This window comes from Callithrix jacchus, chromosome 14 (genome assembly GCF_049354715.1).
Source record: "Callithrix jacchus isolate 240 chromosome 14, calJac240_pri, whole genome shotgun sequence".
NCBI lineage: Eukaryota > Metazoa > Chordata > Mammalia > Primates > Cebidae > Callithrix > Callithrix jacchus.
Genome location: NC_133515.1, coordinates 12,230,343 through 12,291,290, shown reverse-complemented (window position 1 = coordinate 12,291,290; position 60,948 = coordinate 12,230,343). Strand labels below are relative to the sequence as shown.

Here is a 60,948-nt window from a genome sequence, read left to right as displayed (position 1 = left end):
GCCCCCACTCTCTTCTGACTTGTAGGGTTTCTGCTGAGAGATCTGCTGTGAGTCTGATAGGCGTCCCTTTGTAGGTCATCCAACTTTCTATCTGGCTGCCCTTAGCATTTTCTCCTTCATTTCAACCCTGGTGAATCTGATGATTATGTGCCTTGGGCGTTGCTCTTCTTGAGGAATATCTTTATGGTGTTCTCTGTATTACCTGGAGTTGAATATTGTCCTGCCTTGCTAGCTTGGGAAAGTTTTCCTGGATAATATCCTGAATAATATTTTCCAACTTGGATTCATTCTCTTTGTCACATTCAGGTACACCTATCAAATGTATATTAGGTCTTTTCACATAGTCCCATATTTCTTGGAGACTTTGCTCATTCCTTTTTATCCTTTTTTCTCTAATCTTGTCTTCTCATTTTATTTCATTGAGTTGGTCTTTGACCTCTGATAGCCTTTCTTCTGCTTGATCAGTTCAACTGTTAAAACTTTTGCATATTTCATGAAGTTCTCGTGTTGTGGTTTTCAACTCCATTAATTCACTTATATTCCTCTCTAAAGTGTCTATTCTCATTAGCACTTCATCAAACCTTTTTCAAGGTTCTTAGTTTCTTTGCATTGGGTTAGAACATGTTCTTTTAGCTCACAGAAGTTTCTTATTATCCACCTTCTGAAGCCTGATTCTGACAATTCATCACACTCATTCTCCATCAGGCCTTGTTCCCTTGCTGATGAGGAGCTCCGATCCCCTGAAGGAGGAGAGGCATTCTGATTTCGGATGTTTTCATCCTTTTTGCACTGGTTTTTCCCATCTTTGTGGATTTATCCACCTGTCGTCTTTGTAATTGCTGACTTTAAGATTGGGTCTCTGAGTGGATGTCCAGATTGTTGGTGGTGGTATTATTTCTGTTTCTTTGTTTTCCTTTGGCAGACGCCTCTCCTCCACAGAGCTGGGCCTTCCCGGGTTCAGCTGTGCTTGCTGTAAAACTCTCAACCATCAGCATTTCCCATTGCTGTTTTTTTGTGGGGATGGGACCAGCCGAGCCTGATCACCTGGCTCCCTGCCTCAGAGCCCCCTTTTCTTCTTTTCCTAATTAAAGGGTCAATTCTCTCCCAGATGCCCCAGTCACCTGCTGAAAAGGTGCTGGGATCTATGCAATTTCCCATGCTGTGACCACGCTGGCTGAAACAGCGGCGCTGAGATTGTGGCACTTTTCTGCATGGGAATCTCCTGGTCTGGCTCCCGGCTTCAGTCCCCCTCTCAATCAGCTGAACGGGTGACTCTGCCTTCTCAGAGGTCCAAACGCCAACTAAAAGGGCACCCAGTCCCGCATAGTCCACATTGAGAACTGCCACACCAGGATGCCGGCCAAACAGCTGCACTGGCCGAAAGAGTCACGCTGGCAACCCGTGGGGCTCCTCCACTGGGAATCTCCTGGTCCATAGGTAACAAAAATTCATCTGGAACTCTGGTGTCCGTCCACTCACTCCCCGCACCTTCACTAGGACCTGCAACCCTGAGCTGCTGCTAGATGGCCACCTTGGATCTCTCTCAAGGAGGTGCCCTGATATTTTAATATGGGTTTCCTGTATTTTATCAAGCAACCCAATCGGGGGCTACAGACTAAAGGTACAGGTACCTAGACAGATGAGTAACCATAAGAAACCTTCTGGAGATATGATTTCTCTTAGTGAGGATTCTGAAAGGTATTGGATAACAGAGAGTTCAAGATGATGTCTTATAGCTGAAATAAAACTCAACTCAACTCTAGACTGTTGACAGATTTCTTTTGCCAGTGAAATACAGAATCATATACTTGATTAAGTGATTCAACTGAGATAAGCTCTCCATCTACTTAGAAAAGTTGAGGCACCAACAGGATTCCTATCTGAGGGGACAGGAGGCTATCACGGTGGCTCTGATCCAGTCTTGCAGCCCCCAAGGGTGTGTGCTTCCTTTCAGTGCTCTGACTAAAGTGGCCCTGACTGCAAATTAACTCCATTTGCCAAAACGGTTTTGTCAAAATGCCCTGTTACCTTCAAAGAAATGTTATACGGTTTTGTCAAAATGCCCTGTTACCTTCAAAGAAATGTTATAACACAGTGGTCTCAAATTTAAAGGACTTTTTAAAAGCAGGACATAGATGATATACTGATAGAGTTGATGCAGAATTATTTATCAGGATAGATATTTAAGTTGCATCCCTGTAGTACAACTGGGAGATAAAACACTATGAATATTTTTAAATGTTTTAAAATGTTTCAATGACATGTCACATGTTTTTATTATAATATTATATAGAAAAATGCCAAACTCCATGTGGTATTATCTCAGCTATAAAAATCATGTGTGTATTTTTTGAGGCGATCTCACTGTCACCCAGGCTATAGGGCAGTGATGTGATCTTGGCTTACTGCAACCTCCACCTCCCGGGTTCAAGTGATTCTCGTGCCTCAGCCTCCCAAGTAGCTGGGATTACAGGCATGTGCCACCATGCCCAGCTAACTTTTGTATTTTTTAGTAGGGACAGAATTTGGCCATGTTGGCCAGGCTGATGATCCTGACCTCTGGTGATCCACCTGCCTTGGCATCCCAAAGTGCTGGGGGATTACAAGTGTGAGCCACCACGTCCAGCCATAAAAATTTTTTTAAAAAAAGAAAATTTAAATCTTAAGATGATGGATTTGTGAGTGATTTTTATTATTTTCTTCTTTTGTGTTTTATTTTCTTCCATAACATACTTCTATCACTTTTGTAGGGAGAAAATAATATTTCTAAATAGAATAAAAGTATATAAAATAAATTTTAGAATTGAAAAAAAAGCTTGATCACAATGGCAATGGGGATAAGTTATTCCAACAAAATTAGCAATATTGAGATGATGAGACTGAGAAGCCACTCAAATAAAATATAATAGGTCAGGTGCAGCGATTCATGCTTATAATACCAGCACTTTGGGAGGCCAAGGCGGGTGGATCATTTGAGGTCAGGAGTTTGAGACCAGCCTGACAGACACGTTAAAGCCTCATCTCTACTAAAAATCCAAAAAAAAAAACCAGGCATAAAAAAGGTAGCATGCACCTGTAGTCCCAGCTACTTGGGAGGCTGAGGCAGGGGAATCACTCGAATCCAGGAGGCGGAGGTTGCAGTGAGCTGAGATCAGCCACTGCACTCCAGCATGAGCCTTATATATATTATATATAAATGTACATCATTATCATATATTAATATATAATATTAACATATATGTTAATATATGATATATGATATATATTTATTATATAAATATATATGTTTATTAAATATATAATATATGGTATATATAAATATATATTTAATACATATAAATTTATATATATTTCTTTATTTTATATATATATTAAATTTTGTTCCCAGCTTGCCAGAATTTTTGTAAATATATATATATATTTTTTCCACCTGAAGAAATCAGAATGTTCTTCAAAATGACATGAAAATCTACTGTCAAATGATTAGTTTGATATTCAGAAGGTAGATTATTGACAAAGAATGAGGAGAAACAAAACAAGACAGAGAGAGAGGAAAAGAGAGTAGTGAAAAGGTCCCACACCACAGTGGAGAGAGGCAAGCAAGAGGAAAAAGGGAAGAAAACGGGGGCTGGAAGATGGAGAAGGAGTGATGAGAAAAATTTCTGGGCATTTCGCATCCACCTAGAACCAGGGAAATGAAAGCAAAGTTACCAGATGAAACCTGAGGCCTGAATCCCTTTGACATTCCTTCTCCTCACACTTAAGTGCAGAGGCATGAGCCAGTTAGCAGGAGTTAGGAGAGCCTCTAACTCAGAGGCCTTTGCACATTACAGCAGGCATTATTGCTTCTGGGCAGCCAAGGAAGTCAAACTGGAGGCCTTTCTGGGAATTTTGCTTGGCATGGGCATTTGGTACCTCACATGCTTCCAGAATTTAGAATTCAGGGACTGTTCGTTGGCAATGTGGTCCACCCTCCACTTGATGGTCCCCTGCACTTTCATCAGATGCTGGAGAGACTCCTGAAGGGCCTCAGCCTGCAGCCCACCCAACTCGTTCGGAGCCTCCATCTCAATAAGAATCACCTTTGAGTCGTTCAGGATGAGGGCACTGTGCAGGGCGATCTCCTGCTCATAAGCAAACTCCTTGCTGTGTGTGATCTGAGGGGTCAGGATGAAAATATGCCGCCTGCTCTTTCGTATGTTGGTTTCCACTGCAGTGGCTTCATCTAGTCATATAAGAAATAGACCAGATTTCCTATCAGTCTAATGCTTTGAACATAAACATTCTGAACATTTAAAAGTCTTTTTGTTACAATCTGTTGTGAGATTCTCTGACATCAATCAATTCACTTATTCAGAGAAGTATAAATATACATGGATAGAGAACCCGGTTTGTTCTTTGTGCTCATTTCATTCATGAGAACATTAGCCCCAATGTCCTCTTTTTATTTCCCAGGTATCTTAGTCTTAACTAAAATAGAGTCCTTCCAAGTAAGTGAGGATGTAAAGATATTTAATCTATTGTACCCTAAGATTTTTCTAGTCTGGGTTAAATCAGCTTCTACAACAGAGATTAATGCGGGGTGAGGTGAAGCCAGGACTTACTTTCCTAGAGACGCTGGTCAATTTTGAGGGACAAGGCTTCCTGCATTGTACTTTTTAATATGTGAGTTAAAATTTTAAGCCATTTTAAAACATATAAGCAAATGTTCTAAGAAGATAATATGTATGTAATGAACCAGAATTCTAAGTCTTTAAAGACATTAATCTCTGTTGTAAAGCCAATTTAATCCAGACTAGAAAAATCTTAAGGGACAATAGATCCCCTACCCATTCAGTGTGTATAGACCATAAACTCCATGGCGATTCCAATTAGCTCTGGGTGGACTTAGAAAGAACATGAAACATCCAGTCTTCCCTGCAACAGGAGAAAGCACAACCATGAATAAAACAACTTAAGATATTCTTACATAGTGATGGTTGAGGGAGTGCAGATGCACGAGGCAGACCAGCTGAGAAGTGGTGTTCCCACAGGGAGGAGCACAGTTGCCCTGGAAGCCCCACCTGGAGGGGCAGGTATATGACCACCCTCTGACCTCCTGGCAGTGCCTCCCATTGGACAAACCCAGCCTGGAGCAGAGGACAAGGGAGCGGATGGATTCTATGATGATCAGTCACCCAGGGCCATTGGATGGAGTGGTGGTGCAGAGAGGATTTTGATGGGGCAAATGCAAGATAAGTTGCACGAGAATAAACACAGTACCTTGTTCAGTTATGAACTTTTTGAAGCAAAGAGTGAAGTTTGGTGTTGTTTTGTTGGGTTTTGTTTTATTTTTGGTTGAGGAAAGGTCAGAGGACTTACATGGATGGAGGGAAGTAGCAAACCATTCCACATTAGCGTGTTGTCACATGTTTAAGACAGCACAAGCTTGGATGTGAGAAAGCTAGCATCTGTGTTTGGCTGGGGAGAAGTGTAACTAGAACTTAGGTGATTGGAATGAGAAAGAAGAAGTGAAGAGCTTGTGTCCAGAGGTGGCACATTGTTGAGCTCAGAAACAACAGGAGCCCCTGCAGGTTCTTGGGTATACTTGCAATATGAAAAGAATGTTTGAGAGCATTACTCACTAATTCTACCTGCATGGGTGACCAGTGGGAGAATGGAGGAAGAAGAGGGCCTCGAGAGAAGAAATGCATTACATATTCCTAAACTGTACTTTTCACAAGTCTCTTGAGCCATTATTGAGGCTATTAGCATTCCCAGATATTCCAGGGTAAACCGAATTCACCTGTTGTTCATATCTTTACATCTACAGGCGTGTGAATTCCTCTTCTTAGTAAGATATGAGTTTAAAATGTGTAAAACTGAACATTTATTTTATTAGGATTAGGCACTTGCTATCTGGGCCGCACTTATATTCCAAACCCTTCCTGATCTTAGAAATTGAGAAGAGTTCACAAGGAGGGTTCATAGGTACTGGATGTAAATGTGTGAAGGGAAGAGAAAAACAACTACTGAAATCACAGGTGTTGTGATAAAACTGTCAAAAGTATATGAAATTGGGTAGGAATACTAAGAAACAGAAGTTACAGCTCTATTTGTTTTGGTGAGAATATAAATTTGCAAATGTTTCACCGACATAAAGAAAATCATGAAGACTCTCTGAGTCCTTTTAAGATATTTCAGCTAGTGTCTATGGCTACCAGAACAAAATTCTTCAATTTTTAAGCCCTCTTTCGAATCTTATGAACAGAACTAAAAAGTGGCCAAGTTATCCTGGTGGGGGACTGAGGAAATAAACTAGGGGAGATGACTTGCTAAGTCATTGAAGCAAAGGACTTCTAACTCTGAATTTCCATCACTGACATTACTGTGAAGGTTTCATCACTAGAACAATGACGGGAGAGGAAAGAGTGGAGGATGAGTGTCTGCTTCTGTATACATATTTAAAATTCCAGTCTTAAGGCCTGAAGTAGTAAATGCCATTCCTGATCCAATGAAGGGATAAGGTCACCTAGCTCACAGCCTCTACTAAGCATGAATTTCTGTCCCTGATGTATGTTGATAGCTTTACCTTGTCCAGGTATCAGATCTCTCCCAGAAATGCATAAGGTGTAGCCACATTTATTTTCAAGAACATCAGGCAGAATCTGGTGAACAAAGTACTCTACAGGACTGGCCCCATCTGTACCGGTATTGTAGTTCCGTGGGTAGATAACATAAGCATCGTAGATCTTTCCATCTGCAAATGAAAATAAGAAGTACAACTTCTTACTTGATTCTAAAAATTCTCACTGGACTCTTAGAATACATTCCTCTGTCATCCTCCAAAATATTCTAGACTCAAGAGATGTTGACAGCGAACCACTGCCACCAAACATGATCAGGAAGTAACAGTCTTCATCCCAAAGCTTTTCTCCTTTTTACTGTCACAGACTAAATAACAAAAAAGTGGACAAGAGCCTGTTCAGCATAGTTAAAACCATCTCATCAATTTTGATTAATAATCTATGAACAATGTTTATGGTCATAGAGAGGGAATCTTCTTCTGTGCTGGATAGACTTCGGTTTCATCTTTGGTTTCCCCATACTCCCCTGGGAAAGTGAAAAAAGGTAAAGCTAATAGTAGCAAGGGCATAGAATTTTTTATGGGGTCTGAATTTCTCACAAATCAAACAGCTCCTACTTGAGTCAATTGTTTGAAAAATTCAATGTGTATATGCCTCCAAACGAAAGCATGGGGTTTGCATCTAGCAGACAGAACTGACTCCTTTTATGCGTATACTTATGTGCCTGGGTTAGATTTTACAGGTTAGGGTTTCAGGTAGAACACATGTGCATTCTAATGGACCTTTCTAATCTGCTCACATCTGGAAAACAGGAACAATTTTGCTACTGTGTTTAACTTCATAATGTCTTCCCAACGCATTATGAAACACATTATGTCTTACCAACACATTATGAAATTTACACCTTTCTGGGCTTGGGACAGATTCTGTTATTGGGAACTGAGTAGGAATAGCAATCCTATCAGGGAAGAAGTGTGAGCTGTTGAGATGAATCTCAGGACCATGAGGAGTTACAGAGCAGGATGGAAAACGGCTTCTAAGAAAATCAAACAACACAATTCATTGATAATAAATTATCAAGAAAAATTGAATGTGAGCTTAGCAGCCTAGCTATTGAAAGATTAATAGGCAATTAACCAACAGTTATTATGGGACTTTTTCTTTGGAAGAAAAACTTAATATTTGCCACTTACCATTCCTAGTCCTGTGAGGCTTAGCTATGTCTCTCCAGAGTAGAACAGCCTCAATCCAGAACATTTTTAGGATAATAACCAGGAAGTTGATTACTATCAACAATCCGCTACATACTGCAATTATGCAGTAGGTGCTGTTTTTATGATCAACTACTCAAAAGATAGGGGAAAGAGAAAAATGATTATTATTACTACTGAAACAAGATAAATAAACAGATACATGGATGCTGGCTTCTCTTGGGAGTACGAGAGTTTCACATAAAACATACCCACTGGGAATTACCATGGCTGCTTTAAGAACCAGGACATTCACATTTATAGAGCCACTACAACACATCAGGCTAGGCATTACAGGGAATTCTTAAGGGCAAAAGAGACACTTGTTAACTAAGATGGGAGGCAAAAGCATGATTTTAGCTGGTAGAGAATTTTAAAAGGAGAGCTTGCTGCATGCAGGACTGGAAAAGAGAGACTTCCTGGAGGAGGACGAGGTCCCTGAAAGATGAGTAGGATTCAGAGATGCAAGAAAAAGATATGCCCACCTTGGCAGAGAGAATGCCATCAACCTAAGTGCAGAGGTGGGAGTGTGCTTTCTGAGGATTTGGAATAACCCACTTTGGGGAATTGGTGGAAGATATGATTAGAAAGTTTGGTCAGGGCCAGGTTCTGACCAGACTTGAAACCCCAGCTAAAGCACACTGCCTTATCCTGAATGTCACAGAGCATTGGAACTTGGAGTGGTTTTCCCATGAGATTAATCTGATGGTAATAGAAAGTTTTCTTCTGTGTAAAGAAACTATAGGCACTCGGAGAAGAGTGGAGTGTGGTACTTGGGATGCAAGATGCAGAGGCTTGTAACTCACACAGTAATGAGAAAAGAATGGACAAGGTGGTGTCAGGGCATTAGAGAGGTGTCAACAGGTCTGAGGTACTTGTCTCTGAAGGCCTGGTGGAGTAGGAAATTGCAGAAGTAGCAAGAGCCATCTAAGTGGCTAAAGCATCTTTGATAAAGAACTCAAAAGTCAAATTACTAAGTTCTAGGTCCTACCCATACCCCATACTTCTCTCATGGTGAGCATCACTCAGCCAGCACTGAACTTTATCCTAGTAGTACTTGCTTCACAAAATGCAGATGCAACATGCATATGCACTGACAAATGTGAGAAGAATCTCAAATGAGATTTTCTGGTATGGTTCTTTTCCATCTTGAGTCTCCATGTATGGGCTCCCAGTTTTGAGATAGAAAAATCACTGGCCCATATTCATGAATTCCACCACAACCTCTAATAGTTCATCAGCTCTCTCAGTGACCAGCAGTATGAAATCAAGAATTATCAAGGTGATACGCTTCAAAGTTGGGGAAAAAAAGTGAAAATTGATAAAGTTTACTGTCATCAGGTTAAACAATGAAAATGCTGTAAATAAATCATTCCAACAGGATTCCTTTCCAAGTCACTCTGTCTAAAAATCCCAGCTGGATGCCCAGAGGAGTGTGTACTTCCTTTGGGGATTTCTGGGAAGTAACTATGCTAGTGGCTGGATGCTTCCAAGTGGAGGAAAGAAATTGATCCAAGACATCAAAAGAAGTCTTCGTAAGTGCAAATTATCTTATAAAAATATAGGTAATCCAGGAATGTAATTCACTAAACACCACTTTCTGTATACGCATATAAATAAGAAAATGCTGGCTGCGTTTGAATCCTTGCTCCATAACTGTGGTATTTGGCAAGTTATTCAACTTTCTTTGCCTTCACTTCCTCATGTACAAAATTAATAATAACAGTCTCTCCCTCATGAAGTATTGAGAAAACAAATGAGAAAGTTAAATGTAAAATAATTACATGAGTCCTGGCACATAGGAAATGATGAATAAATGTGTACTATTATTATTATGAGCATCAAATGTATATTTAGTAATAGTTAATAAAATGGGGACATAGGCCTATTAAGTTTTTCTTCTCTCAAATTCAAGAAATGCTATAATTTCAGAAATAAAGAAGAATTCATTGTGACAACTCAACAGCAGTAGTAATAATTTTTGTTTAATTTATGCAGTTGCTGAAACAGAGTGTAACCATGTTGATTTAAAGAAAAACAGGTGAAATACAAATAAGCTAGAAGGAGCAAAGACACTGAATACCTGCAACATAAAAACAATTTCAACACATAGGTAACCAAGGATGTTAATCAATGATAACACGGCAAAGCATGAGGACACAAGGGCAGTGTGGCTGGGCAGGCTGGATGGATGACTGGAGGGTCCACAGGGCCCATCACCACCCAAAGTATGGCCTCACATAGCACCTTGATGGGATCCACAGCCTTCCTGGGGTGCCACACTTATCACTGGCAGACACCAGAGATTCACAGAACACTATGGCACTTACAGCCATCTACGTGAGTTATGACTCTGTTTATTTTATGAAAACCTTACAAATCAGGGGTTAAAGTCAAAATGAAAACAAGAAAAGCCCCACATACCACCTCAGGCAGAGACCTGCTATGATTCAATCATATTGGGTGTCCCCTGATCCCACACCTCAAACATTTCTCCTCCTGTTGTGCCTCTCTGTGTGTATCCAGATAAATCTGGACCCTATCACATGTATGGGTGGGAACTCAGGGTTTAACACTTTCTTTGGCTATTCGACAAGCACATTAAACAATTTCTACATGGTTGTACAGCCCCTAAGGAGGGATAAGTGTAAAAATATATTTATCTCTCCTTCCTTGTATATGGGATCCAATGCTTCCTATAGCAAACAGGATGTCATTGCCAGGAAACCCAAAGAATAAGTGAGGAAACTGGCAAGTGATCAGGAGTGAACTGCCTGGAAAGCTATTTTCCAAGACAACATTGCAATCAGAGACACAGCAAGGGAGTGGGGAAGGATCAGTCCACCTCTGCGGGAGGAGCACTTCATCTCAGACATTGTTTTGCATTGTCTGGGCATAGTAATAATAAAAAGCACAATGACTTGTAGCCATCTTTAGTACAGTTTTGAAAACTCTGTAGACAAACATATCGCCTTCTATGTACACCCAAGAGGGATCACTCTCTCCACCCTGCTTTGGCTATTTGTGATGCCACCAATTATTTATGTATAGATAAAAGAATGTTACATTTAAAAAGATTATATAAGCTGGGCGCAGTGGCTCAAGCCTGTAATCCCCGCACTTTGGGAGGCCGAGGAGGGTGGATCACGAGGTCAAGAGATCGAGACCATCCTGGTCAACATGGTGAAACCCCGTCTCTACTAAAAATACAAAAAATTAGCAGGGCACGGTGGTGCGTGCTTGTAATCCCAGCTGCTCAGGAGGCTGAGGCAGGAGAATTGCCTAACCCAGGAGGCGGAGGTTGTAGTGAGCCGAGATTGCGCCATTGCACTCCAGCCTGGGTAACAAGAGCAAAACTCCATCTCAAAAAAAAAAAAAAGATTTTATAGCGTCTGAAATTAACCCAATGATGATTCATCAGTTTCACATTATCCTTTTATTGTGTCATATTATAATAATGTTATCAAAAACCTGCTGGATACAGAAGAAAAACTATAAGAAGTAATAAACAATTTGGCTTTCCAATTGATGAGGAAAGTTATTGAATTTGCCAAACATAAATATGAAAATAGTATTTTGTTCTATAATTAAGCCTTATAGCTAGAGAACTAGAAATGTACTAAAAAATATTTTGTATCAATATCTTGGTTGTGTATTCATTTACTCAGTCAACAAATATTTAACTGAGTACTTGCTAGCTGCTAGGTGTTGCACTAAGGACCTAAAGATGAATGAGATGATGTCCCTGCCCTCATGGAGCTTGCAGTCCTGTTGAGCAGACTGTCAAACAGATTTTGGTAAGGCAATGTGACCAGTGCTATGATACAAATGGGATGCTGCAAGAGGTTCTTGGAAGGTGTGTATACCCCAAACTGAGGGCCAAGAAAGCCTCCCTGGAATAGGCGGTACCAGAATTGCATGGTGAATAACAAATGCGGGAAAGAAATGGGCTGAGCTAGCAGACTTCCCATGTGTTTCACCTATATTTAACAGTTTGACAATGATAACCGTTGTGATGTGATTTGGATCTGTGTTCCTGCCCAAATCTCAGGCTGAATGGTAATCCCAGTATTAGAGGTGGAGCCTGGTGGGAGGTGATTGGATCATGGGGGTAAGCTCATCATGAATGGTTTAGCACCTTCCCCTTGATGCTGTCCTTGCAGTAGTGAGTGACTTCTTGTGAGATCTGGCTGTTTAAGTGTGGCACCTCTCTCTCTCTCTCTCATTCCTGCTTTCACCGTGTGAAGTGCCTGCCTTCGCTTTGCCTTCTGCCATGAGTAGAGCTCCTGAGGTGTCCCCAGTAGCAGGTGCTGCCATGGTTCCCATGCAGCCTGCAGAACCATGAGCCATTAAAGCCTCTTTTCATATCAATCATCCAGTTTCAGGCATTTCTTCATAGCAATGCAATGGCCTAACACAGCATGTCTTATGATAGAGTAGCATCCAGGATTTTCTCACTGAAATGGCAGTGGTTAGATACTTCCGCTTTTTGTTCACTTTACCGTCCTCACTAACAAAACATGTATTCATTATAACCAGAAAAAGGTATAGAAGGGAGCATGCTTACAACATGTAACAGAAGTTATCCCAGAGCACAGAAGAACACAACGAGTTCACCGTTGCTGCAACTTCTTCACATACAGTGAGGCAGAAGGAGTTCATGAAGTCAGAAAACAAGGATGACCAAAGAAGCAGCTGAGTGTTCTAGAACCAACGGCAGAGAAAGCAGGGAAGGAGGAGGAACTTAAGCAGCAGAGGAGCTCCCAGCAGACAGAAACAGTCTACGAAGACCAGATAGCAAAGAGCATCCAAAGAAGAGAAGCCCATTTTATAGCACAGTCCATTCCCATTGTCTTCACGGATCTCCTGGTACCACACTCCATTCTGCTTACACTTGCCACAGAAAGCTCAGGTGACCAAAGTCTCAGAAACACGCCTTACTTGGATTTTTTCTACTGAGTCTTATGGTGTGCCTTCTCAAGCCGTGCAAATTCAGGGCCAGACAGTCGTACTGCAGCAATAAATCCTCTTCCTTCATGTTAGCTATTCTTAAAACCATGTTTAGACAAGTCATCCCATCGCTGAAACTAAGAAAACAACCTGTTACTTTTAATGCCTACTTTGTAGGTGCAAACTGTGTGCAAGGGGAAGGGGATGGTTCTCTTTGATATAAAAATACCTTTGATTTTGCCCTTCCTCCTGTTGAAATCTTGCTTCACCAAAGTCTGTAATACTTTTCCCAGCAACCTGCCACAAGACGACAGCCAAGAACTGAGTGCCTTTTCCAAAACAAGCGGAGCAAGTTAGGCTTACGTTTTTTCCTAGAAGGGAGTAAGGACATTCACCAATAAAATTAACTTCTGCAAGTAGCATTTTATCCCATTTAATGTAAAAAATATTGCTAAACACTTAGTATGCACCCTGCCAGGGCCTCCCTCCCTCATCTCTGCAACTTCCTCTTTCTATGTCCTCTCTTGGCTCCTCCCTGCTCCCATTACCTCCATTCACCCAGCTGGGTTTGAAGCTCAGCTCCCACTACACTCTCACCCACATGGGAAACTAACAAAGCCAATGACTCTGGCTTCACCAACTCCACATTATAAAGGATTTCTAGTAAAAGGATTGCCTTTTCCCTGAAATTAGACTTTCTTTCTTTCCAACTGCTCTCTTCCACACCTTTCTCCTACAGAACTCTTCTCATCTCTCCATAAGCTACCTTTGAAGATAAATGTGTTTTACCTAACCCAGCTACCATTGCCCAGAATGAACACTCTGCAGCTCTCCATCCCAAGCTCTAGGATAGAGGTAAAGATAAAATTAAATCCATAAATGAAAGCACCATGAATTACAATAAACAAATGTAAACACTGCAATTTCTGTGCTTGGTTCCCAGTGTTAGTGAGTGCCTGGGACAGGTGCTTCCAGGGATGTCACCTCACTTACTCCTCAAGGTTCTTATGCTAATTACCTGACCCCCCCAGGGAATTCAGATCAGGAGTCATATGGAAGGATTTTGTAGGTAATATTTACAGCATTCTTATGAACTTTCTTACCAATTTCCACTTCCTTTGTTTCATTGTGTGGAGGGGCTCTGATTACTGGAAACAAAGAAAAGCCATGCTCTTCTTAAAGACAAAAAGAAATAAAAATATTAGTAGAGAATTGAATGGTCATCAATATATAGGTTGTATTTCCATATTTCTATTCTATTTCATAGCAATGTTTTTCAAATTCTTCTGACAATGACCCATAATGGCAAATACATACACACACAAATTAAACAGAAAAGAATTTAAATAAAACTTTCTTTTACTACCTATGATGCTCTGTAATATTTTTATTCTCTCTGATATCACTAAAACAAATGCTGGTCCAGCCCATAAAACTAATTGCATGAAAATTACAATTCTACAGCGTGAGAATAAGACTACAGGGAAGATTTCAAAAGGCCCATGAAAATAGCAAATGTGTGAGTCCACAGATTTGCTTGCAGTTTTCCACTAGGGTGGCCCATCCTCAGTGAAATCTTCCCCCTCTGGAATTCTGACTCCCGTGACCACTGTGGCTGAAAGACAGGCAGTGTTTTTGGAGGGCTGCTGCAATCCTCCATCCCTTGATGCCCATTCATTGAAAGAGAGTGTGATTAAGGACCACCGCAGTGGTTGATATTAAACAGCAACAGGCACTGATAGGAGTACAGTCTGGTGATGCTTATTTTACAGTGATGGAGTACTGAAAAAACTCCAAAGCATTTTCTCCAATATTGCTTTGCCCTTAGAAAAACTGTCATACGTCATCTATGTCACATAGATCAACTTTTGCTAAGGGACCCCAATTCTTTGTAGACTGATAAGCTACGATTGTGAAGTATTTCCCTTAAATAGGCTTTTATAAAATTTAAAATAACTTTGGAAAAAAAATCTTTAGAATGAAGTGACCGACTCAAGGCCACTGATGATGTTGAAAGTATTGCAAACAAGGATTAAAAACCACTCAACAACATTTATGTACAATGTAGTATCCCATCATAAGGCTTCTCATTAAACTTGGAATCCAATGAGTATTAAAGATTAAATTCCTTTTTTTAATTTTCAGAAATTCTGATTCCAAACTAGGGGAAAAAAAAGTTGGTTTTGCCCTCCAAATAGTTGTAGTGTCATTCAAAAAAAAGTAAGTTTGCCTTCAGATTGCTTTATGTTTGGAAAATTAAGTCATAAAGAAGAATAAAGAATAGATGTGGCTTTGAATTGGTAATGTAATTTCCCCTGAAATTTGTTAAATCTTGATAGTGTATTCAGAAAATCTCTTTGCGTCATAGTTGAGAATGTATAAGATAAGACAGAGCAGGAGGAAGTAGAGGGAGGAGGGTGAAGTACAAGAAACCCAACCAGAAGAGCACAACTCTTCCCACTTCGACTTCTTTCCAGTATTCTGTCTCGTTAAAGCTGGTAGCTTACCCTTGACCGTGAAGGACCTTGTCGCTGTCACACTATAATTGGCTCCATTTTCATTGTGTATAAATTTACAGGTGTAATCACCTGCGTCCTCAAGCATCACATTATCAATGACCAAAAATGACTTGTGCGCCCTGTACCTTGATCCTTTAAGAGCCTGACAATTCTGAAATAAGAAATGTTCCTTTTTAGTAATTCTCCACTTGTATTTATTTATTTATTTATTCATTTAGAGACAGAATCTTTGTTGCCCACGCTGGAGTGCAGTGGTGCAATCTGGGCTCACTGCAACCTCTGCCTTCCCGGTTCAAGTGATTCTCAAGCCTCAGCCTCCCAAATAGCTGGGATTACAGGTATGCACCATCATGCCCAGCTAATTTTTGTGTTTTTTGGTAGAGATTGGGTTTCATCATGTTGGCCAGGCTGGTCTAAAACTCCTGGCCTCAAGTGATCTGCCTGCTTTGACTTCCCAAAGTGCTGAGATTACAGGAGTAAGCCATTGGGCCCAGCCACTTGTATTTATTTTAACTGTGTAATTTTCATCTATTTCCTCCCCAAATTTCCTCTTACCTTAAACCACTCAAGAGGTGCTGTCCAATTGTAGAGGTCAATTGTAGGACAATAAATTTTGGAATTTTTTTCTGATCCAGATACTGTTGAATACATCAAATAATCTGGAATGTTGCAATCTGGCTGCTTTTTATATATGGTGACATTTGCATATCCAGTCATGTTGGATGTAGGACTTTTAAAATAAGTCAGACAATTAAGAGTCACTTAGCATTGTGAAATAACTTCACCTAAATTTAGCCTTTATTTAATATTGCTTATCTTCTTAAAAACCATCAATATGCATAATGGTTATTTTCTTATTTAAAAATAAACATTAAAATCTAGAGTTTAAATACTTTTTTGTTACACTTGATATAAAAACAGCCCCCATGATAGCCCAACAATGACTTCTTCACCATATATTCATACACTGCATCTGCTGTAATCCTGTAATCCCAGTGTAATAAAGATAGTAGAATTTATTGAGTTTACTCTGTACCAGTGATGATCAAGAGCACTTTTCACACATTACCTTAGTTTATTTTCATAATAATGCTTTGAGATGAATTCCATTATTACATTATATGCATTTTACAGGGAAGGAAACTGAAGGGCAGAGAAGTAACTTGCTAGCATCACACAGCTAACTAGAGGCAGGGCATGAATTTGACACTCGTCTAGCCTCAGACCTAGGCCCTTAACTAACACATCCTGACTTTTGATATAATTCATTTGACATTTTCTATGTGCCAAATACGGTCACAGAATCAAATTTTTTGTGAACAAGAGTAAGTAATTTGTAGGCACACAATCTCATCAGCCTTCTGCGGCTTAACTTGAAGGTTAAAAGCATTGGTCACCACCCCTTTTCACCTACCAGAGGCCCCTTGAGATGGAAAACATCCAGGTTACTATTTACTGTGCTAGTTTGTTCTTAATTCCAGCCAAACATGAGCAATTTCTCTTAGTTATCTTGGTCACTAGGAAAGCTAGGTTTTCCTCTAAGTCAGCTACAAATTAATCCCTGCAATTATAAAGCCAAATAGTTAGCTTGAAATAAGCTAGACCTCAAGCTGAAGTATCTCTAGAAGTTTATCCAAATCACTTTATAAATGTAACTGTTCCAGAAAGGACTAGGGAAGGAATGAAAGCAAGGGTGGTTCAAAATATCAACTATTCAAGAAAGGCCAGCAGGCTGAAAGAAGATGGGAGCTTTCTGCGTAATAAATACCTTCTGACAATGCAGGTATAAATACCAGAATCATCAACTTTGGCTGGTAGAAACTTTAGAAGTTGGCCTGAGGCAAACACATGATTTCTTTCCTGGGTAGGAATACTTTTGTTTGTTTGTGTATAATACCAATCCACTGTGTAACTAGGTTTTCCTTTTCTAGGACACCTCACAATTAAAGCCTCATTTTCCAGGCCCCACGATTGTTTACCTGCAAAAAAAAAAAAAACACAAAAAGATGTAAAGACAATCCTAAAATGACCTAATGAAAAGCTTGTAATTCCTATCCTCTCAATATTTTCTTCCAGGATTAAATTTAGAAGCTGGTCACATACTTTGGGAAAGAATAAGTAAATGATTGAGGTCTCTTATGAAATGTTAATGTATTAATTTAGAGCTAAATCCCCCACAGTGCTCCAATGGAAAAGCAGCCATATCTATCTAAACAAACTATGTGTCAGTCAACAAATACCTACAACACCTCCCATGTGCAGGCACCATGTTAAATTCTGATGCATTTGAATATGTATAGCTAAACTTATGATATATACATTACAAAGAATTTCTTCTGATAGATCTGTAATGAAGAATGATTGTACAAAAAGAATACATTTTCCAGTTTACAATTCACTGGAATAATTGGAAGCAAGTCACTTAAAACAAGGTGAATGTTCTTGAAATTATATAATTTTTAATAATTTAAATTATAGTTAAAAGGCAATACTTACTAAACTTCGCTGCTGTGGAAGACATGACAATTGCGAGAATTGCTAAGATCCAAAGCCCCATTCTCTGTTTATCAGTCAAGAGCAAGTGTTGGCAACTGGTTGTTCAGATTACGCTGAGTCAATGGCATGAGTCAAATACTCAGATTACTCTGAGTCAATTACCGTGAGTCAATGGCATATGATAGTGAAAGTCACCATGCATGAGGCAGTTGATGACTCTCCCCAAGATAGAGTTGAGAAGAATAGCCTGTATCTCAACTGAAAAATAAATTAGACAAAACCATAAACAGAATTTTTATCAGCCATGATTTTTACTTTCTGAACACCACCCAGGAGAATGAATTAATCAACATGTATTTATTAAGTGCAAATAGATTTAACAGCAGGTTTCAGACAAGCAGCACTGGATTTATTCTTATGGAAGCTTTCAGTCATATAGCTCTCACAAGGATCATGCTATTTGACAATTTTCATGCTACCTCACAGTTATATTTTACCAGCCTCATGAGAATGTCCTGGAAGAAGCTAAGAAGGAAGGAATGTGAGTTTCTATTTTTGAAAAATTAAATAAAATTTAGTAGATTTTAGAAAATACATTGTATCATGTGAAACCTCAGACATCCACACAGGCTGGGGGCAGCATGCTCATATAAATAGCTCTCAAACAGACACATGTGCAAGCACTCATCACAAAACAGCTAAGGAGTAGCAAAGTCAGAACTAGACTAAAGCATTAGCCAATTAATTGCCCTATTCTCAACCCGAACCCTCAAACATTTGTTCTTACTTCAGCTTGCTTCCAGGAATCACCAAAGGCTTTCTAAGCATAGTTGAAGATATGTGAATAATAATAAATATATTTATTTTTTCTTTCAGAAAAAGAATTATTTACTATATTACTTGTTTTCTTAAAATATCGGGGGAGGAATAGAACCAACATAGAAATTTATGAACATAAGAATAAACACTATCATGAATTATGAAGAGTTTCCTTATTGCAAATTTTAGATAACAAATTGATGCTTACCCAAACTGAAAGACAGAGGGGATGAACTTGGAGTCAGTGACAGAGCTAAGAATAGTCTCCAGTCTTGAAAAAGGTCTCCAGTCCCTCCTCGTAGACTACCCACTCTCTTTTATTTTAAAGGGGAGACACTCAAAGACATCCTGTAATTTGCCACTCCACCCATCCTAAAATTTGATTTATAGCCAAATCCATGACTTGTTCAAAAATGCTGATGCATCATGTACTAAGAATTCTTGATGTTGACAAATAAATATTTAAACATAAAAACAGCATTGAATAATGCCTTAAGAGGAAATAATTGAATCATTTCCTCCCATTTTAGCATCAGTTTCGGGCTGAATCATAAATAATGCTTATTGGCTGTGCATATGTTAGGATACTTTCAGTTCTAAATGGTCTTGACATCTGGGGCTGGAGGCTGCCTTTCCAGGCACTGAAACTTAAAAATGCTCTGTCTAGGGTCCAGAATGTGACTTCACCCCAACTCAAAACAGTTCCAGCTCCTTGGATTTAAAACTCGGTGGGGCTCTCAGCCTGGATGCAAAAAAAAAAAATTTCTAGAGTGCAGAGAAAGAGAAGAGGGCTGAGGGGACTGTGACTAAGAAGCTTCCCTCAAGGGGAATGATGATGAAGTAGCCTCAACTATTGGGCTCCATGTACAACAAACTTCAAAAGCAAAATTTGATTTTAGCTATGCGTAGTTGTGATGACCCTATCGTGAGTAAAGTCAACCTTTTAAACGATGTTTAAAAGTCATCTCATCTCAGAAGGATTCAGGAACTAACTTCAAATCAATTTAATAATATAATGTTAATAGCTAACCTTTCTTCAGAATGTCCTCTATGCCAGATACAGTCTAAGTGATTTACATACATTAATTCTTTCTTTCTCACAATCACCCAATGAGGCAGGAACTTTTATTATGATGCCCATTTTACAGACAAGGACACTGAGGTACAGAGAGATTAAGCAACTTGCCCGTGTCACTTTACATTAAGAGGCGAAGTCACAATTTGAACCCAAGAAGCCTGGCTCTAAAGACTAGACTAATCACAGACTCCAACTGCCGCTGCTTGTGGAAGGTCAGGAAAGGAGGTGCTGCAAAAAGGGGAGTTCTCAGAACATTTTTTGAGCCAGCATCTTTGCTCCCCACCATGTCTGGAACCACCCTTGAATCTCTTATCTGTCAGGGGTTTAGTCAGCCTTTGGGTGTGTGTAGTGGCTCTGAGAGGAAGAGATATACAGTCCTTTGACCGCTGGGAGATTGATCCTGAGATGTTTGCTGTAAATTAGAGGAATTAGTCTGCACACTGTTATTCTTGACCTACTTGTGGAAGTCCATTTTATCAAGATCTTATTGCAGTTTTGGCATGAAATGACAGCCAGGAGCCAGCGAGTCTGCAATGTTGCCTGTGGTTCCCAAAGGGCTGCATAGGGTTTGTTCAATAATACAATACGAACTCAGAATTGTTTTACAGTTGGCATCCCAAAACATATTTTTAAAACATGTATTAAGTGTGAGCATTCATTCATTAAACTAGGTCACATGAGCATTGGTTTCTCTGTTTTAAAAATAAGGCTTCAGTCAATTTTAACATCATAATGATGAAATTTTGTAGGAGTATTTATTAAAGTCAAACTATTCCTGTAAAATAATTGTCGTTCATTTGATAATTAAGACCTTTCATTCAAAGTGCAATACTGTGTGGTACTTATCATCAACATCACTCAAATTTTAGAGATACAAATAAAAACCCAAGGATAAGACTGGTTAAGTAATTTGACCAAGTTCACCCAGTTGTGGCTGGGATTGAAACCAGACTTTTGAACTTCAAAGCCAAGGTTATTTTTTCCCCTAATGTCAACTAAAAAGGAGAACATCCTCTATACCAGAGATTAGAGTGGTAAAGCTTTTCTTTTTATAATTGGGACTGGGTTGTTAAAATGAGCTAGTCTATAATTTCTTCTTTGAAAAGAACTAAATCACTTTGACTTCTCACTACTCAGCCACCATCTGACATAACAGAGAGTAGCAACTTAAGACGAACTGCAAAAAGGCAAGGACTTCTAACCAATGAATAAAGCAAGAGATTTTACACACCTATACATTTCTGCCAACTTAATCAGCAATCTTCCAGCGTCTGCTTGTTTCTCTGGCAAACATGATTTTGTAGACATCTCGAAACTACTCTCCCTTTTTCAGATCAATCTCATGGAATCCAACCTCATTTAACTGGGTTTTTCTTAATTTTGTTACAGTTTTGAAATCCATATGTGCATATTTACAAGCTACTTCTCTGACATGTCCGCTAAAATAACAGAAAACAAAAGAACAAACGAAACCTTATGTTTTGAGGGTGACAGCTAGCTGCTGGCCTGTGGAGTGTGACACTCAAATACTTTCTAACTTAGAAGGTATCTTTGAAGACTTCTTCATTTGACTTAGTCAGCTATCACACCCAAATGTAAAATGTCAATACCCTAATACACTCCAGAGCTGTTCATGTGTGGCTGGTCTTACTGTAAACCAGCGGCAAAAGCCAGGAAATTTGGTCACATTGTCTTGTATGAATTTTAGTGAGTCAGGCTCTCATTCAGAAACTCTCAAAATAAGCAAGGGGTGGATTTTTTCCCCCTGATTTCATTAGAGGACATCTGGGTACTATTTTTATTCTTTTTATTTTTTTCTTGATGGAAATGTTTGCAGGACCTGCAGTGGAAGGGGCAGAACTGGAATGGCCCTGGGTGGCCTGGCCGGGGCCTCTGGAGAATGTGCTGCCCCCCCAGGTCCATTATCTGTGTCACCTTGAGCAAGGTGCTTGTCTCTTGGCCACACTCCAAACTGTAGGCCCACTCAAGGCTCTACTCCTTCCCTCCAAACTCCTTCCTTCTTCAATCAATCCTCCCCTCCAAACACCAGAAGACCAGTTTGAATGGTTATTATTAAAAACTCAAAAAACAGCAGATATTGGCACTGATGTGGAGAAAAGGGAATGCTTATATATTGTTGCTGGGAACGTCAATTAGTTCAATCTCTATGGAAAACAGTATGGAGATTTCTCAATGAACCAAAAATAGAACTACCACTCAACCCAATAATCCCACTACTTCTCTAAAGAAAAAAAAATGTTATATAAAAAGACACCTCTACACCTCTACTAGTATGTGCATTGCATCACTCTTCATGATAGCGAAGTCATAGAACCAACTTACATGTCCATCTATGGTTGACTGGATAAAGAAAATGTGGTGCTTATTTCCCACAGATTACTATGTAGCCATAAAAAGAGTGAGATTACGTCCTTTGCCACAGGATGGAGCTGGAGACCATTATTCTAAGTGAACCAATTACCACATGCTCTCACATGTGGGAGCTAAACAATGCGTACCCATGGACGTAAAGATGGAAATAATAGACACTGGGAACTCCAAAAGTGGGGAGGGTACAAGGTGAGGAATGAAAAATTACCTACTGGGTGCAATATTTGCTATTTGGGTAAGCCCAGTCCCCACCAGTATGCAATATACCTGTGTAACAAACAAGTGTATGTACCCTAGAATCTAAAATTAAAAAAAGAAGAAGAAGAAAAAACGAGCATATATTTAAGGACCAAGTGGAATTAACAAAAGCTTCCTGTGGTCAGAACAGAACTTCTGATCTCCTCCAGCCTCTTTGCCTCCCTTGCCCCCAAGAAAAACCAGTGTATCTCCCTTTCTTCTTATCTCAATGATGACAACTCCTTCCTGAATGTTGGCTCAGATCAAGACTCCATTTATACTGACTCCTCTTCCTCACATATTGCACATGCAATCCATCAGGACAATCTGTGTTTTCATCTTCAAAGGGCATCCTACCTGCAACTACATGTCTCCATTATCATGGCCACCATCGTTGTCCAAGCCATCATGGTCTCTCACTTGGATTTTAATAACTGCTTCTAGTTTGCTGTCCCTGCTTCCACTTGTACCCTCTTTAGGTAGTCCCTAAAACAGATACTCTGGAAATTCTGTTAGAACCTAGCTCAAATCAAGGAGGCCTCCAAAGTCTTCCATTTCACCCACAGGAAAAGACAACACCTATAGAGCGGATGGGGGTCCCCCACAATGGAATACCACCTCTCTGCCCTCCAACCCTGTGTCTTCCTTGCTGTTCCTTGAAGGCACCAGGCAGACGTTGTTCCTTCTGCTTGGACAGCTTCTTCCTGTTACTCACAACTAACTTACCTTCTCCAAGTGGGCACTCGGATTGTACATTCTCAATGAGACTTAGCCTGACTACCCAATTCTGTTCTTTTTTTTGCTTCCCATTTTTAAAAATTGCACAAATTTTACATAATACAAAACTAACTAATTTAAAGTGCACAATTTAGTGGCATTTAGTGTATTCACAATGTGGTACAATCACTACATTTTCCATATAACCCCACACCTATTAATGTGAAGTCCCCATTCTTCCTCTTCCACCACAAACCCATAGCCACGACTACTTTGCTTTCTGTCTCTATAGATTTATCTATTCTGAATATTTCCTATAAACGCAATCATACGGTAAGTGCACTTTGGGACTGCCTTATATAACTTAGCATAGTGTTCCCAACTTTGTTCATATTGTAGATTGGGTTTGTACTTTATTGCTTCTAATGATTAAATAATATTCCACTGTGTGTACATACCACACTTCATTTATTCATTCATCCCTTGATGGACATCTGGGTTGCTTCTAGCTATTGACTATTTTGAGCAATGCTGCTGTTGGTGTTCAAGTATTTGTTTGAGTCCCTGACCAATCAATTTTGAATTGCAATGACTCCTCTCCCCTTCTCCATCTCCTTAACCGGCTCCAATCTTTTTCTAAGGCATTCATCACTGCCTAACATTCTAGTTGTGCGTCATGTTTATTATTTTGTTTTATCCATTGGAACATGAGCTCCAGAGGGCAAGATTATTTTTGTGAGTTTTGTCTATTGATACGGCTCACATACCTGGAAGAGCACAAAGTAGGTGCTTAGAAATATTTATTATTATTATTATTTCTGAGGCAAGGTCTCACTTTGTTGCCCAGGCTGGGGTGCAGTGGTGTGATCATGGCTCACTGCAGCTTCCACCTCCCAAGCTCAGGTGATCCTCCCAACTTAGCCTCCAGAATAGCTGGGACCACATGAGCACACCACCATGACCAGCTAATTTTTGTATTTTTTGTAGAGACAGGGTTTCACCATGTTGCTCAGGCTGGTATCAAACATCTGGGCTCCAGGGATTCACCCACCTTGACCTCCCAAAGTGCTGGGATTACAGGCCTGAGCCACGGTTCCCAGCCTCAGAAATGTTTATTAAATGAACCAGTACAAATGACCAGGGGGTGGAAATCAGGATCCGAGAAATAAAGCTTTTGTATCTGGATCTGAATAAGAGTAGTCTACGTTTTACCACGCTCTTACATCTCTACCCCAAACCTCTCCCTTATTCCTTTCCTCTCATGGGAAGATGAGACCTGAGTCACCCTTGGGAGGTCCCATGGGAACTCCTGGGCCAAGAAGAGATGGAGCATAGAGAGCCAGAAAAAGCTCTGTTGACTGCAGACACAGAGGAAAAAGAAATGGGCTGGTGGCCATGTGAAAAACAGCCAGCAATCTTAACAGTTTGCACATGTGAAATGACTAAATCATCACTAAAATCCCTTGAAGACTAATGGTTTAGGCTATTATATAATTTTTCATATACTAATCACACAGACTCTTGCTGTGGTCTGCATTTGTCATCCTTTACCTAGTTCATGTGCATCTCCTTTTTCCTAAGGTCATTATAACCTTATTTTCCCAGCAGCAGAATCAGCTTCTAAAGGTTCAGTGGAAATCTAAAATATACCTAGAAAATTAAAGTACTGGGAGTACCCAAGACATGGTTAAAGAATGAGAACAAAGTCAGAGAACTTACACAACCTAAACTTAAGATTTAATATAAATCTTAAGATCAAGTAAGACTTAATATGTCTTCCTCTTCCACCACAAACCCATCTGCTTCTGTCTCTATGGATCTATCTATTTTGAATATTTCCTGTAAATGGAATCATACAGTAAGTATGAAAACACCACTGTTTTCATTACTGTAGCTTTTAGACTTCAGACTTACAATAGTGAAAACAGTGTGGTATGGGCATAACGATAGACATATTGATCAAAGGATTAGAAGAGAGAATCCAGAAGTAGACTCAAGAATCTACAGTCAATTGATGTTTGATTGAAGTGCCAACATAAGTTTATGGTGAAAAACACTGCCTTCGACACATAATGATGGAAAAATTGGCTGTCTATACGAAAAAGCTCTACCTCACGTTTTACACAAAAATAAAATAAAAATGGATTATATTTCATAGCAGAAAATCTTAAACTTGAAGTAGGAACATATTTTTTAAATGGATACAAAAATCACTAATCATGAAAGAACAATAAATCATAGCTTGGACTTCATTAAAATTGGAAACTTCTCTTCGTCAAAGACATCATTAGAATTAGAATAGACTAAGCCACAGAATCAGACAAAATACACATAATTTGCACATCAGATGAAAGACTTTTATCTATACTTCATAAATAACTGTTACAAGTTCATATGAAAAAGATAAAATAGCCCAATTTTCTAAATGAGGAAAATATTGAACTGATATTTCACAAAAGGAAATATATCAGTGTTGAATAAGTACAGGACAAATGTGTGAAAAGTTACTAGTTATTAGAGAAATGTAAACAATTAAAATCACAATGAGATTCTATTTCATAGCTAATAAAAAGACTGACAATATCTAATTTTGGCAAGGATGTGGTACACCTAGAACTCGCATGCATCACTGATGTATGAAATTATACTGAGTGTGAAATTATACGATGACTTTGGAACACAGTTGGGCAGTTTCTGATTGTACACTTGTGTTACGCTCCAGAAATTCTTCTCCTGGGGATTTAAGTAAAAACTTATGCACACAAAAAGACTTGTACACAAATGTTCATAGCAGTTCTATTTATACAGCCAAATACTGGAAACAATACCAGTGACCATCAGCACATATATGGCTAAACTATTCTATATTGATACAATAGAACACTACTCCACAAAAAAAAAAAAAGAACTACTGATTCACAAAATATAAATGAATCTTAGAAATATACTGAATGAAAAAAGAAAGTTTTAAAAGAATGCATGCTATATGGTCCCATTTATATAATGTTCCCAAACTGCCAGGCCAGTGAGTGGGTACCTAGAATGGAAGATGAAGGGTGGCAATTACCTATAAAGGAAGATGAGAAAGATGTGTGGAATCTGTCGATTGAGATGATGGTTTCAGACATGCTATGTTTGGATATTTATACCCTCCCCACCTCATGTTGAAATTTGATCTCCAATATTGAAGGTGGGGCTTAAGAGGGAGTGTTTGGGTCATGGGATGGATCCCTCATGAATAGATTAATGCCCTCCCTCAATCCCCTCCCTTGGGGGTGAGTGAGTTCTCACTCTATTAATTCCAGTGGGAGCTTGTTGTTAAAAATAATTTGGCACTCCTCCACCCCTTGCTTCTTCTCGCCCAGGTGATCTCTGCACACACCAGCTCCCCTTCGTCTTGCCCCAGAATTGGAAGCAGCTTGAGGCCCTCACCAGATGCAGATGCCCAGTCTTGAACTTTGCAGTCATTAAAATCATGAGCCAAATAAACTTTTTCTTAATAAATTACCCAGCCTCGGGTATTACTTTATAACAGTGCAAAACAAACTAAGACAATAGGGTATACATGTATCAAAACTTATTGAACTTAACACTTAAAAATGTGTGTATTTTAGTGTATATAAATTATATATCAATAAGATAATGAATAAAACACAAGAAAAAAGTTAAAGAACATCTACTGTATGACTCAATGCCTTCCCCCTTAGAATTTACCCAAGATAATTAAAAATCATATCCACAAAATACTTGTAAAAGAATGTTCATAAATGCCATATTCATAATACCAAAAATTAAAATTAATCCAAACATCTAGCAACAGGAGAATAGATCTTTATTTTTTAAATGTAAACTACTAGGCAATGCAAAGGAAGGAAGTACTGATATAACCACAGGATGACTCTCAAAAACGGCATGTTCAGCAACTTGAGTTTGTTTTGAAACAAAATAAATAAATAATTAAAGCCTTGCTCCTGAAAAATTATGCTAAGCAAAAGAAACTAAACACAGAAGGCTACGTATTACATATCATACCTCTAGGAAGCCCAATAATAAGCAAATTATAATCAATCATGCTGGAAACCAGAGAATATGTGGAAATGTAATTGGAAAGGAGTGAGGGCAACTCTCTGGGAAGAAGAAACGCTTTCTGTGCTGTTGGGATGGTGATTAAATGGTGGTTATGACTGCTGAGTCTCATTCCACTGAACATGCAAGTGAGAGTTCATGTCAATGTGTTAGCACATATCAATGATAAGACTAATCAGACTAGAGCCGTTTGATTCCAGAGTGTTTTGAATGTAACTGTGGTGAAGCACACAATAATTTTTTACCTTGGCCATTTAAGAATGATTGCATTTTCCCCTTAATCCCCATAGTCTCAAATTTGCCATGTATTGCTGATATTTCCTTGAAACAGATTCGCTTGTGATTTCTACAATTTCCTTTTCTTGAAAGATGCAAAGAGGGATGGATTTATGATCCTTGATGATTTAGACTGGTTTGAGAAAGAGAGATTGGTTCATCCATCACCAGTGTGCTCCCTCCAGTAAATTCATGTTTGCAGCCTTAAATTTAGATGCATCAAGTAGTTATTCTGATCAGAAAATATCAGGAGGGACAGGGGCAGTCGCTATAGACTCATTAGTGGTAAGGATGTCAGTGCTCTAACATCTAACATGGCTGTACATTCCAACACTGCATCAACTGGGCTTAGAAAAGCAAAATACTGAACCCAGACAACTAGTGCGGGCTGTTCTGTTCATGCCAATCACTGTTTCAGATATGGGAAATACAGCAACGAACCACAAAGAACAAAGGAAAACAAAAAAACACCTGCCCTTGTGGGATTTATGTTCACAAGGAGAAGGACAATAAGTAGCATAAAGAAATAAAAATAGTTATAAAAGATATTAGAGTGTGATACACTTAAGAAAAAAAATAAAGCAGGGGAAAGAACTCAGGAGAGTTGGAGGAGAGCAATTTCAGGCCAGATGCCCTAGGAAGGCCAACTAGGAAGGAGACATTTAATAAACAGCCCAAGTAGAAGGGGCAGGCAGGGTGAAAGCCCAACCATGGAGGCACATCCAGTGTGTCTGAGGGCCAGCAGGGAGGCCACACTGCCCAAAAGGTGTGAGGAACTTCGCAGCAGTGAGAGATGGTTGGAGAGGGATAGAGACCAGATTGCGAGTGAGTCATCCTGAGCAAGTTGGCTTTGATTCAGTGTGAGATGAAAACCACTTAAGTGTTTCAAGCCAAGGAGTGACATGACCTCTAACCTGACATAGGCTTTAAACACTCTGAGTGTGAAAATGCTTTTTTATTTTTTGAGATGGAGTTTCACTCTTGTTGCCCAGGTTGGAGTGTAATGGCATGATCTCAGCTCGCTGAAACCTCCACCTTCCAGGTTCAAGCAATTCTCCTGCCTCAGCCTCCCAAGCAGCTGTGATTACAGGCATGTGCCACCATGTGCAGCTAATTTTTTGTGTTTCTAATAGAGATGAGGTTTCACCATGTTTGCCAGGCTGGTTTTGAACTCCTGATCTCAGGTGATCCACCCCACTTGGCCTCCCAAATTGCTGGGATAACAGGCGTAAGCCACCTCACCCAGCCAAAAATACTCTTAAGAATGGCAAGGATGAGACATCCCAGTGAGACAGAGACAGTGGCTAGGACCAGGGTGGGGAAGTGCAGGTCGTGAGACATGGTTGGGATGCAGACATATTTTGAGGGTAAAGTTAGTAGGATTTCTTGATGGACAGGACAGGAGAGCAATCAAAAGAGAACTTTGAGGTTTAGGGCCCTAAGTAACTGGTCAAATAGGGTTGTTAGTTATTGAATGAGGAAATGGCTGGTGGCACGGGTTTTAGAGTAGGATTGCACTAGTTTTGGACATATTCAGCTTGATACCTCATTAAACATAAAACTGGAGTTGTGAACTCATTGGTAGCATGGATATTTGCTTCTGAAATTCAAAAGGCATATTAGGCTACAGATATAATTTTGGGATACATCAATGTATAGATGAAATTAAACCCATGAGAGTAGAGATCTTCAAAAGAGTGGAAATAGGCCATGAGGGCATGATAGAACAACTTCTGATTTTCACTGTAAAACATCCCAGAGAATAGGTGTTTGTCCTTCCTTGAAGGATGGACTTGGATCTCTGCATACAACACTGCAAAAGTGGTGAGTATCTGGCAAAAAGTGACCCTGATTTCTGACCCAGGCCAGCTGCACTCTCCCCATTACCTTAAAAATGACACTGGAATAAACACATACCAAAGCTGTGTGATAAGACATTGTATAGGCAACAGTTTTTTGCTTTTTTCTCCACCATGAGGTAAAGGAAAATAATGTAGGACAAAACCTAACCCACTGACATTAAGATATTTTTGTTTTGAAGATATTCTTACAGTTTATTAAAAGGTAACAGAAAGAGAATAAAGAACAAAGCAAAAGAAAGGGCCAGGCGTGATGGTTCATGCCATATTCCTGGCATTTTGAGAGGCTGAAGTGGGAGGTGTGCTATAGCCCAGGAGTTCAAGACTAGCCTGGGCAACAAAGTGAGACCCCATCTCTACAGAAAATTTAAAATTTAGTCTGGCATGGTGGTACATTCCTGTGGTCCCAGCTACTTGGGAGGCTGAGGCAGGAGGATTTCTTGAGCCTGTGAGGTTGAGGCTGCAATGAGCCATGATCATGTAACTCCACTCCAGCCTAGATGACAGAGTGAGATCTTGTCTCAAAAAATAAAAAATAATGAAAAAATGGAAGGAAGGAAGGAAGGAAGGAAGGAAGGAAGGAAGGAAGGAAGGAAGGAAGGAAGGAAGAAAGGAAGGAAGGAAGGAAGGAAGGAGAGAAGGAGGGAAGGAAGGAAGGAAAGAGGGAAGGGAAGGGAAGGGAAGGGAAGGGAAGAGAAGGGGAAGGGAGGGGAGGGGAGGGGAGGGGAGGGGAGGGGAAGGAAGGGGACGGGTAGGGGAGGGGAGGGGAGGGAGGGAGAGGGAAGGGAAAAGATAAAAAAGATACTGAGGATAAGCCACAAAATGCTGTAAGGTTGATAATTGTTTGAAGAACACGTCCCATAAATCCACACCTACATGTACATTTTATCCCCTCATCATATGTATTCAAGTGTGAAGGCTAATATATACTTTCATTTTGTTGCACCGCTCTTTCCTTTCTGTTTCTCTTCTGTGACTGAGTTGTGTAACAATTATTCTCATCGACGATGTTTGTACCTAAAAAAATTGTTCTATCAAAGCAAGAGTTGAATCACAACTAGCAGAGACAGTTGAGTATCCATCACTAGCAAAGGGGAGAGAGATATATTTGTGATTATATAGCATCTGTGTTTTCAAAATGTTCTATGGACAGTCACTTCAGGAAATTTTAATTGACTTCTTTTTAAAAACGTGTGAGTAATGTACAGCCAAACACATTGCAATAAATTCTATTCCCAAAGGACCTTTGAAACTTTTTAATAAGCAGACACTGCTAACCACCAGGAAGATATAACCTGCTGAGTTTTCTGAGCTGATTTACTTATTTTTTAACTCTTTTATCTTAGAACCCCTTTTTTCTTTTTCTTATTTTTCTTTGTTTGTTTTGTTTTTTCTTTGTTTTGCAATAACATTATAGAATTTGAATCTACTTTGGAAACATTGCATGACTTGTTTCTTTAAATTTTAATTTTGTTAATAATTAGTTTCCATTATGATTTTTAACGCAGTTGTTGATATCACAAATTACCACCATGTTGCTTAAGAATCCTCAGTCCTACATCTCCCCCTTACCTTGAGCTATAAGCAGGATCTGTCAAAGTTGAGCAATTTCTCCAGCATCTTTCTTCAAAATCCACAGGCTACTGCTTCGCATGTCCTCTTCTCCCCACCACCTGAAGTTTCAGTCCTTGAAATACTTTTCTTCTCTGCCCACCCTCACTCCCACATGATGTCACAGTTAACTGGTTTGAAACACCATCTCTATGCTGATTGTACTCTTGCAGTTATACCTGCCATCCACAAGTTTTCCCTGACCTTCAGGTGCACATACCCACCTGCTGACTGAACACCTTCACTTGTCTATATTCCAGACATCACAATATTAACCTGCGAAGGATTAATCCCTGTTCTTCCTCCCAAAACCTGCTCTTTCAACCATCCTTCTTATCTTGGTTGATGGCAACTTCATCTTTTCTCAACTGCACAGATCAAATTCTTTGGAGGCATCCTTATACCTCCCTTTCTGCAGCACATCACTCTCAATACACCAGTAAGTTCTAGTGAACGTACTTTCCAAATATAGCCAGAACTCAGCCATGTGAGCACTTCTTATGGCCATCTCTGCTGATCCAAGCCACCACCAACTCTTGCCTGGATTATTGCACTAACATTTGCACTGGACTTTTTGGTCCTTCCCTTGTCCCCTATAACTGATTTTCAGAGCAGAAGCCAGAGTGATCCTTTCAAATTACTCCTCTCCTCAAACTTCTGCTTTACCCAACAAAAGCCAAATTGTTTGCAATGCACAAGAAGATCCTCTGAGGTCTGCCACCCCCCACCTCTCTGATTTATATCCTGCCACACCCCCAAACTTAATTCCACAAGGCGTGTACTTCTGTCCTTCCTGTTGCTTGACCTCCTGAGCCTGCCTGCACAGCAGGGTGTTGTACCAGCTGTTTCCCTCTCTTGGATTTTCTTTCCAGGTGTCTGTGTGACTCACTCCCTCACCTCCTTCTAGTCCTGCCGCTTTCTTAATGAGGTCTATCCTCCTCACCCTTTGAGCAACTAACACTGTACTCCCAATCTTCCTAACTCTGTTTGATTTTTTTCCTCCATGGCATTTACAACTTGCAGCATACTTGAGTAAGTGACTTAAACATCATGTATATTTTCTGTTTTGTTCATTGTTTTCTCCCCTAGGAGATCCTCAATAAATACAAGTTGAATTTTAAAATATGTATGGCCTGTGGTTAAGTTTATATGAGGATTGAGTTTCTCTCCAAATGTATGTTTACTGAAATCAAATCCTTTTTTATTTTTATAAATAGACATGATAAATTTATTAAAATAAGTGAAAAATCTATGAAGTAACTTACATACTGAGTTTGTTCTCATTTTATGTGAAAAAAACAAATCACAAAATTGTATTCACTCATCAACTACCACTTTGTAAAGCTATACATAGGAGAAAGTCTAATAAGAAACATAGAATATTAATCAGGTTTGTTATATTAAAGGAGTGAGTTTATAAATCATACATTTTTATTATTCTTAAACTATAATAGTGTAATATTGTTTGAGTAATTACAATGCATTCTAAAATGTATTTTGCTGAAACATTTTAATTTTAAAGAAATTGCTCTGATTTAAAAATATTGCCCTTATAACAGCTAAGTGTATACCAAAACATCATTCAATGGGAAATAATAAAAGAAGACATGTAAATAATACAAGTACTGAGAGAGCTGTACAATTTCAGAAGGCTTTGAATCAATCAAATTTCTAAGTTGATCCATCATTGTACAGAAAGTGTGACACTCAATCAAAGCCAACCTTGCCAATTACAAAAAACTCTTCTTTGGAATTTTGGTTTCTAGGGATCACACTTTTTGGAATATATTATTTTGTCTTTTAAACAGTCTGTATCTACTACTAATAAATGGTAGGTGGCTATCTATGTCATATAACAGAAGGGAAATGAAATCGTACAATTTTTTAGGTAATTTCTACATAATTTTAGATAGATCTTCATGTAATTATGAAATACTTTTGGTTGAAAATAGACTGTATGGGATGATCTGATTTCTCTTTTTTTATACAAATTAAACTCCTAGCTCTTATCCAAGCTGCTGCAAGATGAACACTCCTTTCCCTATCTACCTTGTTCTCCCCTTCTCTGAAGAAGGAAATTCTACCACAGGACTCAGAAACCTGAGTAGCTATGTTACTCATTTCAGATCCTTGGTCATTCTAGATTTTCTCGGGTTTACCAAGGGAATATCTATGCCCAGCAGATTACATAAAAAGTATGAGATGAGGTTTGGCAAATAGGATAAAGATTTATAAACTGGAATTCGGAATGTGGTTTATGAAAGTTTTAAGGTAAATAAGCATATCTCAGCTCAGGAACAGACAAGTCTTAGCAGGTCTCTTCCTATCAAACAAATCTTATTTCTATTTTCTTCCCTTTAGTCTGTGCTCAAGACTCAATTAACTAACTGCAGAAACATGCCAAAGACAAATTCTTTTTTGTATGAAGAGATTTAAGAACGCTGTCATCATGATGATGGAACTAGAAATCAGAAGTGGCTGAATTAGCCCTGGTCTGTCCCAGCAGCTGGAGGCACAAACCATCACTGGCATATTGAGATAAGGGGAGGATGAAAGTGGCAACAAACAGCCCAAAGACAGAGAAAATGGAAAAACCGAAAGGAGCCACGTTTACCTTAGACCTCTAATTTCCTGAAAACCCTCTCTTAATGAAAGCAGGAGCCAAATTCACTGTAAGTAATTCGTTTGGTTGCTATGATTGAAGAATGCGTTAGTTTCAAAAATCTTAATGTAGATTATACTTTGAAAAAGCTATTCACTTTTCATCGGGGCTAGTTTCTAGAGAATTCCTCCAATTTGTGGTTTTTCTGGTGTCTTGAGAGTTGGTGTGTACATTTGTGATGATCTGCCACAGGCCTGTCAGGGAGCACAAAGCAGCTCAGATTTCCAGAAACCACTGCTTAAGAAAAAAAGTTGAAATGAAAATAAAGCAATTTTGAACATTACAACCCCAAATCTAACAAGGTTTTGCTCAAGAAGAGAAAAGTGATGAGAGAATCCCTCACTAAAGTCTTGGTCTTTACCCAGCAGCTCACCATTCCTAAAGAATGAAATTCAAGAAAACTTGTCCTGAACATGGGCAGCAAGAGATGCTGATTTTCCTTATAGTTTGAGGTCTCTGCTCAGATAGTGAATCAAAGACATTCAGGTATAGTGTGGGGTTCTTTCAGTCAAGCTTACAGAAGACGGTAGATGTTATTTTCTGATTATAAGGCCCCAGGGTGAAGAGGACTTAGAAATGCTGACTGGTCCTGTGGGTGGGCAGGGAGAGTGTGGATTGGGAAGGGTGACCAGCAACTCCATATTCCTTTTTCCCACAGCATACACCCCCATTCAGGGAGCCTCAGCTGGGTGGCAGTGGGTCTGAGAGGGCAGAGGCTCGGTAACTCGGCCTCCAGACACTCCATCACAGTTTGACCGCACCTCCTGAGAGGAAGGCATAGGAAGCATGGAATCCTAATTAGGGGAAAAAAGCCAGACTGGTCAGACTGGCAGTACCAGGGGAAAGCAAAGAGAGGAAGCAGATAAACTGTAAATCTGCCTTTCTTCATGGCCCGGGACACATAGCCCTTCTGAGCGAATAACTCACAGTCTTCCTGTACCCAACTACCTCCAGACACCTGCAAGATAACCTTGGCATTATCATTACTACACATAGCACCCTGGAGCCCAGGAACTATCCTATAAAGACCCAGCAAGCCTTTGTTTTTTTGTAATCAGCTCCTCTCTGTCTGTGCTGCCTGTTGCAACCTTGTAATGTATTTTCACACTTTCTCTAATAAATCTGCCTTTCTTTATCTACAACTGTCTTAGTAAATTCTTTACCTCTGTACCACCAGCTCAGATAGTTGTCACTCACCTGTGACAGGGAAGTCTTGGTTCCAATCATAGAATTGGCTCAAAATTGGCCCCTGATATCCTCACTTAAGTCATATTTAACTAAGTTGTCACAAGACAAAAGCAGTTTTAGATAGGATTTGTGGTTTTTGAAATTCAAGACTACCCACCCATCTGATAAGTTATCAGTTCTTCTCGAAATCTCAGTTACATCTTGGTGGACACCATCTTTACTGGGTGTTTTTCCATCAGCACAGCATCCCCTTCTACCCAGGCCTCAGTCACACCCAATGCCAGAGCCAATCCCACAGACAGCTCAGCCACACACATGCCCATATTTAGTCTTACTGTAGGGAGCCAGAGGCCCTCACCAGAACTGGTTGAACATACAGAATCGGAGTCAGCAAAGACTTGGTTTCATCCCTACTTCACAGCATTATCATAAGAATGGCCGGATATAGTGCGTGGAAAGTGCTTGGCTCAGAGTATGGCACATAGCAGTCTCAGTGTCGATTGCTGCTGCTGCTGCTACGTTATTCCAAGTGTGCTAAGGACAAATACATCCCAGGCAAGTTGGAGCCATCTTACCCTTAGCACACAAATATTTTAAAGATGTCTCTGTCATCACCCCATTTCTCCATTCTCCTCTGTGTCTGAGCCCAGGCCTCAGCCCCTATTCAGAATCCAGACAACCTGCCTAGCCCTTTCCTTCGTCTTTCTTAGAACTGGACTTTTGGTTGCTGTTAGATTTTTGTTCTAGGACCAAAGGGATCTTTCCCACCAACCTGTAGTAGGACCCTACTGCATATGAATGCACACATCACACATGCACACACACACACACACACACACACACACTCCCACAATGTTAGCATCATCACTGTGGAAGACTCCTGCATTATATCCCACCCACCAGACTGCATTTGCCCTTGGATGTGGATGTCAGCCTGGCTCAGAGTCATCACCCAAATCCTTGGAGGACTCTCCTTTACAGTTGTCTGCCTCTGCACTCCCAGAAAACCAGGAAGTATGGAGGGGTGGGCAGAGAACTATAAACCCCTTTGTGATTATAGGACAAATTTCAAAGACATAAATGAAGAGTTCTCCTAGAGGAAAAACAGGTACCTAAAAAGCAAAGATATACTTAAACTACCGGACCACATCTCCAAACACAGAGGCATCCAAGTAGAAAAGCAACACCAACCTCCTCACCTAAACAATGCATTGAAGAATAGATAGAAGCCCAGGTCCTGCTGGGAATCCTGTAACAATGAAAACTACAGTCACAGAGACAAAAGTTCCCAGGGCAGGGAAGGAACAAAATAAGGACAACCATGAGGTCTGACATTAAGTGTTGACTGCTGGCTGAGTACTGCCCTAAATCCGTACACCCGTTTAATCTTCAGGAACTACCCTCTGAACATGATGTTAGTACTAATACGCTGGTCTCCTCTTTATAAGCAAGGAACCCAAGAATTGAAGAAGTAAATGAGTTGCCTAATGTCATGCAACACGTAGGTCTAAGAGCAGGGATTAAACGCAGATCTGCATTAGTCCAGAGCTTTCTGTCTCTAACGCTATGCACAGAATAACCAAAATGAGATAGTCACGTCTCCTGGTATTTAGGAACGATGGTATGTGAAAAGTTTGGCCTCAGAATCTGGTAGGAGAACTGCTATAGCCAGACAGAAACACACCTCTCATTTTCTTATGCATGGGAGAAATTATAAGAAAAAACTGACATTCAGTATATGAGGCTTTGGGACCAGTACTGCCATGTTTACTTACCTCTGCACCCTCTGTCGAGTAGCCTTCAGAGAGAGGGAGAATGGAGCCACCAAGCAGAGGATGAAAGCAGGCACCCACAGCAAACTTGAACTTAAATCAGTCGTATTCCCTCCCCACCCCTCCGGAAACACTGGCCCCCACTCAGGAGGGCTTTCTCATATCCTCATATCCACACCCATGATGTTCCTTCTCTATTTTCTTCTTGAAGATGGGTTCGACCCTGCTTCCTCACCCCTTTTGGCCAGTAGCTTCTTGCTTCATTCGTTTTTTTTTTTTTTCCTTTGTCTCAGTCTGAGTAGATTCCAATGCTGGATTTTAGTGGATTTCAGAAAGAATAACTCTGGATTATGAGCACTCTATATGCACACTGCAAAGCCCCCATCCTTTCTTATCCTCAACCAGGTCTTTTCCAACACTTGAGACCAAATTTACATATTACACAGACAAGATTTCAAAGGATTTCATCAATCTGTAACTTGATTCTCCCATTGGTAATATTACCTTTCTCACAAGCAAAATTGATAATAATGATTATTATTACCCTAAATTTTTATATGAAAATTGTATTCCTTTTGAGATAAAAGCATTTTTGAAAAACACCCCAAAGGCACTTACCCTCAGTGGGTTGTACTTGAATCCTTTCTTTCTCAACTTCCTACGAACACTTTAATAACTTGGGAAGCCAATTTCTCTAACGGCTTTATAACTTTACTAAATACAGCAGCCACCCTCTCTTTAAAAACCTCCCATTTTCTTTATCAGTTAAGAAACAGGAATCAGGTTACTGATAAGCTGAACCTGATGAACCCACTGTTAACAAATGTTAACTGCAGTTTTCACCACATTCTCCTCTATTTGAAAGATCATTGATACAGTTCTATTTCCGATTTTCACCCTATCGCTATAGATGGTTACATTTTGTCTTAACCATATTTTGCCTTCCTCATGAGTTACTTTCTCAGCAAAACCTCCCCAGTTCCATGTAGGTGGCAGCTCACTCACTTCCCTTAAAGCGAGTTGGTAGTTTAACTTCCCTAGAGTCACGTTTCTAAGAACAACAGTGCCCATTTCTGCAGCAAGTTGCTTATTTGTGTTTGTTGTTGTTGTTTTTGAGACAGAGTCTTGCTGCGTGGCCTCGCTGGAATGCAGTGACACAATATCGACTCACTCTGCAGCAAGTTTTATAGTTGACGTCTCACTGTCAATGTCTCTGAAAACTTTGACACATCTTGGGTGCTTAAGTGTACACCAGGCTGTGTGTGCAGTAATTCAGTACATGCTATCCCATGCAATCCTCAGAGGCTGACAGGAGTCTCAGAGAGGTGAATTTCCTCACCCAAGGTAGTAGCCTGTACAAAGGAAAGCCAGAATCCGAAGTGTCTATACCTGGGCTTTTTCCACATGCCCCAGATGGCCTAACTCAGATGATTATAATAGAGATTTATGGACACGCACTGCAATTAATTAGAATTCTGCATGAACTAACCTTAATTATCTATGCAATTTTTTAAAATAATGGTGACTTTCAAATAATCAGGATGTGCCATCTGCCAGAGTCCTTCCTAATATAGTAGAGTATGAGATTTGGGGAGAACACAGCCTAGCTTTCCTCTTCCCATCTGCCTGACTTTGGGCAAATTATCTCTCTTGTGTGAAGGATGGTGTTGTCAATATTAAATGAATAACCTATGGAAGGTGTCACCCATAGTGATGATCACTAGTGATTTTCTGTCCTATCATATACCCATCCTACCACACCCAGTAAAATTATGTTTAAAAACAAACCTTCTGGTCGGGCATGGTAACTCACACTTATAATCCTAACACTGGGAGGCCAAGATGGGCGGATCACTTGAGGCCAAGAGTTTCAGACCAGCCTGACCAACATGGTGAAATTTTGTTTCTATTAAAGTTACAAAAATTAGCTGGTTGTGATGGGGCATGCCTGTAATCCCAGCTACTCAGGAGATTAAGGCATGAGAATTGCTTGAACCCAGGAGGCAAGTTTGCAGTGAGCCAAGATTGTGCCACTGCACTACAGCCTGGGTAAGAGAGTGAGACTCAGTCTCCAAAAAAAAAAAAAAAAAACTTCAAAGTGTTTTTGAAAAAAATGGAGCGATTCATAACATGTATCATATCTAAATATCATGTCTATGTCAACAGACTAACAAAAGCTGTGTAGCACCTGACCTTCAACCTTCAACATCACTGAAGCTTGTTTTGATTTGGGTGCTGAGCTAAGATGTCTTCTCTGTTTAAATACAACCTCACCTCCCCACCACCAACCCACAGGCACATGAACAGCTGTGTATAGTCCTCTTTCTTTGTGAATTTGTGTCAAGATTCTCATCCCACCAAGTGAGCTAGATCACCTCTTCTCCTCACCTAGGGTCATCATACATAAAAGATGAAAATCTACATCAAGGAGATAATGGTAGACTCATTTGCATGCTATGCAATCTTCATGTGGATTATGATTTCAAAGGTTCAGAAAAAGTCAATGTTTAGTTGAGAGTTAACAGAGGTGCTCAATTTGGGGTTTGTGAAATAGAAGTTATGTTAAAGCCATATGTTCACCTGGAAGAAAAAAATAATTTTGGTAAAAAATTAGATTTTTATATTCTCTCTCTCTCTCTCTGTCTCTCTCTCTCCTTCTCTCTCTCTCTCTCACACACACACACACACTTGCCCCTTCCTTTCTCATCCTTCTTTTGCTCACTAAGCAAAAAAAAAAAAAAAAAAGTTTACTCAATGGTCTCTATAAAACACATTTAGATCTTTCTACATTTTAACAGGGTTCCTATGTCCCCCACCAGCCTTGAATAGTTTAAGCAAAAGAATGAGCAACTGGGTAGCTAGAAATTGTGAGTTGTCAATAAAAAATACCTCTAATAGTTGTGACAGGCAGCCTCCACGATGGCCCCATGATCTCTGCCTCCTGGTTTTCACACCCTTGTGTAGTCTTTTCCCTCACTGTACCAGGTCAAGTCTATGTCATCAATATAATCTGGAATAAGTGATCACATGCCACTGCCAAGACTAGGTTATAAAAGGCATCCTATTTCTAGATCCTTAAGGAATCGCCACACTGTCTTCCACAATGGTTGAACTAATTTACACTCCCACCAACAGTGTAAAATTGTTCCTTTTTCTCCACATCCTGTCCAACATCTGTTGTCTCCAGATTTTTTAATGATCGCCATTCTAACTGGTATGAGATAGTATGTCAATGTGGTTTTGATTTGCCTTTCTCTAATGACCAGTGATGATGAGCATTTTTTTCATGTTTGTTGGCTGCATGTACATCTTCTTTTGAAAATGGTCTGTTCATATCCTTCGCCCACTTTGGAATGGCTTTGTTCATTTTTTTCTCGTAAATCTGCTTTAGTTCTTTGTAAATTCTGGATATTATTCCTTTGTCAGATAGGTAGAATGCAAAAATGTTTTCCCATTCTGTTGGTTGCCCGTTCACTCTAATGATTGCTTCTTTCGATGTGCAGAAGCTAGAAATAGAAATTCCATTTGACTCAGCAATCCCATTTCTGGATATATACCCAGAGGATTATAAATCGTTTTATTATAAAGACACATGCACACGCATGTTCTTTGCAGTGCTGTTTAGGATAGCAAAGACCTGGAACCAACCCAAATGGCCATCGATGATAGACTAGAAAAAGAAAATGTGGCACATACACACCATGGAATACTCTGCAGCCATAAAAAACGACGAGTTCGTGTCCTTTGTAGAGACATGGATGAATCTAGAAACCATCATTCTTAGCAAACTGACACAAAAACAGAAAACCAAACACCACATTTTCACTCATAGGTGGGTGATAAACAATGAGAACACTTGGGCACAGGGAAGAGAACAACACTTACTGGGCTAGGTGGGGGAGAGGAGGGACAGTGCAGGGACAGGGAGGATGAGGGGGATAACACCAGGAGAAATGTCTGATGCAGGTGGTAGGGCGGTAAGGGCAGAGGGAAGGCGGTAGACGGAGACAGCAAACCACCATAGTATGCATGTACCTATGCAACAATCCTGCAGGATGCAGGATATGCACATGTACCCCAGAGCCCAAAGTACAATTAAAAAAAAAAGAAAAAGGCATCCTGTGGTTGGCTGGGACTCTCTCTCTTGAATCACCCACTCTGAGAGAATCCATCTCAAGGGCAACCCCAGAGAGTGCTCCGCGAGGACAGGTACTGAAGCCTCCTGCCAACAGCCACATGAGTGAGCCTAGCAGCAAGTTCCTCAGATGCAGTCGAGTCTTCAGAGATGACAAAGTGTGGTCAACAGCCTGACCACAACTTCATGAGCGACCCTGAGGCAGAACCACCAAGCTAGGTCACTGTCAGATTCCTGACCCTCAGGAACCAGGTGAGATAATAAAGGTTTACTGTTTAAGCTGCTAAATTTTAGAGTAATTTGTTATGGCACAATAGATCCCTAATAGTTGATAGAAAATGAACTTACACTATTTTCTTTGTGGATCTGACAACAAATATGTATGTACAAGTCAGGGGTACTTGCTAGTAAGAGATGACTTGAGCTCCATGGGGGTTTTTTTGGTACTGTATTTCCCTTACAAAGTAGTCAAAAATTCAACTGCTACTCCTACTCAGAAGGCCTTTTAGTGTCTGTGATGCCAGGAAGCCATTTCTCTTGTAACTCTGGAGTTTCTGTTAGCAGAGGAAACGTCCGATCTTACAGATTGTTCCACAGATATTAAAAGCACCCTTTCCCCAGTCTGATTAGATAAAGTCTCTCCCTTCTACATGCTCATTCTGTTTATTCAACAGATCTTTATTCGTGGATCAGAAGAAAACACCTTTGTTTTGTCAAGAAAGCAACATTTCACCATGCAGCCCTCACAATCCTGGTCTTCCCCAAGTTACCACTGGTCAGCAGTGGCATCTGAGAGACCTCAGGCAGACAGGTCTCTGTGAACCCTGAGGGGACACTCAGCGTTCTGCAGGCAATAGCAGTTGCCATAGCAAAGGCAAGACTTTGTGAGAACAGTGGGTGGAGGACCCCTTGGGCAGACAGTCTTCTCCTTGGTCAGAAATGTTCTGACAATGCAAAGGAGAGCCGGTGCTACCACGGAGCAGTACCATCACCACTGCAATGAGGTTGCTTTCAATGCCGAGGAAGCCCACAATATTGTCAAAGAGTGTGTAGATGGGGTTTTAAGTAGTGAAGATGATAATCACAACATTAACCAGTGGACCGCAAACATAGTGGAACAATCCTTAACACATCTGGTTAAGTTGGGAAAAGCTTACAAAAATACTGTGACCTGTGCAGTGGTCCAGAATAGTGCATATGGCTTTCACACAGCCAGCTCTGGTTTTTGGGATACCACACCTGATGGAACCTGTACCATAAGATGGGAGAACCAGACCCATCTTATGAAATGCACTGTAAACGTTTTTACCATCACTATTGTTCTTTAACTGACTACAAATACTGGGCTAAAGCCATTAACTTAAGAATTTGTCAGTGTATCCTTTCAAAAAAAGAGTAATAATTATTTATTAGTGTGCTAGATGACAAGCGTGCAATATGCTTTAAAGCGATCAACAAAAGCTGGATATTATAAGCAAGTAATCTCATAGTCATTGGAAGATTATCTTATATTCTATACAGCATCATTTAAATAGGAAAAATTTAATTCTAGCAAAAAATAAATACAGAAATATGGCATGACATGAAAATACAGCCTTACATTTGCACCAGCTTTTCACTAATAATTTGGACTTAAGGTGATGGGGAACTCCATTCAGATAATAAAATCCTCTTTCAGCTAGAGAAGTTAACAGGAATAAATATATGAACAAAAAAGCTGTGATGTTGGGAAAACTGGCTAGCCATATGTAGAAAGCTGAAACTGGACCCCTTCCTTATGGATTAAAGATTTAAACATAAGACCCAACATCATAAAAACACAGAACACCTAGGCAATACCATTCAGGACATAAGCATGAGCAAGAACTTCATGACTAAAACACCAAAAGAAATGACCACAAAAGCCAAATAGACAAATGGGATCTAATTGAACTGAAGAGCTTCTGAACAGCAAAAGAAACTATCATCTGAGTGAACAGGCAATCTACAGAATGGGAGAAATTTTTTTGCAACCTACCCATCTGACAAAGGGCTAATATCCAGGATCTACAAAGAATTTAAACAAATTTACAGGGAAAAAAAAACAACTCCATCAAAAAGTGGGTGAAGGATATGAACAGACAGATCTAAAAAGACATTTATGCAGCCAACAAACATATGAAAAAAGCTCATCATCACTGGTCATTAGAAAAATGCAAATCAAAATGACATTGAGATTCCACCTCACACCAGTTAGAATGGCAATCATTAAAAAATCAGGAGACAACAGATGCTGGAGAGGATGTGGGGAAATAGGGAAACTTTCACTCTGTTGGTGGGAGTGTAAATTAGTTCAGCTATTGTGCAAGACAATGTGGTGACTCCTCAAGGATCTAGAACTAGAAATACCATTTAACCCAGCAACCCCATTACTGGATATACACCCAAAGGATTATAATCATACTATTATAAAGACGCATGCACATGTATGTTTATTGTGGCACTGTTCACAATAGCAAAGACTTAGAACCAACCCAAATATCCATCAATAATAGACTGGATAAAGAAAATGTGTCACACATATACCATGGAATACTACACAGCCATAAAAAGGATGTGTTCATGTCCTTTGCAGGGACATGGATAAAGCTGGAAACCATCATTCTCAGCAAACTGACACAAGAACAGGAAACCAAACATTGCATGTTCTCACTCATAAGTGGGTGTTGAACAATGAGAACACATGGACAGGGATGGGAACATCACACACAGGAGCCTGTCAGGGGTTGGGGGCTTGGGAGGGATGGCAGGGGGTGGGGGGATTGGGGAGGGATAGCATTAGGAGAAATACCTAATGTAGCTGATGGGGTGATGGATGCAGCAAACCACCATGGCACGTTTATACCTATGTAACAAATGTGCATGATCTGCACATGTACCCCAGAACTTAAAGTTTAACAATAAAAAAATACTAATAATAAAGTTAATGTCATCAAACAAAACTGCAAGGATAAATGTGGAGAAAATGATGAGAATTAGCTAACATCTTTTAGTTTTTTTAAACTTTCTTCCCCTCACTTAGTTGTACATAATATTTAGTGGAAAGTAATTCCCTTTTTAAAATTTCCTATCAACTAATAGTACAGTAACTACTATGATTAACTTGTTTACCTTTTCTGAGAATTAGTACATTGATTTTTTTTATTTCAAATTTTTGCATTTACATTTGAGGGTGAATTAAATCTGGTAAACGGAACTCCCTAGTTAAACAAAATTAGTTACAGTGTATGTTGAACAGTATTTGACTCAAACAGCAGCCTTATAATTCACTCATTCCATGTGGAACAAACATTTACCAGATGGCTATTATGGGCATATTTCTCTGCTAAGCACTATAGTGATCAATGTGCTGTGCAAATGCTAAGTTCCTTTTAGCAATTGTTCAGTTGGAAGGCAAGTATTAATGTTTGGGGAAAGAAAAAATAGTTGTTTTACAAGGGAGGTAAAAAGCGAATCTGGTTACACATATAGAAGTAATAAGCAAAATGAAATGCACTTTGCTTTCTGACAGAATTATGGATGTCATTTTAAGATTTGCTTCTAGCAAGTTAAAAGTGCATATAAAATATGCAACTCTTAAAGACCGTATTATCAGTCTTATCTATACAAGTAGTAAATTTTGTCAACCATCTATTACAACCATCGGTAAATAATTTTAGGGACTTACTATGTGGGGTTCAAATTGAATAGGATAAAGTATAGATTAAAAGTATAGAATCATTAGCAGGTTATCTCAGGGCTTATGAAATGTAATTAAATGTATTAAGAAAATGGATGAAAAATTAGGGTACACAGCTGACCACCAAATGCAAAGTCAATCTGCTATTTATCCTTGAAAACAAAATCAGTTTTGCATATTACCAGCAACACTAATACGTATAAAGAGTGGGACCATAACTCATTAAATTTGGGGGAGGAATAAGCTTAGTGTTAATATTGATGATATTAAGGCAATATTCTTGTAGGAATACTATGTGCATGTTTGATATTTTGCCAATAATGATAATTAATAATTGTTCAATGTTTAAGAATAATATTAACAAAATAAAAAAGTTTAATGCAGTGATCTTTGTTTCTGGCACATCAAAAATTCTCAGTCATTATTCATTTTCCTTTGTGTTTCTGGCTTTCATGCCCTTGAAGATTATATTAGTGACCAAAATATATATGCAGATTTTCTTATTATTATTGTTGTTGAAGCCTGATTTAAGAAAAAAATAATAATTCATACCTTGTGAACTTGCTATCTGCTCTGCTACTAGTTAAAATATAATAAATATTCCTGTGCTGAAAGAAAGAGAGAAAGAAAAAGAAAGAAAGAAGGAAAGATGGAAAGAAAAGAAAGACAGAAAGAAAGGAAGGAAGGAAGAGAGAGAAAGAAAGGAAGAGGAAGGAAGGAATGTTCTGATGAGGCGATGCTGCAATGCCTTCCTGCTGTAGTGGCCTTGAACAAGCACTTTGCCTTATGACATGGTAAGAACATAAGAGGAAAATCTGATCTTATGTTCTCAGTATTTTCCCTGTATGGTGGCTTTAGTGCTTTGGTGTCTCAAATACCTTCTCTGTCCTCTCCCATTGTAAGAACATGAGAGGAAAGGCTGATCTGTAGATCGTGTTCTCACTCTTTCCTCGTGTTGAAACGTTAAAATAAATGTCAACATTTTCCTTCACGGTCATATTTCTTCTAAAACCTAGAACTCTAGAAACTTCTATCTGGGACTGGTAAAAATTTAAAGATGTCCTTTGTTTTGCTGAAATTCCCTAGTCCTGTCAATATGTGTGACAGAATATCCTCTGGAATTGAGTCCAGATATTTTCAATCATTCCAAGAAAATTTAGATTTAGGAGGGGACGGAGATTAGGAAGAGGGGAAAGAAGGTGATTTCACAGGGACCACAGGCATGCATTTACAGGAAGGATTTTAGTCATCTACTTGAAATTGTTTTGCTTCAAGATTATATCCAGTTCTCTAGAAATTGATGACACATTTTTTAAAACAACAGCTTATTTGCCAATGTACTTGTGTAACATGCAATGCATAACATCTAGTAGGCACTCCCCTTTAGTCTGAACCACACAGCACCAGAGTAGTGAGGCACAAAAGTCATTTCAAAATTGTGGATTTATAACAGTAATGCTCAGTGAACAAATTTTTAAATGTATACAATACTACAAATGAAAAATTCTCATGCCCTAATACTCAGAGATAATTATTGTCTAACATACCCACATATTTTCTGCTAGCCTTATTTCTTAGAGTTCATGTGAATATACTCTATTCTTTTTGGGTATAGTATATTCACACACACAAAAAAAAAAATAGGGTGGGAGGCAGCAGGGGAAGGACTGGGCCAGGGCAGGTTTGTGGGGATAGATTGTCTCCATTGCCTCTGACCCAGCAGAGCCTAAGCACTGTGCTATCCTGGAGGGGCTTTGGACCACCAGAAAGACCAAGAGCATAGGGAGGAGGAGGCTTCACCCATCAGCAATAAAGTTGATCGCAGGGTTTGCTTTTTTTTTTAATTATTCAAGATATATGTATATATATATGTAAAAATATTATATATACACAACAGAAAATACAAAACTTCCCAAGAGACACAAAAGAAAATAAGTGAATCAAGAGGCACATCATGCTTCTAGAGAAGACTCAGTAATAAGATTCATAATAAGTTTTTTGGGAAGTTGACAAAATAATTCTAAAATTAGGCCTGGTGCAGTGGCTCAAGCCTGTAATCCTAGCACTTTGAGAGGCTGAGTCAGGCAGATCACAAGGTCAGGAGCTCGAGACCAGCCTGACCAATATGGTGAAACCTCGTCTGTACTAAAAAATACAAAATATCAGCTGGGTGTGGTGGTGCTCTCCTTTAGTCCCAGCTCCTCAGGAGGCTGAGGCAGGAGAATTGCTTGAACTGCAGAAGGCAGAGGTTGCAATGAGCTGAGATTATGCCACTGCATTCCAGCCTGGGTAACATAGTGAGACTCTGTCTCAAAATAAATAAATAAATAAATAAATAATAAATAAATAAATAAATAAATAAAAATAAACAAATAAGTAAATAAAATTAAAGTGAAGAATAAAGGAAAATGGCAAAGCTAACTTCTCTTTAAATGCCTGTGTGTCCCACACACTGGTTGCACCCACGTAATCATCATAATAAACTTTTAAGGACAACTGTTACCCTTACTTTACAGATAAGAAAACTGAGCTATGATGAAGTGAATAAATTTCTTGGGTCACATTGCTGGTCAGCTAAGAAGCTGGGATTTGGACCCAGGCACTAAGAAGGTCTGCACTATTATCCAAAATCTGCATGGCTTCTCAATTTTCCAGAAATACATAAGATCAGTCAGGAAAATATGAAAAACATTAAAAGGTTAGGAGAACAGATGGTTTCTCCTTGAGCCTACTGTTCTCCTACTGATATTCCTTTGTAGATATCCCTACAGATATTCTCCCTTGAGTCTGCTGTTGTGCTATAAAGTTTCAGTAATTAAAATAATATAGACCAGCCACAGGAGGAGACAGACAGCTTACAAGAACAAAATAAAAAATCTAGAAGCCAATGGAGCATTAACAGAAATGTATCACAAGGTTATCAATACGATGAAAAATTCAGTATATCAAATCTGAGAGAAAAGCTTTAAATATATGGTGTTATGACAATTTTATATTTAATTTAAGCATTACAACTGATTTAATATTATCATTATAAAATATAAACATATAAAAACAAAGTTTAATCAGTAAGAAAATTAAATTCCAAATGGATTAGCAGTTTAAAAGGAAAAAGAAAAAAGTTAAATCTGTAAGCAGATAGAATTAAGCACTTACTTGGTAATGATGTAGGAATGATATTGGCCTTCTAAACACAATGATAGAGATAGGAATCATAATGTCAAAGACCAAATAAATCTGATCACATCTGAAAATGCCATAGAGAGCAAGCAAAAAACTGATGAAAATGTTACAAACACATGCACATACACACACACATGCATAACGCACACACAAGTCCACATGCACACATGCACGCATATACTCAATACAAATATTTCATAAATTAATAACAGAAAAGACAACAATCTAAACTTTAAAATATGCAAAAGATGTAAACTAAATTCATAAAAGAAATAGAGATTTTTCAATAAACTAATTAAAAATATTATACATAAAAGAGATAAAAATACTAATGAAAACCAATATATGTGCCATTTTTACTTATAAAGCTTGGAGGTTTAAAAAATTATAATAATCATACCCAGATATTTGGAGAGATAAAAAAATGTATAAACTGGTGCAATCTTTTTAGAGGATAATTTGGAAATCTGAATCAAAATACCCCTTAACTCAGCAACTTCTCTTCTATTAATACAGTTGAGAAAATCATGGACGTTCAAAAACATTTAGCTGCTCATTCACAACGTTGTAAATAATAGTAAATACTATTATTTTAATAGTAAATAGAAAAAACTAAATACACAAAATAAAGAATTAATCTATGGTACTTTTAAATAATAAAATATTTTGCAGTCATCAAAAATGATGTAGAGGAATAACATTTAAATAAATAGAAAATGTTTGTGACATGCTTTGCTTAGAGGACAAGTTTTGTGATTTCTACTTCCAACCAAGATAAAGTTGGAACAGGAGGGAACAAGATTTACCCTCCTGACTTAAACAACTAAACACTGAACAAACCATATGACTCAATGACTCTCAATATATGAACATCAGACAATAGATGATAGTAAACTTTGAGAGATGGGAAGCAAATAAGAAAGCCCAGCAATTGCCCTGGTTACTGTCTGGAGAGTTTCTCAACTGTGGCAAAGGGAGGAGGAAGAGAAATGAAATCCAGTGGTCTGTCTGAGATGTGGAATCAGAGCTGGGACTCTGAGAAGGCTAGCATAATCTGTGTTCACAGAGTACTGAGGAGGAGATCACTAAGAGAGATCTGTAGAATCCTATTCAGTTACTCGACTCAGTACTGATGAGTTCATGCTTGTGAGGAAGTGATCTGTGGCCAAAGAAAGAACCACCCGAAAAGATTAGAAGGAACAATCACCACAACTCTCACAGAGTCAGAAATAGTACTTGTGCCCACAATTCAAAATGGAAAATGATGAAACTCATGAGTTTTTTCTCAATAGTACTATAAATTAACCACAGACTAAACGTTGCTCTGTTTATACATAAAAAAAACTTGGAAGACACAAAAAGGTCAAACTTGTTTCAGGGTAACATAACAGTAATTCAGAGTGTAGCTCAAATATTTCTAGAAAAAGAAAAGTATTCAGTGCTCAGTATGTTAAAATTAACATTGTCTGGCATACAATCAAAAATTTTCAAGCATGCAAAGGAGCAGAAAAATACTACCCTTAATAAAGAGAAGAATCAATCAATCAAAACTGGCAAAGAATTAACATAGATAATAGAATTGATAGAAAATGACATGAAAACAGCTATTATATCTAAATTCCATATGTGAAAAATTCTAGATGAAATATTTGGTTAAGCAGAGATATGGCAGATTTTCAAAAAGACCTAAATAAAACATCTACAGATAAAAGCTACATTTCAGATGAAAAATATATTGTATGGGATAGAAACTACACAAAATAAAATAAATTTAAAAAAAAAGAAAGCAAAGACCAGAAAAAAATTCAGCACCAATGAATTGTGGGGAATTTCAAGTCATCTAATGTAAGTGTAATTGAAGTTCCAGGAGGAAAGAGGTTTAAAAAAAAAAAAAGGACATAAAAAAAGTTATGTGAAGAAATAATGACCAAAATGTTGCAAATCTGATGAAACTCAAACACAAAAAACAGTGATAAAGAAAACCTCTTAAAGTGAGAAAAGAAAAACCATGTTACTGTAGAGGAGCTAAGAAGAGAATGACATCAGAATTCTCATCAGAAACAAAGCAAGCAAGAGGACAGCAGAATAAATCTTTAAATGACTCAAAAAGGTCACCTCAAAATTTTTTTTGAGGTTTTTTTTGTACTTTAGGTTCTGGGTACACATGCGATAATGCAAGATTGTTGCATAGGTACACACATGGCAATGTGATTTGCTGCCCCCATCCCCTCATCACCTACATCTGGCATTTCTCCCCATGTTATCCCTCCCCGACCTCCCCACCACCCATCTCTGCTGTCTTAGAATTTTTTACTCAATAAAAATATTGTTCAAAAGTAAAGACAAAATAAAGACTTTTTCAGACACACAGCAGCTTAAGCAATTCGTCAGTAACAGATAAGTACTACAAGACATGGTAAAGGAACATCCTCCAAGTAGAAAAACTGATACGAGACAGAGATCTGATCCACAGGAGGGGATGCAGAGCACCAGAAATGGTAACTATGAAGTAAATACAAAGATTTTTAATTCTTATTGTTTAAACTATTTAAAAGATGATTGATTGTTTAAAGCAAAAGTAATGACAATGTAATGTCGGTTTTATAATATGTATAGAAGCAACATGTATGACAACAACAGCACAAAGGCCAGGAGAAGGGAAATGGAAGTTCACTGTTGCAAAACTCTTAAATTATCAGTGAACTGGTACAGTATCATTTGAAGATGTACTGTGCTATTTGAAGACGTATACTAATGCCAAATAACGGTAAAGAATTTACTACAATAGCACAACAAAGAGCTATAGGGAATGATCTTGCAAAGGAGAAAATTTGGAATTATAAAAATATACAATCAATCCAAAATAAGACACAGAATGGATAAATGAGGAACAAAGAGCAGATGGCATGGCATAAATAGAAAACAAATAGCAAGATAAGAATTTTAAACCCAAACATCAATAATCACATTAATGTAAACAATCTCTGAACACCCCAACTGAAAGGTAGAGATTGTCAGATAAAAAGGAAAGCTCAACGACATTCTGCCAACAAGAATCCAACTTTAAATACAAAGACAAAAAGGTTAAAAGCAAAAGAAAGAAAAAAGATATTCCATATTAATGCCAACAAAAACATAGCTGGAGTGGCTATAAGATTAGACAAAGTAGATTTTATATATATACGTGTGTGTGTGTGTGTGTGTGTGTGTGTGTGTGTATTTTATGTTTCTCTAAAATTATATACAGCCAAGAATAAAAAGAGTTATTCCGTAATGATAAAGGGGTCAATTTATCTAAAGAATGTAACAACACTAACTGTTTATACTTCTAATATTTGAGCTTCAAAATACATGTGAAAAAAACTGATAAAAATTCAAGGAAAAATAGAGAAATCCTGAGTTACAGTCAGAGATGTCAAGATTCTTCTTTCAGAAATTCTTCTTTCAGTAATTCTGGTTTCTAAGAAACAGAAAAATCTGTAAAGATATAGAAAACTTTAAAATCACTGTCAAGCAATTAGACCTAATTGACATTTATAGAAGTCTCCATCCCATGGCACTGGGATAAGTACTCTTCTTACGTATACAAGGATCATTTACCATGGGAGAGCATATTCTAGCCCCAAAACCAAGTCTCAATAAATTAAATGGATCGAGGCATGTAAAGTATGTTATTTGACAACAATGGAATTAAATCATGAAATCAATAAAAGAAATATCGAGAAATGTTGTCGATGTGCAAAAACTAAATAATACACTTTTAAATAATTCATGACTCAAAGGAAAAAATCAAAAGGGAAATTAGAAAGTATTTTGAACTAAATGGAAATGAAAACTCTACATATTAACATTTGAGATATGCCTAAAACTAAAGAGGGAACTTTACATTAAAGGTGTATATTTGAAAAAAATAAAAGTCATAAATCAACATCATTGGTTACCACATTAAGAAACTAGAAAAAGAAGAGTAAAGAAGCACAGAAAACAGAAGAAAATGAAATAATACAAATCAATGCAGAAAACAGTGAAGCAGAACAGAAAAACAATAAAGAAAAATCAGTGACGCCAAAAGCTGATTTGTTGAGATTAGTAAAGTTGATAACTCTTTGCCACACTGACTGAGGAAAAAAGAAAGAAAGAAGACACAAATTACTAATATCAAGAATAAGACACCACTAAGTTTCTATAGACATTAAAAAGATAATAAGGGAATGTGATAAACGATCAACAAGATTGACATATTGATAAATGCAATAGTATGGATGTATTGATAAATGCAACAATATGGATGAATTTCAAAATATTTATGCAGAGTGAAAGAAGCCAGAGAGAAACAAGCACACATTTTATTATTCCATTTATATCGATTTCTAGAAAATGCAAGCTAATATATAGTGACAGAAATCAGGTCAGTGGATGCCTGTGGACTAGGTGGGAGAAATGAGGAGGATGGACTTTGAAAGAAGTGTAGAAGCTTTACAGAAGATGGGTAAATTCATTATCTTGATTGTGGTAAGAGTTTCACTGATATGTATACATATAACTTAGATTGTACAGTTTAAGAGTGTGCAATTTATCATGTCAATTATACCTCAATAAAGCTGTAAATACAATGTTTTAAATGTAATATATGTTATGACTCAATGTATAATAAACACACACCTGCAAATACATGTGTATTAACACATGCACACATACATATATACAACATCCCATGCATGTGTGCACACAGACATAGGAAAACATGTCTAGGAAACAAGGACTCCAAAATCTCAGCAATGGTTATCTGCATGTGTAGAATTGCAGATGACTTTTGTTGTTCTTTTCACTTCTCTGGATTTCCTATATCCTACAACAAAATATATTATTTGTGAACATATATCACAATAAATATGTTTCTGACTTTAATTTGTCAACATTTGTCTTATTATATTTGTATTTCTACGTTAGGTCTACATGACAGTGATGATTAAACACTCCATTCCTTAATCTGGGAAAACAGACCCCTAATACTGCAAAGGAAGAACTTAGAACATATAAAAATCCAGAGGTTTGTTCTGTCCAAAAGTCAAAGATAGCATAAGATTTAAAAGGTGATGTAAGACCAAATGCCCTAAAGCAAAAGATAAACTTCAGATATTTCTGTGTACAACAGAGTGTTCCCTCATTCCCATGTACACACACACACACATACACACTTACATTTTTAAGATATTCTCAATGAGGGGTCATGGGAAAGGTTCTGAATTTTGGCTCTCAGATTTTTAAGTTTCAGAAAGACATGTTCCAGATAAACGTAAGGGGTTATTCAATCTTTCTTCTAGTTCCAGGGAAAAAATGACATCTAGCCTAGTTCACACAATAAATCCCCTTATTTTAAAGGTGCAAAAAAATGAAATTATGACATAATATATGCCTCAGTAAAGACATCTGAGGCCTATTGTCTCTCACTGTGGGAAGTTTTTCCTCTGTAAAGCAATCTTCTGTAATTATCTGTAAGAATCTGAATGTTCTTCAGTTTCCTGGTATAATTTAAACCTAATTACTCATTGTCAACCATCTGTGTTCCGGGTTATCCAAACTCATTTGTGCCAAGCCCAAGGGTGAATCTGGATCCTAATTACTCAATTAGTGCTGATATGACTCAGATGACAACACGTAAATAGCACATTTATTTCTCATGCACTTTTACTTATTTACTTGAGAAACATTTACTATGCATGTTCTGTATTTCAAGTCATATGTTAAGTAAGTATTAAGAACATAAGATAAAATAACAGAAATTCCTATGTTCATGGAAACAGACACTTAACCTAGTAACCATTATAAAATGCACAAAGAAAATACATAGCTCTCATTACATAATATTTTTAAATTGTATATGTCAATAAAACCCTAGGAATAGTAATATTCCCCCAAATTCTAAATGTTCTGAAATAAAACATGTAACTGTTCTTTATCTAAAGTCTAAATAAATGACTATATCCTTAAACAAATTAAAAGGCATATAGAAACTTAAAAAAAACACTTATTATATGCCAGTCTTTAATATCCTTAATATATCAGGAGACTTTGCTAGTTATTACAGACAGGTGTTTTTGGTTTTGTTTTTTGGAGATGGAGTTTCCCTCTTGTTGCCTAGCCTGGAGATCAGCGTTGTGATCTCGGCTCACTGCAATCTCAACCTCCCGGGTTCAAGCAATTCTCCTGCCTCAGCCTACAAAGTAACTGAAATTACAGACACACACCACCATGCCCGGCTAATTTTTGTATTTTTAGTAGAGATGGGGTTTCACCATGTTGGTCAGGCTGGTCTCCTAACCTCAGATCATCCACCTGCCTCAGCCTCTTAAAGTGCTGGGTATGGGGTGAGCCACTGTACCCGGCCAAAGAGGTTTTTAAAAATCTACAATTTACAAAAAAAGCAAATGACCAATAAATACAATGTTCAGTACTCTCACAATAAAAATGTATTTGAAGAAATTACTATATTTCTTACGTGCCAAATTGGCAAGCATCAGAAAACACTTTTAATGATCAGCTTCTGAGTAAAGGAGTTACTCACTGTTCCAGGACCTGTAGTTGGTTGGAGGGTCGAATCTGGAAGAAACTTGTTTCCTTCCCCAAGGCCCTTCAGCCTAGTGACATCAGCCAGGACACCCTGAGCCTCTTAGCATGGCTCTGTTTACACGGCTCTGTTTTGGCAGGCTGTTGGAAAGTGTTTAACATCTTCTGTTTTATTTTCACAGTTGGTTCAAGGGCTCAAGGGCCAACTGTGAAAATAAAACAGGAGATCTTAACCACTTTCCAACAGCCTGCCAAAAAGACAATATGGCATCCTTAGAAAGTTGATGAAAATGTTATCAGATACACTTCTTGGTAAATGGATTGTATTAGTTAGTGTTTGCCCAAAATTCTAAGTAAAAGTCAACAACTGAGAGAATTAAGCAGTAAAAACCCTGAATAAAAGATAATTTAAAGAATATCTATAACCAATTCTTTCACTTTACCAAAGGTGACATTGGGGTGATGCAAAGGGGTATGTCCAAAACCACACAACTAGCTGGTAACAAATTCTGAGAATACCCAATTACCTGCTCAGCCAGCGGTCTTTACTCAAAGTAGTTGACTTGTCATTTTGATCTTTTCTTTTCCCCTAGAACTACCGTCTCAACCAAGAAATTTTAACTGTGTAATCTTAAGGAAAATCCCCTAAACTCTCTATAGGTCCTAGATGCCTTATCTGTAAAAAAAGAAAAAAAACTGGGGGGTTATATCATCAAAGTGTTAGCTGGTATACGTAACATAATAAGTAAGAAAAGTTAGTAATATGTCCAGGAAGAGTAGATCCTGAATAACTGTTGGTTTCCTTTCCAATCCTAAAGATTTATCCCCTTACTAATTGTAGGCTAACCATTTTGGAGCATAGATTATATAATACTGTAAAGTTAGTCATTAAATACCTGCATGCACTCCCTCTATGGGAGGAATAAGAAAAATTGAGAGAGTTGAATGGTGGAAATTTATATGCAGAAGTTATTTTAAAGAAGAAAATCACTTTTTGATATCCTCTCTAATCAGAGCACACTGACAGCTCACTTCGCCTAAATAGGATAATTTCTGCTTCTGCTAGCTAAGCTTTTATCCTACTACTATAACTATAGCAGAATAAAAATTTACACTAAGCATTTCTATAGAGAGAAGTATTATATTAGCTATAAGAGAAATGCCAATGTTCTTGGCTGACCTCTCTGTTAAAAGCATTTAGTATCTATAGAACAACTTTGTCAGAAACAGTATATATTCTCCTTTAGGTGAACTGCAAGGTGGCATCAGTGGTGAGTCAGATGAGGACCACACAGGGCAGAGCAACAAAGTAGAAGGAATTGGGGATTCTGAGTGGCTTGATGAAGCAGATCTACCTACCATCCCTAGAGCGTCTGACTACCCATGGGTGATTACATGAGGGAGAGATAAACCTATGTCTTGTTTTGAAGCAGGGAGAGCCATGAAACAAACCTCTCAAACACCAAACTGTAAAGGAAGTGGTGATTTATTCAGCCGGAAGCTGAGGTAGATCTGAATACCCCAAATAGCCAAGCTCCTCTAACAAAGAAAAATCCCTGCCCTTATAAAGGCTTACAACTCTAGAAATTACATGTGAAAGGGTCTTGGGCTTACAGCTCTAGAAATTATATGTGAAAGGGTCTTGGTCCATTAGGCATGGGGTATGTGACTTAGGTGGGGGTTTGATCGTGCTTAAGTAAAAACAATGCCTTCTGGAAAGATTCCTCCATACCATGCCAGTTATCTATAGGAGGGTGATTAAAGGTGGTGCCCGGTCTGCCAGACTTTACTTCTCCTGTTGAAATGCAATGTAGAAGTCAAGGGAGAGGTGGCCTTAGATGCTTAAGGGTGATTAAGGGTCTCCTTCCTCAGTTTGAGCTACTCTATTTTTGTTCTCAACTCTGATTAAAGCATGAAGCATAATATATACACAGTGACTAAGGGATGTTGATCAAGACTAACAATATTAAGTACAGTTAGGTAAGGAAATGTTTACAATCTCCCCCACAGTTACACATGCAAGAGTTAAGGAGATGATCCTAACAGGAAATTAAAACTAATTTTGATCCTTTCATTGTCTCTTCAATCTACTTCCCTTCCAAGCAGCTTCTGGACACTTGTTATTTAACAGAATCTTTGTGAGGTGTCATTACAGACTATCTCACTTCTTAACCGTAAAACCTTGAATGATTTTTTGGCTTGTAACACCCCCAGACCATTCTGCGAGGGAGGCTCCTTTCCTAATTTGTTTGTCTGAGTACAAGCATCTTGATCCTTAGATCCAGGTAGAATCCAGCAGATATGTGACTCTCTGTATGACAGTACTAAATATCTGTATGTGGCAACTGGGAGCGTCTCTAACTCAGGACATGATGGAGACTTCAAACAGCTTTGTTAAAGACATGTGCTATAATGAAAATTGCATGCTTATGTTTACCCATAAGCAACTGAGCCACTTTTTAATACCCATTAAGAATTTTGAGGCACTTGGAATGCAAGACTCGTGTTGAATTCAACAGTGTTTAGACCTGGGTAGAAAGATATGTGCACATCTATGTAACAAGAATCAAGACCATGGTATAGTTTAAGGAATCTGTACATTTGCAATTATGTGTTTGTAATGCCTAAAATATTAACCTATTAGAATAATAGTTCTGCAGCTCTTTTTTAAAGAGGTATAATTAGTAATTGTTGAGATTTGCAATTTTAAGTGAAATCCTTACTAAGTTTATATAAAATATTTAAGCTTATATGTAGCATCGAAATTTCTAAGAGAACTTAAATTTATAAGAATTAACTTATTACTTGGGAAGGTTTTAGTAAAAGTACTTAAGAAGAAAAATCAAATGCAGCGCATGTATAAATGCAGTTTAAAATATCTGAAAATATTTGGTTTGCTAAATTTGTAAGTGGAATAACCTAATATTAAAGTTTGTTAAAATGTGCTAGACACACAAAATTATATTATAATATAATTTTAAGCTGGTCTTCGATTCATAATAAACTAAATTTTTTAAATTTCTAACTTTGAAGAATTGACTAGTAGTTTTAAAATCAAAGTACATTCACAAATCATCTTTTCTGCCCCAAAAAACTGCCCTCAAAATTCCTTTAAAAAACACTCATCAAACAGAGCTATAAAGGACATGTACAAGGTTTGGTTATCTGTCCCAACTTCCCATCACTAAGAATATGCAGATAAACCTAATTTACCAATATTTCCCTGGGGCTGTTCTGGTGTACACTGTTGTGTCCTGACAGGTCAGCAATGCCCCTTTGTTTCATTAAAGTAATTTCTACTGGTCCCACTGTTGATCTGGGGAAAGTTTGTGTGCTACTGTATTTCTAAGTAGATGCTGTTTACATTCAGGCTGCAGAGCTCTGCTTTGATAATGTATTCTCCAAGGGTTATTATATAAAGGGGTTGAAAAGTTCTTTCCACAGGAAGTATCTCTTTCTGATGGTATCACAACTGCAAATGTGCAGCACACATTACACTTCCCATATAATACTTCCCATGTAACTACTTCCCCTAAGAAATAATTAAGCTGTTCAGAAGCACTGGGCTGAGAAATGTTCTTGCCATCTGGGGATTATGCTATTTCACTCCAACTCTGTTTCCTGAAGGAGACCCCTCTGCTGTCCGGGCTCCCTTCCTTTCTCTTTGCTCTCTTCCTCCTTTCTCTGTGCATCATTTTCCTCTCTTTCCTCCTTACTTGTCTTTAGTTTCCCTCCTCCCCACCTTACAACTGCCCACTGCACTGCCTGGCTTCACTTTTTCAAGTTCAAGTGTCACTGTTGTTATTGCATCTAGTCATGACCTTTTTCCCTAATGAAAACAAAAATGCTCTTTCTCTTTATGAAACCAGATGTCTGCTACAGATTTAGCTAAATATTTATTAACATTGGAAATAGGATCTCCTCACTTCCCAAAGCTGGAGGAAAAAAAGAAAAAATTTTTAAAAAAGAGAGTAGGATCTCCTATGGAGGCCAAAATACTTGACAGACTAGAGTAGTACCATGCTGACAGAGGAAGGGTCTGAGGGAGGCTTTATGCAGTGAGCTATGAAGTCAGAGGCAGCTATGAAAACGTTCAGGGCTGAAAGATTCAGGACTGAAAACCCAACCAAAACTTGGGTTTTGGTCCTAGCTCTACGACTTACTGGAGCAAAACAGGCTTTCAGAACTTGAAACTGCAAAATAAAGATATGGTACTTCTAGGATTGCTGAAAGGATTTGGTAAAATACTGTAGGAAAAGCAGTTTATAAAATTATAGTCATGCAGTCATAAGGCATGGCTCTTTAAACATCTGGATGCTCTTTCAGAAGAGTCCTAAATCAGCAAATGATGTTTTTACTAATGCACATCGTAGAGAAGCTTTTGCTAATATAAACTCTTTATGTTCAAGACGACATTTAATCATTCATCAGTTGTAAAACAAATGCTGCTCTTCACATGCCTCTTTTTATCCCTCCACCATGTCAAGTGATTTGAGTGGAGGTGCTATTTTGCACTCAATGCATTTCTTTGGGCTAAAGGTATGTCCCTGCTGAAACTCAACTAGACATGAGAGGCTAAATGGAATATTTTCCTATTAGTCATTCACATTCTACTATGAATTAAATGCAATATACATTTCTTTCCCTGCATGACCTCTAGGTGAGAAAGCTGTTATCTAAATGAGCTCCTAGAACAGTATCTATGTGTGACTCCAAAACAAATGATATGAGAGAAAAGAAGAGATGGTGAAGATAACTGCTGGGTCCTCCGCTTGTGCAACAGAATGGATGCCAGTACCATCCATCCGTTACTAAGCTACAAGATAGAGGAAATGGACCCATTTGCTCACTGTGTTTTGTGTAAAGAATAACTGAAATGTGCCTCTGGAAATGTTGAATTGAGAAACACTTTGAAGCATCCAAGCAAAAAGATAAGTAGGCAGCTGAATGAACTCAAGGAGAAATTAGGACTGGAGATATAAATATAGGAGTTATTAATACTTAAATGGTGGTACCAAGCCCAGATGCAGATGGTGTCAGAGACTATAAGGTGAGAAGAAGGATATACCTAAAGAGCTTCGAACAGCTTTAACGCCCAATAGCCACAGAGAGGCCAAAGGTGCCTGGAAGCAGGCAAGCAGTTAACAGAAAAACAGGGAGATATTGCAACTCAGAGACTAAGAAAGAAAGAAGTTAAAAGGAGTATCAACAGTGTCAAGTGCTGATGAAAGGCTAGATGAGAAAAGGCCTAAGGATCTAGTGCAGGGAGCTGATTGTTGCCTACCATGAGATGGTTTCTATGGAGTTAACAGGTACATCAGGAAAAATGAGAACATGGAGGTAGCTTGTCTGAAAGGAAGATGGAAAGCAACCCAAGTCTTTCATTCTATGACCACCAAATATCTCAACTTGGCCAAATTCAGTGAGTGATTTGTCCAATCTCCTCTTCTACTGATTTCTCTGATATGGTCACTTTTAATCACTCTGACTCTATAATATCTGTTTACTAAAGAGAGTAACTCTATTTTTACATAGATTTCTCAGCAGCCAATACTTCTCAGAAAATTCTCCTCTGCTTCATTTTGCTGCCTATCTTCCTCCACCCAGCATTTCCCTGTGGGCATCCCTACGGACTCAGTCAGAGCCATGGATCTCACTTCTCCAGCTCAGCTTTCTCCTTTGCAGGCTGGCTGTTCCCATTCACGGCCTCACTTACCTCGTGATTTCATACCTTCCTGGTAGATGGCTTCCAGATGCACTTCTCCAGCCCACCCAAGTGCTCTTTCCTCCACCTAAGCTTTTGTTTCTGGTTATTTTGAAATCCAAATACAGATGAGTTTCTTGTTGAAGCTAACAATTTATCACATCCAAAGTTAAAATAAATCATTCCCATACACTCTCCTTGCCATTATTCTCTATTTCAAGGTCCCTATATCTCACATTCTGAAGTCATCTTCTTCTCCCTCCTACCTCCCTGCTTGCTGCACCCACCCCACCCTCCTGCCTCTCATGTGCACACATATCCAGGCCACAAATCTCCTGGATTGCCAGTCATCTCCATCTTCACAGCAATAACCACATTCCATGTCAGACTTCTGTCACTCCAAGAGCCACATACCAAGTTCCCTGATAATAGTTTTTCAAAATCATCTTCTTAACATGTTGCTATACTACTGTGTGGTCAGCTGATTAAAATAGAAAAGGTAAGAATAAAGAAAAATTAAAATGACTAATAGATTCCACTTGTCGCCAACTCTGATCCTTTGGCAAGAGCTCCCTGGAGAACAATGTTGAAAAAGATACTGAAAATCCATTCAGCCTCCCTATTAGAGTTCTACCATCCATTGGTGCTATTTGCTGAAAGATGGGGGATGGAATTGGAAGCCTAAATAGCAGGTCAGAAGCAATCCTTGGTAAGATTATTAGACTGAATATCAAAAAGTCTGTATTTTAACCACAATGAAAGAGCTAGGAAATCCATAGAAATTCTAAAAATTCTGTCAGTGTGATTTCGCTAATTTATATTAGGAAATGATATGTTTCGACTTTTACTCCTTTGCTCCTTTTATGTTATTAGTTTTTGTCTCTTGTATAGCTATGGTTGTCTTCTAGAGCCATTTATGATTAAAAAAGGAAAAACGAGCTTTGACAAGAAATGTCTGACCCAGAACATTTGGATAGATGAATCAATTATCCCACCAATAATTACTTGGGCTCTGATGTTACCCTTTTTACACATGTGATCAATAGCATATACACTGAATCTTCCAAAAGAAGAACCACCTTGAGAAAACACACCCTTTGAAAAGCAAACTCTCTTAGCAGCTCTGAACACCTTTCAGCAGGCAATCACGTTTACATACAAAGC

At 38.6% G+C, this 60,948-nt stretch overlaps 1 protein-coding gene and 1 pseudogene across 1 annotated transcript; one reads left to right on the top strand and one right to left on the bottom strand.

The window, feature by feature from the left end:
- Positions 1–3,393: 3,393 nt before the first annotated feature.
- Positions 3,394–19,570, bottom strand: IL1RL1 (interleukin 1 receptor like 1). The gene is made up of 11 exons (XM_035271793.3): positions 18,809–19,570; positions 17,782–18,039; positions 17,054–17,264; positions 15,841–16,015; positions 15,274–15,436; positions 13,870–13,941; positions 12,996–13,137; positions 12,758–12,903; positions 7,760–7,909; positions 6,572–6,739; positions 3,394–4,225 (listed from the first exon to the last, which is right to left on the bottom strand). Exons 2-11 carry the CDS (start codon positions 17,840–17,842, stop codon positions 3,840–3,842), a joined length of 1,674 nt encoding a protein of 557 aa, XP_035127684.2. The 5' UTR covers positions 17,843–18,039; positions 18,809–19,570; the 3' UTR covers positions 3,394–3,839.
- Positions 19,571–41,562: 21,992 nt separating this feature from the next.
- Positions 41,563–41,940, top strand: LOC100403241 (dynein, light chain, Tctex-type 3 pseudogene; annotated as a pseudogene).
- Positions 41,941–60,948: the final 19,008 nt, after the last annotated feature.

Excerpts from the sequence above, each read along its gene's own strand:
- IL1RL1 (XM_035271793.3), bottom strand. The coding sequence starts at position 17,842 with ATGGGGCTTTGGATCTTAGCAATTCTCGCAATTGTCATGTCTTCCACA. Across the intron at positions 13,942-15,273 it reads AAGGTCCTTCACGGTCAAGG|AAGAGCATGGCTTTTCTTTG; the intron begins GTAAGCTACCAG and ends TTTGTCTTTAAG. Across the intron at positions 7,910-12,757 it reads ACTCAGTAGAAAAAATCCAA|TTGATCATAAAAACAGCACC; the intron begins GTAAGGCGTGTT and ends TCTTTTGAGTAG.